General features: G+C 35.1%; 4 protein-coding genes across 7 annotated transcripts in view; 1 reads left to right on the top strand and 3 right to left on the bottom strand.

Annotated features, from left to right (window-relative positions):
* pdlim5a (PDZ and LIM domain 5a) overlaps positions 1 to 20,760 on the bottom strand; it is a 61,935-nt gene extending 41,175 nt beyond the window's left edge. For 2 of the 3 annotated variants that reach the window (XM_058775989.1, XM_058775991.1), the window contains exons 1-3: positions 16,061 to 16,167; positions 13,377 to 13,540; positions 3,923 to 4,074 (exon numbers count right to left, since the gene is read on the bottom strand). In XM_058775989.1, the coding sequence (XP_058631972.1) occupies positions 3,923 to 4,074; positions 13,377 to 13,475 (251 nt within the window). In that variant the 5' untranslated portion in view covers positions 13,476 to 13,540; positions 16,061 to 16,167. Of the gene's footprint in view, positions 1 to 3,922; positions 4,075 to 13,376; positions 13,541 to 16,060; positions 16,168 to 20,672 lie in introns of those variants that run through there. The other variant, XM_058775990.1, reaches the window with a different exon arrangement.
* Positions 20,761 to 25,066: 4,306 nt separating this feature from the next.
* Positions 25,067 to 37,518, bottom strand: opn4xb (opsin 4xb). Its single transcript, XM_058777406.1, has 9 exons — positions 37,385 to 37,518; positions 35,280 to 35,413; positions 34,898 to 35,101; positions 33,644 to 33,815; positions 33,399 to 33,554; positions 27,492 to 27,599; positions 26,920 to 27,070; positions 26,568 to 26,684; positions 25,067 to 25,610 (listed from the first exon to the last, which is right to left on the bottom strand). Exons 1-9 carry the CDS (start codon positions 37,516 to 37,518, stop codon positions 25,284 to 25,286), a joined length of 1,503 nt encoding a protein of 500 aa, XP_058633389.1. The 3' UTR covers positions 25,067 to 25,283.
* Positions 37,519 to 42,390: 4,872 nt separating this feature from the next.
* On the bottom strand, positions 42,391 to 65,860 carry LOC131541571 (pikachurin). The gene is made up of 23 exons (XM_058777405.1): positions 64,715 to 65,860; positions 60,971 to 61,080; positions 59,956 to 60,042; positions 59,543 to 59,569; positions 59,341 to 59,458; positions 59,087 to 59,222; positions 56,149 to 56,315; positions 54,741 to 54,853; positions 54,198 to 54,633; positions 51,538 to 51,638; positions 51,353 to 51,453; positions 50,514 to 50,658; positions 50,148 to 50,337; positions 49,318 to 49,443; positions 47,722 to 47,965; positions 47,508 to 47,619; positions 46,760 to 46,876; positions 46,328 to 46,508; positions 45,626 to 45,704; positions 44,747 to 44,890; positions 44,545 to 44,628; positions 44,226 to 44,329; positions 42,391 to 43,626 (listed from the first exon to the last, which is right to left on the bottom strand). The coding sequence occupies exons 1-23, from the start codon at positions 64,806 to 64,808 to the stop codon at positions 43,475 to 43,477; spliced, it is 3,168 nt and encodes a 1,055-aa protein (XP_058633388.1). The 5' UTR covers positions 64,809 to 65,860; the 3' UTR covers positions 42,391 to 43,474.
* Positions 65,861 to 67,502: 1,642 nt separating this feature from the next.
* Positions 67,503 to 71,443, top strand: gdnfb (glial cell derived neurotrophic factor b). Of its 2 annotated transcripts, XM_058776736.1 has the most exons (3): positions 67,503 to 67,982; positions 68,778 to 68,948; positions 70,474 to 71,443. In XM_058776736.1, the coding sequence occupies exons 2-3, from the start codon at positions 68,804 to 68,806 to the stop codon at positions 70,893 to 70,895; spliced, it is 567 nt and encodes a 188-aa protein (XP_058632719.1). In that variant the 5' UTR covers positions 67,503 to 67,982; positions 68,778 to 68,803; the 3' UTR covers positions 70,896 to 71,443. The 2 variants fall into 2 exon arrangements, with proteins under 2 accessions (XP_058632719.1, XP_058632720.1); XM_058776737.1 differs by lacking the exon at positions 67,503 to 67,982 and having other exon boundaries at positions 68,596 to 68,948.
* The last annotated feature ends 646 nt before the right edge of the window (positions 71,444 to 72,089 follow it).

Here is a 72,089-nt window from a genome sequence, read left to right as displayed (position 1 = left end):
GTAATAACCCTGAATATATGTAGTACCCTAGAGGCAACAATATGAATTGCACTGACACATTTCAGAAATCCACAATGCACGAAATGGAGCTGATGTAGACAGAAGTGTTTACTTTAACATACTTGCGTAGAGAAGCATGAACCATGAAGAAGGTTTGCATATCACACTTCAGTCATTAACTTTCACACACACACACACACACACACACACTGCTGGTTTCAGATGGTGCTGATGCTGGTGTAGTTCTATTAATACTAATTAGAGAAGGTGATTAGTTTACCATCACTACATATCAAAACAACTCTGCACACAGTGTCAACCTGAATATGGGTGAGAAGTCAACTGTCTCAAAAAAACAACATTAGACCTAAATATAAGATTTATGTGTTTGAATTGCATACAAAATAAATAAATAAATAATACATTTCCATTTATTTGGATTACATAGTTTTAATATAAATAAACTAATAAACTTTATGTAATTCACATGTCAGTCATACATTAAAGGGGTCATATGATGCTATTTCAAGTTTTCCTTTGTCTTTGGAGTGTTAGAAGCTGTTCGTTCATGAGATCCATAAAGTTGCAAAGACCAGTGTCTCAAAACCAATGAGATATTCTTTATAAAAGTTAAGACTTGTCCATGCCTTCCTAAAACGGCTCATTCAAACACGCCCCCACATGTCTACGTCACTGTGTGGGATGATTTGCATAACACTGCCCAAATGTATACGCAATGAAAGAAGGCATAACTTTTATTCTCGCTGTATTATTGTTTCCATGGCTGTGTGTTTCCAAATATGGTAACATTTCCGTCACACGCTTGAGGTATTCGGCCAATCACAACGCACCGGATAGCTGGCCAATCAGAGCACACCGTGCTTTTCAGAACGATGAGCTTTGTAAAAATCGAAGCATTTCAGAAAGGCAGAGGAGCAACAATAATTTACGGTATGTGGAAAATAATGTGTTTTTTGAACCTTAAACCGCGTAAACATTGCATTACACCAAATACACAAAATAATGTTATTTTTAGCAACGTCATATGACCCCTTTAATGAAATATGTAAGAAAATGGTAAGATTTCTGCACTCAAAAAAATCATGACAGTTTATTATTAGCTATTTGCATCTGCGTTGGTCTATGTAAATAATTATACTTTTAAAATTCATTTATTTAAACTGCCTCAAATCAGTATAAATCTGTTAATTGTTTCAAAATTACACAAAGTATGAACATGGTTTTTTATATGCCATTCAAATACATAAACCTTAAATTTAGGCCTAAATTAAGCGAATAGCATTAGTTCTAGCAGGTCACGTGAGTCAAGCTTGCATCTGCTGACTCTCAGCTGATCACATCTACCAATAGGAATACGACACCTATCATGGCATTCTCTATTCAGTATTATTCAGCAGTTTTTTCACTTGCTCAGGAGCAAATTACCCTCCTCCATCCCCAACTCCTCCTTTTGCCACAGTCAGGGCTTGGTTTTCTGATATTCCTCATGGTTACGTGTTTGTCCCTTCTAGTTTCCTGTTTACCCTTATTTGGTTTTGTTCCGGTCTTTGTCATTAGTTAATCATCGTTTATTATCCCCACCTGATTTGCATTTATTATCTTGTTTGCTCCTTTGTTCCTTTTCCTTTATAAGTCCTTGTTTTCTTTAGTCCTTGTCTGAGCTTAATGTTGTTAAATGGAATAAGTGTGTTGAAGCGTATTAAAAAGAATTCTGTTTCATTACTCCTTCGTCGTCAAGCCCTTTTGTCTACAACCACAACCGGTAACAGAAGCTCAGACCTAAATGGAAACTATGGAGTCCGCCGCCTGCCTCCTTGCCCTCATGCAGCGTGGTCTCCCTTTCTACTAGTATGCAGCAGAGTTCTGTCAACTCGCCAGGAGGATGCCGCTGGATGACGCGGGCATAATCCATCTTTTCCGGCTCGGAGCCAATCTCCACCATCCCATGGACCTCCCAGACACCACGGGACTGTGTCGGAGAGAGGCTATTTTCCGGTGTCTGGGAAGTGTCCGGGCCCGAGCCGGAATTAGCCTGCCGGCCGCGGATCCCCTTTACCAGCCGCCACCAGCGGCTCTCCCAAGCCCACCGATTTTCAGGGAAACTAACGAAAGCCAGCCGCCATCCATGGCTCTCCCAAACCCGCCGTTCACGGGGAAATTTACGCCGCCGTTCGCCGCCAACGCAAGCCCGCTGTCTGAGAGTATGGCAAGACCGCCAGGGAATCTCAAGTGCCCGCCAGTGCCTGCTTCTCACAAGAGCCCTCCAACATCTCCGCTGGTCCCGTCCAGCACTCCTACGTCTCCGCTGGTCCCATCCAGATCCGCGCTTCCAGAGCACCCCCAAGAGTCCGCTACTCAAGAACGCCCCCCTAGGGTGGACTTCCCCAAGAAAATTACGGTAACACTCGTTGAATCAGACTGCTTTTATCCTGAATAATATGTTGCACTTAAATATCATTAAGTACATTAATGATATCTGCTTTGTTCTGTTCTGTTTACTCGTGGGGGGGTATTATTGCTGCTCTCCCTGCTCATTCATGACAGACTGCATAGATGGGCAGGGACTTTTTGCCCAGAACAAAACCATACCACCAAATCCAAACTGTATGTTAATTGTCTATCAATTTGACGATAGTGGTTCTGACAGAAATATTTTTAAACGTATCTCCAAAAAAAGGATTCTTTGCATATCTCTCTTGAAAACAACAACACTATTTTCTCTCATAATTGTCGTGTTTGACATGGCTCATGCATCTGTCCGTCAGTGCCAGTCTCTCTCTTGATGTTTTCATTTCCACCAGACCAATGCGTGAGTGTTTATCTGTCACCGCTGAGCAAACCGAGTCTCTTACGTGCCAGCATGTGCGTGTGTGATTCCCATAGCTTGACAGTGAGACAAAACTTTCCATTAGTGGACCAAACAGGGTAACAGGAAGCTGTCACACACGTCATGCAAACAAAACACACTTATTCTGCTCTCAAACACACAGAGAACCAGTCAAAATCTGGACAACTGTGCTCCACTAGTTCTCTGCACATACTACAGATTGAATGTGAGTGCTTACGCAAAAGAATTGTAATCATCTGTTGAGCTTGTGCAGTTTGATTGTTTTAGCTTCATTACTTCTGAGACTTCCCTTATTCATCAAATTATAATAAATAAACTAACAAAAGATAAGCAATGCATTATATAAACAAACAAAATGGCTTCTTAAATTTGTGTGAAGGTAAGATTACATCACAGTAACATTCCGATTTCATTTTGTTTCTCAAATAAAATTAGCATATGTCTTGGAATATTACATTCATGGCCATTTTTGTCATGCTTGGATCTTCACAGCTCTTTTGGTCAGTGGCTACTTTCTTACTACTTTTCAGAAATTAAAAAAAAATAAAAAAACATTTGTTGTCGCATGATCTCAAGCTGTATGTTTAATTCAATGAGTGGCATTCACATATCACCTTGAGAATAAAATTACTAAATAAATAAATAAATATGAATTAATTAAAAATAAATGAATTAACAAACGCCACATAAATAAAAAACCCCGCTAATATTACTTCCTTGTTAGTCCATCACACTGACATGATGAAACCTTAATATATTAATTGCTCACTTCTGAATGACTCATTATTTGACATCAAGGTCATTGTGGGATACAGTATTCCACAAATTGCTGTATACTGTACATTTGGTTAAGCTTGTTTGTGTATTCTGTGTATTCAATTTGCATAATGTGCACAGTATACACACTGCAGTGCATGTTTGTACTATCCAGAACACATACTTGAAGACTGGACAGTACTATTTCCTATATCGTGTACGAAATGTATTTGTCATTTTTAGCATAATAAATCAAATTTTTTGCCCATTACCAAGGCAGTGCATGCATATTCTTACTTCTGTAAGGAGAGGTTGAGTTTGCCTGAGCTGGATTTGATCTTATTCTGAGCCTCGAGGTGGTTCATGCCGTCAGTGCTGATGCCGTCGATGGACAGGACCAGATCTCCCACAGCCACTCCTGCTTTAGCAGCCTTTCCTCCATCCGACAGCTGAAACCACACAGATAATGAAGAAAACAACAAGCCATATTTATCTTATTGTTATACATATGCCATGAATTGATTGCTCTTTTAAATATAAATAACAAAATACCTCAAATGAATGATATTTTAATTTAGAATCTCATTTTTACGAAGTAAGGCAATCCTGAACTTTGCTGATGCAGTTTCAACATACACTACCGTTTAAAATTCAAAGGGTCAGCAGATTATTTTTTTTTTTTTTAAAGACATCTCTTGCTCAAAATGCAGTAAAAACAGTAACACTGTGAAATATCATTACAATTTAAAATAAATGTTTTGCATTTGGATATACTGTAAAATGTAATTTATTCCTGTGATCAAAGCTGAATTTACTCCAGTCCTCAGTGTCTCATGATCCTTCAGAAATCATTCAAATATGCTGATTTGCTGTTCAAGAAACATTTCATATTATTATAAATGTCGAAAATAATATTTTTATGAAAACCATGACTTTTTCAAGATTTTTTGATGAAAAGAAGGTTCAAAAGAGAAGCATTTATTTGAAATAAAAATCTTTTTCTGATATTATAAATGTCTTTATTGTCACTTCTGATCAATTTAATGCATCCTTGCTGAATAAAAGCATTAATTAGATCTTACTGACCCCAAACTTTTGAACGGTATTGTACCATACAAATCGGAATTCAAATAAAAGTGACTAAAAACAGACATATAAGCTGCACTTTTGAACTCAGGTAAAGTTTCACCGTAAAAGCTTTAGGAAACAATAAGAGAGTATCAGTAAAAGAGATTCACTCCAAACACAGCTGAGCTTTCAACAGTAAACAACTCAAGACAAAAGTTCACATTTAGTGCAAAAAAAAAACCCAGTTCAAGTGGTGCGTAAATCACAGCGGACGTCCCTGCGAACCTGAGGCCGGTGCGTTTGGGCCAATTTAAACAGAATTTAAGTAAAGATAACTCTGAAATCCCAGCCTGATGCGCAAGTGGAGCGTGACATTACAGCAGGGCTGAAGTTCCTGCGACTGCAGACCACAGTCCGCTTTCTGTCTCAAACCACTCAAGTGCTCTTCAATTATCACATGACCACCTCTTTAATAAGATTATCTTATACAAACACAAACCCTGCAGATGGCAGACATATGCGTTCATGTGTGCTCAGCTGCCTTTTATACGAGACGCCGTAAACATCTGAGACTACATCTCATTCATCAATGTTTTGCCACAATCCTGTATGAAAGCAGCGCTCTTTCTTGTGCACTCGAGAAAACATTTAAGCGGCGAAAAGACAAGAACCTGGTTGAAAACATGTGGTACAAGTATGCAGCATCGCTGGTTTAATGCCGCAATAACACAAAAGCGTGCCGCGTTCTTTGATTCCTGTCATAACTTCTGTTTCCACTGGAGAGTAAACAGAAATAAAACACAAAGAGCATCTGAGAGCAATTACAGCGCAACGGCACCCAAAGACAACGCGGATGCCGTTTTTCACGAAACCACAATCTCGGGATAGCTAAGGCAAAGCCAATTTGGAGGTGGAAACAAATAATTAACTCGCAAACACGTGTTTTGGGGTTGTTTTTGAGCCGTCGTATGCGATTGTAAACGCTTCTTGGGTTCTCTCATTAATGCGCTTGAGAACATGTGGCGTGTTGGTCTTTGATTGAGTTCAGTTGCATGCTGTGCCCTCGAGGACAACAGCGGACACTACACACATAAACACACACAATAAACACATCTCAAATCAGGAAGTGTATTTCAAAAGAAAGGAAATGAGACCAATATGAGATCTGATGGAAGAATATGAAGCATGTGTGTAAGAGTGTGAATTTGCATACAAATGTATGTATGTTTAGTGAATGGGGTCAGGTCGTTCTGATTCATCCGTAGGGCAAAGACAAACTCTGGTTTGAGTCTTTAAAGAAAAAAAATGCAGCCAAGATGAAAATTCAGAGTTTCAGAGCTGCAGATATAAAATATATTAAATAAATATCACAATTTGAGCAAGAACATGTGCTCTCTTTTTGTAATAAATTGATAACATTCAATTTTGACTTGAAAATGAACTACTATGCCTATATAACTTAACTCCTGGTCAATGCATCACAATACTGTTTAAAAGTTTGGGGTCAACTTTTGCATTCATTTAAACAAAATTGTACAAGTAAAATTGTGAAATATTCTTAGAACTTAAAATAACTGTGTTCTATTGTAATGTATTTTAAAAATGTAGTTTATCCCTGTGATGAATTTTCAGCATCATTACTCGAGTCTTCAGTGTCACATGATCCTTCAGAAATCATTCTAATATGCTGATTTGCTGCACAAGAAACATTTCTTCTTGTTATTAATGTTGAAAACAGTTTTACTGATGTAATGTGATACTTTTTTTGATGAATAGAAAGTTCAAAAACAACATTTACAGTATTTGAAATATAAATCATTTGTAACATTGTAAACGTCTTTACTTTTTTCACTTTTGATCAGTTTAATGTATCTTTGCTGAATGAAAGTATTCCTTTCTTTTAAAAAAATACACTTTTCAAACTTTTTGGCCATTTTTAGACCTTGGTCGCTCTATGCTTTCATTGCATGGAAAAAAACAACATTAAAATTCTGCTTAGTTCTTTTGTGCTCATTGTAAAAAAGTAATTCAGGCATGTTCAGAATGACAGGTTACTCCAACTGCCAGTATCCAAACACATATTTTGGTTTTAGCTGGGCCTGAATCCGGTGCTAAATATTTTCACGACTTGTTTACTCATGTGGTGTGACAGTGGTTTTGAAAGTCAAGACGCCACGCCAGTAATTAGAGAGTTGCTGGTTTCAATGCTGGTTAGAGCACCAGTGCCAAATGTTTTCAAGGGACAATTGACACTTAATGCCAAACTATGCTTGCAAAGAAGAAAGCATAGTTATATAACAGTATAGACATTTGTTAATTCTTGGAATAGTTCACTCAAACAATAAAAATTGCTGAAAATGTTGTCACCCTCAGACCATCCAAGATGTAGATGAGATTGTTTCTTCATCAGAACAGATTTGGAGAAATGTAGCATTACATCACTTGCAGTATAACAGTATAAGCATAAGCGAAGGGCCAAACCTGCAGTGAGGGGTTACAGAGGAGCATGAGCACACGGTCAGGAGCAACGGCAAAAGCATTGTGCACAAATATCTGTAGGAATCAGAGAGTAAAGTCTGTGCTTCTGTTTGTCAACTAAATGTACTGAAATATACGGTGTTAATGTTGCATACAGTATACTGTCAGTGTGAAGATATAATTGCATCACCAAAGTGATCATTTTTTGAAGGAATAGTTCACCCAAAAATGAAAATTTGCTGAAAATGTGCTCACCCTCAGGCTATCCAAGACATAGATGAGTTTGTTTCTTCATCAGAACAGATTTGGAGAAATGTAGCCTTACGTCACTTGCTCACCAATGGATCCTCTGCAGTGAATGGGTGCCGTCAGAATGAGAGTCCAAACAGCTGATAAAAACAAAACAATAATCCACACCACTCCAGTCCATCAGTTAATGTCTTGTGAAGTGAAAAGATGCCTGTTTGTAAAAAACAAATCCATCATTAAGATGCTTTTATCTTCAAACCATTGTTTTTGGATAAAATACAAGTCCTATATCCATAATATTGGTTTCTCCAGTGTAAAAGTCGCCTGGTCTGAATCGGAAGAGAAATCTGCACAGATCAAGCACAATTTACAAGCAAAAACAGTCCAAAACAAGCTCTAAACTGATATGTTGGTGGACTTTGATGTGCGAGGACAACAGAGGATGGACTTTTTTACTGGAGGAATTCTTATTATGTATGCCAGAATGACAGTTTAAAGTTAAAAACGTCTTGATGGATTGGTTTCTTACAAACATGCAGCTTTTCACTTCACAAGACATGATGGACTGGAGTGGTGTGGATTACTTGTAAATTATTGTGATGTTTTTATCAGCTGTTTGGACATTCATTCTGATGGCACCCATTCACTGCAGAGGATCCATTGCTGAGCAAGTGATGTACTGTAATGCTACACTTCTCCAAAACTGATGAAGAAACAAACTCATCTACATTTTGAATGGCCTAAGATTTCCTAATCAGCTTTCATTCTGGATGAGCTATTCCTTTAAAAGGATCATTGGCCCACAAAAGGAGATGTTCAGCAAAAACTTCACACTGCTTCCTTCTATACAACATAAAAGCATTATATACAATAGCAGATATAAAATCTCATTCATGTTTTCTTCACGAATGCATTCAGTTTCCCAATCACACCACAGCACATGTAAACCTGAAATACAACAGGTGGTGATTTTACACAGCATAACCATGAAGTCATACCGCATACAGATGGTCTGCCACTCCAGCATCAGTGGTTTTACTGTTTCTGAAGGTGTTGCACGGCTGCTAGGTGAACAGTGAACAGAAGGTCCATTCAACTTCAGAAACGTCCCTCAGAGACACGCCACCCCGTTCAGCTAAACTAGGTGCGTTCATTAACTTTAATCTAAACGCACACTAACTAGCTGTGAATACTCATAAAATGCCTTGTGTGTGTGTCTGTGGTACAGCGCAAGTGCTGTCGAAACCAATACTCCAAGCAGAACGCAGTCTGTATATAGAGAGTGGCCAAAACTGTCAAGAAACGTCACTGCTGAGAGAATGAGTGCGGTAATATTCAGATGAAGTGTGTGAGACAGATACCATTTGCTTCATCCCGTTACACTGACCAGATCTGCGCAAATAATTTAGCCATGTGTTCGAAAAGTCAGACAGAGGGGCATTTCATTCAGTCTTGGATCGTAATGCATGCTTGTGTTTGTTTCTGGTGCTACAACAATATAAAAAATGGGTGATTATTCAATTAAGGGGAATTTTCCGTAACCTAGGATGATTTTTGTTTTGTTTTTGTTTTTTTTTTTTTTAATTAAATACAAAACCATTAATTCTAGTTTTAAAGAGAAGTTCTTGTTAAAATATTAAAGTATATAAAAATTAAATATTAAATAAATATGCAATTTTTCTTTAGAAAGAAATTAGTACTTTTATTCAGCAAGGATGCATTAAATTGATCAAAAGTGACACAGTTTCTACAAAAGTATTAAGAAACTCAACAGTTTTCAACATTGATAAAAAGAAATGTCTCTTGAACAGCAAATCAGCATATTAGAATGATTTCTGAAGGATCATGTGACACTGAAGACTGGAGTAATGATGCTGAAAATTCAGCTTTACACCACAGGAACAAATTACATTTTTAAATATATTCAAATAGAATATAGTTATTGTAAATTGTAATAATATTAATTTGCTCTTCTGTACAATAATGTAAATTGTTCACAATATTACTGTTTTTACTGTATGTTTGACCAAATGAAGCCTTGGTGAGCATTAGAGACTTCTTTCAAAAACATTTTAAAAAGAAAATGTATCATCTTCAAACTTTTGAATGGTTTTGACCACTGAATGACCAATCAATCAAGTACTCCAGAGCGCTGTGTAATCAAACAGCATAAATGGCTGAATGAATGCTTGAGTTTGTTTCCTGTTCGTCTCACGTTCACATGTGGAATCTTGCAGGCGGTTTTGGCAGATTGATAGGTGAGACTGGAAGCACAATCTGCTGACATGATCAGGAGAAGTGGTACAGTTTGTACTTGAACTACATGTCATTAATAATTCAGTGAAATGATTATATCAGGTTTCAGGAGGAGCAGAGAAATTTTCATTTCATGTTTTCTCACAAGGGGCATTAAATGGATACAACAGATACATGTTCTTTCCTGTGTTTGTATCTTTCATTTCATTTTGATAGTTTTAGTTTTAGGTAAAAATAACTACACTGATGTAAATTACAGTCCTAAAATAATGTCACACATAAAATGTCTGTTTGTTGTAAGTTTTTACAACAAACAGGGGGTCAGTCCATCAACCATAGCAACCGTATACTCTTAACAAAAACATTTTGAACACCTTAGCAACTACATAGTAATACCCTAGAAACCACCCACAAAATTCTAGAAATTGTATACTGTTAACAAAAACATTCTGAACACCTTAGCTTTGTTGTGGCATATTTTACGCAGGAAAATCACATTTCCTTCAAACCTAGAGAGAGAAAACATCTGTAGTGGTACCTCCATGTAGGTATCAGATGGTACAAAAGTACAGAAAGAGAGAAACAGAATACACACCCAGCTGTGATCCTGTATACTGACACTAACCAGAATGTAGCAGCAGCTCCAAACCACAGTCTTATAAAGCCTAGTTTAGACCAGATCCCTGTATTAAATCCCACCATAAACCAGAACTCAGAATATTAAATCTCTGTAAAGCTGGCTGAGGTACAGCAAAGGTCCAAACCATCCCAAATTTCCCACCGCTTTTCACACAAAACAAAACAAAAAATAAAAATCACACTCCCACAACCTCAGATTCGTCCACGTCCAAACCCACGTCACACTCCCCCCAAAGGTTTATTTACAGTCTAAACCTGTCACAGCGCCCGTCCTGTCTGAAATCAGCACATCAGCACAAACGCTCAAAGAAATACTGCATCTGCAACCTACAAGTTCCCGCCAGAAAAACTGCAGCTTAATCCTCACTGCTGAAACCTGCAGAGGACCTCTGAGAAAGCATTTACCATCGCATGAGCTGGAACATTCTCGTTTTATCTTATCAGCGACAAAAAGTTTATCACCCACACATACACACTCCTCTGGAGATGATGTCATGAGAAATGCAAGACAAAACTTGAGGCAGCAGGTCTGTTTTAAGCAGTTAAACTTCAGTCAGGCTTTCCACACTCTTAAAAATAAAGTTTGTGAAAGGGGATGCCACAGGAGAACCATTTTTGGTTCCCCAAAGAACCTTTCAGTGAACAGTTCTTAAAAGAGCGATTTCTTAGTGTGAAGAACATTTTAGAAATCTAAAGAACTTTTTTTTTTTCACTATAAAGCACCTTTTGTGGAATGTAAAGCTTCGTAAAGGTTTTTCATGGAATCACTGACGCCAATAAATAGTGTAGAATACCTGATTCTGATTGGTCACTGCATCAAGCTTTCCATGAAATACAACCAATAAAATAACATTTTAATTAAATTAAAATGTAATTTAATAATAATAATAATAATTAAATAAATTAAATAAAAAAACATTAAATTAATGAGAATAAAAATAGATTAATTAAATAAATCATTTAATTATATAATTAAATAAATAAATATATAGAATTTTATTTATTTAAATAAACTTTTTAATAGTGTACTTATCACACTGATTGTTGGAAAAATGTTGCTAGAAACGCTGGAAATTAGTTTTAGTTTTTACATTAGTTTTGTAAACAGCTGAGCTGCTGTCCCAATACTGACAAATGCAGTAACTAGCATCACTAATACTGACTCCCCAACAATACAAGACTGTAAATCATAGATTTATGATGTGTCCAGCTAGCTGACGGCTATGCTCCCAGTTTTTACTGAGATCTGAAGTTGAAATAACATCTTTTATGGCGTGTGAGTAACGTCTGTAGAGGGATCCGAAAGAGCTCTCCCTCTATTGATAAAATATTTTCACTGGCTTCCCATATAAAGCGCTCTAAGCCACAAACCAGACCAACCAGCAGCCAGAGGGAACCACAACATCACAAACTCTAATGTGAAGAATCACTGTCTGACTGAAAAAATAAATATAAAATTGTCCAGTGCACATATTTTCATACTTGAATGCACATCATAAATGATTTTTTTATTTTATTTTAATTAAACTTTATTGTATTTTAATATTTTTTTTTTTTTTAAATAATTGTTTTAAAATAAAATAAAATATTTTATTTTATTTTAATTTATTCATTTTATTTGAAAATAATATAAAATAATAAAAAATAACACTGTAAAAATAGCTTGTAAAACACAACAGCATAATTAAAAATAAAGAATAAAATAAAATAAAGATTTAAAGATGAAGAGGGGAGGGCAGAAGAAAAGGAGGAAGAATCTGGAGAGGGGGAGGGAAGGAAATAGAGAGAGGCAAGGAAAATCAATCAGAAGGTCATTTACATCACTCCTCTGCCAGATGGCATTGTGGGAATAGCTGTCATGCATTGGCAGCCCAAATGGGTGTGTGACATAAGTGCATCTGAGCAAGTGTGTGTGTGTGTGTGTGTGTGTGTGTGTGTGTGTATGAGAGAGATACTGTAGATAGAGAGAGGGTGGAAGACTCATTAGGAAATAAAAAGTATGAACAGGTGGAAAGGAAAGGTTACATAGATCACTTAACAGATAAAGAGATTAATATTCAGGGGGAGCGGGGTAAACTGTGCCACTTGTGTCTTACGTTTGTCCTGCAGTCAAGACGAAATGAGATGGAGGTAAAACTAAGCGTCTTAATTATATTTTAGAATATCTGCTATCAAGTGACATTAGAAAAAAGCACCTATAAATATACAGACACAAAAATACATCTTGTCAAAAGTAGTCTACATCAGGACTAAGGACTAAGTTGTAATGTATGAATACAGAAAACAATTATTCAGCATTTGGCAGATGCTTTTATCCAAAGTTATTTGCATTGCATTTCAGCTATACATCTTTTTAATTCATGCACTCTCTGGAAATTAAACCACTGGCTTTGCTAGCGGCATGCTCTTCTGTTAGAGCTAAAGGAACACTGTATAGATGTAATCCCAATTTTTTATTTTATTTTTTTTTTTTTATGCACACTATTTGCATTTTCATAAACTTGCAAAGAAAAAGTTTAAAAGTGAGAATATTTTAATTGCAAAGAGACAGTTTTGTACTGATATTTGCAAAAGTATTATATAATTTACCCCAAAACCATTTAGCTTCTGATGTAATTCTGGGAAAAAATGCTTTATTTAATCATTTAGAATAATTTTAATGGCTTTATACAGTGGCAATTCACCAATATGTATGATATACACTACTGTTCAAAAGTTTGGGGTCAGCAAGATTTATATTTAATTCATAGTTTTATTCAGAGAGGATGATGTAATTGATCAAAAATAACATTATAACATTAGATTAAAAGAAGCAGTTTTTATTCAAATCAAAATAGTCCTGAAAAATTTGTCACAGTTTCCACCAAAAATATTAAGCATTGTGCAAAGTTTCAAAACACAGCTTACACCTCACTCCCCTATACATAATGAGGTCAAAAGCAACAGAAAAACAGACAAAAAGAGAATAAAGAGGGGGGCGAGAGATCATTAAAGGGTACAGATGGCGTCGGGGGGTCAGAAGGGGTGTATCATGTTTGAATGAGTGTGTGTTCGTACTCACCCGTGAAATGGAGAGAGGCATGTTGAAGTCTTTCCCCCCCTGCAGTCTGAAGCCCCATGGGGCTGGACCCTGTAACACCACACTGTATTTACCACTCATAGCTGTCTGATATAAAACACACCCACAGAGGCTGCCAAACACTCAGAAGCTCCTCACAGAACGCCCTGGAAAGACAGACAGAGAGAGAGAGACAGAAGTGTTCAGTCAGACACCATTGAAAAAGCTTGTGATTTAAACTAGATTTTTACTTTTTCTAAATAAAATGTGAGTGGAAAAACTCAATGCTAGGAGGTTTCCAAGGCATTTCTATGCTGTTGTTAAAGTGTTTAGGGTGGTTTTTACTCGCAAAAGCCTGTTCGAAGTTTCTGAGCAATAGAAATAGAGAGGCTTGCCTTATGAAACACTGCTAATGAAGTTTAGTAGCAGAAAGCAATATAAAAGATATATTTAAAAAAACATGCTCAGTGTCAATAAAAAAAAATTGTTGGTTTTACAGTTTGGCGTTGGTAAGATTTTTAAATGTTTTGATGCTCACCAAGGCTGCATTTATTTGGTCAAAAATACAGAAAAAAAAAACATAATATTAGAAAATATATATATTTATTTATTTTTTAAACTAGGGTAACGTACCTATTAAGCTCACGTACCCATTAAGCACACTTCCATTTTTGAGATCAGATTATAAAAAGAAAAAATTAATTATTATCTTACTTGATGTCTTAACCAGTTGATATGTTTGTTACTGTATACCTCCTATAATTTCAATCAGATCATTGCACGCTGAGATATGAGTCTCCATATGTTCACACTGTCTGGCGGCCATTTTGAAAGCTGTCTAAAAACTTTCATCAAAAGAGTAGCCCCTTTAATGTGCATTTTTTAGATGTTTAAGCCTTTATTTTGGGTAATTTTCACTACTCATTGTAAAATTAAGAGATTAATCTTCAGACTTTTGCATATTATAATCTGGAACTTGGATGGGGGAAATAATTAGAGTTAGATCCAAAAGATAGTTTTAGCAACATAGCGCAGATGCTACAGAACACAGTTAGCTGACTAGCTGTATAAGACGGTGTGCTACGCTAACATATTCAGTTGCAGGCTTTACTGACTTGTGTTTTACATCCACAATGTTATAAATTGACAGTTTATTGCTGGTCTGTGGTTTTACAGTGCTGTAATTTTTAAAGATTTCATATTATTGTAAGGTGAGCTTAAAGGGTACACGACTATGAAAATCACATAGCTTCAGTGTGACATCAATAAGAAAAAGTAGAATTTCATAGATATTGTTAATAATAGTTGTTCATATTAAAATATGTATGAACTTAATACATGACCTAGACTATTTATTTAGCAAAAATCCTGTCATTTTAATAAATAGCCTATTACATGAAATTTATTAAACATTGTTGCTGCTCCAATTAAGCCCAGTGTGCTCTCTTTAAGCTCGTTCACATTGAACGTCTATGTAAATACTTCATAAACAGACTTTAAATATTAACTGATGGTTGTCACTTTAAGTTAAATTAATTCTGTCAACTCAAATCTGCAGACTGGCTCTGATCTTTGGCAACTAGCATCAACTTCTCCAGACTGTAAATCTGTGGAAAATCGGGGCATAAATCGTGTGGTTTATTCCAGCCTTAAAAGAATATAGATAAGTTGACATCCATTTAATAAGAGGATTCATAATGAGGCTAGTTTCTGTGTTCATCCCACTGATCTATAATAGAGAATCATTATATACAGATCAGTGGTTCATCCCCATGAAATAAATGTTTTATTGATTTGTTTTATTTGATTTTTGAATGTATTACTTAGCTGAACGTGGACTAGTATAGATTTTGCAATGTGTTTAAATGACACTTCATTATGAATATATAACTGATCAACTTGAATGCCTTGTTGCTTGATTTTAGTGTTCTGTTTTGTTTTGTTTTGTTTTTGTGATTGACTTTGTACCTTCAAAAATATATTTTTACAATTATTCTTTAAAAAATGTCCTTAAAATAAACCAAACATTTTAATAAAACATGATGTGAGCTTATTGGGAACAGGGGTGTGATTAAAGGGTACAAAAATGTACCCATTAAGCACAGCCAGACATTTTGAATTTAATGATGTATATCTTAATTTAAATGCTTTTGTCATTTAAAATAAAATTAAATACTTTTGTGTGAGAGATTAATATTTCATTTTTAACATTTTAGTACTGAAACCAATATCTTGCACTAAAAATGTCTCAATGTAGATTTTGGTGAGCTTAATAGGTACGTTTACCCTATTTACTATTTGAATATAATTTAAAATGTAATTTATTCCTGTGATGCAAAGCTGAATTTTCAGCATCATTGCTCCAGTCTTCAGTGTCACATGATCCTTCAGAAATCATCCTAGTATGCTGATTTTCATAATGCTGCTTAATATTTTTGTAGAAACCATAATAATTTTTCAGCATTCTTTCATGAATAGAAAGTTCAAAAACAGCACTTATCTAAAACAAAAATCTTTTTTAACATCATACATGTCTTTAATATCTCTTTTGATCAATTTATTGAATCCTTGCTAAAAGCATTCAAACAAGCTTCTGAACAGTAATGTAATACAACAAACAGTCAAATAATACATTATGCGTAAGTTAACATGCATTTCACAAAGATAAAGCAAAGTAATAGTTTTACCTTCAGAAAGCAACAACCTTGACAAAAAGAAACACAACTCCTTTGCAATGCAGGTCGAAAGGTCTGACACCAAATGATCCACACAGACAGCAGATTGTCCATTTATACCCATCTATCAGAGGGTGTGTGTGTGTATTTTGGGGGTTGGGATGAGGGTGCTAGGCTTACATGCTGATATTTTGGGAACAGACCCTAGACGTGCTGCCAAATATTAAGGAGGAACCATCATAAAGCCACCAGAACCCAAAACAAAGGTCCTGAGATTAGAAGATTAGGATCAGACGCTGGAATGTTCCACAGGTCAGATGGGTGTCCCGTCATCGGCACATTTCAAGAGGGAATGCTTTAGCCTGCCAGTATCTCTGTCTATTGCTCATATTGTCAAATAATTCGTCATGGGAAAAGATTAAGACTACTCTAAACACTGGAATACAGATGAGATTCACATGTGATCCATGCTGTCATCATGCATTATCCAGAATGCTCTTCATCTGCTATCAGTAAGACAAATGTTACTCTCATTAAACAAACCCAAATGATGGAAAATTATAGTAATGTTTCTATTATGTTGTACTGTGCTGTGTTGATTGTGTTGCACTACAAATTCCCATTTGGTACAAATATCATCGATAGATGGATGGTTGGATGGATAATAGACAGGTAGAAGAATGGATGGATGGATGGACAGATGGATAGATGATAGACTGGCAGAAGGATGATGGACAGACGGACAATGAATGCATGATAGACAGGTAAATGGACGGATGGACCGATGAATGGATGGAAGATTGGACAGACGGTTGGACGGATGGAAGATTGAAAGATGGATGGGTGGATGGATGGACGGACGAATGAATGGATGGATGGATGGATGGAAGATTGGACAGACGGATGGACAGATGAATGGATGGATGGATGGACAGATGGATGGATGATAGACTGGTAGAAGGATGATGGATGGATAGACAGACGGACACTGGATGGATGATAAGACAGGTAGATGGACGGATGAATGGATGGAAGATTGGACAGACGGTTGGACGGATGGAAGACTGAAAGATGGATGGATAGATGGATGGATGATAGACTGGTAGAAGGATGATGGATAGACAGACGGACAATGGATGGATGATAGACAGGTAGATGGATGGATGAATGTATGGAAGATTGGACAGACGGTTGGATGGATAGAAGATTGAAAGATGGATGGATGGATGGACGGATGAATGGATGGATGGAAGATTGGACAGATGGTTGGTTGGACGGATGGATGATGGATGGATGGATGGATGGACAGATGGATAGATGATAGACTGGTAGAAGGATGATGGATAGATGGATGGACAATGGATGGATGATAGACAGGTAGATGGATGGATGGATGGATGGAAGATTGGACAGATGGTTGGACGGATGGAAGATTGAAAGATGGATGGATGGATGGATGGATGGACGGACGGATGGACGGATGGACAGATGGATAGAAGATTGGACAGACGGTTGGACAGATGGAAGATGGAAAGATGATGGATGGATGGATGGACAGAGATTCAAAGATGATAGAAAAATAGATGGATGGATGAATGGACAGACTGATGGATAGATAGAATGATGGTTGGAAATATAGGAGGATGACAGATGGATGGATGGATGGATGGATGGATGCAGAGAATAAAATGAACCATAGAACAAACCACAGAACAATCTAATGATAGATGGATCCATCTCTATATCTTTATATATTTCTAAATTTTGATAAACTACAACACATGTATTGGCATGCTGCCGGTCAGGGTGGAGCGGAAGAGGATGTGAGTTCAGAGCTGGACAATAGATAGGTGATTATTAATCATATATCCAGACACACACATACATACACACCACATACATATTGTACTTGAATGTACAGGAAAGAATGGAAGAAATACAATGAGAAGCCATAAGGTCAGTCATCAGGCAGTCTGGGGATCACTGACCGTCTGTCTATGTGTGTGTGTGTGTGTGCGCTGAGTGAGGGGTTTGTCCGGTATCTGACCCAGATATAATATCAATAGTTTAAAACTCTTCACACTCCATGTGTTCATCCCTCTCTCCACACACACACACACACACACACACACACACACACACACACACTCATCTCTCTTGCCACAGAAGTGCAGCAGTACACAATAAGGAAATCACATTAGTGGCATATGATAAATGATATATGCGAACACACACAATAGAGCGTTCGGAGGCACGCTGAGTGGCGGCAGTAAGTAGCTTTAGGCTTGAGTGAGAACAGCTGAGACCAAAGCCAGAACAATACATGCTGTCTGCGTGTGTGTGTGTGTGTGTGTGTGTGTGTGTGTTCATAATAGCTATCAGATTAAGTGCCTCTCTGGTTTACAGTTTTCTCCAACAACAAGCGTTATAGATCCAGCGACTCCAGTGGGAGACACAAGGAAAACAGATTGCTGCTTTTGTTGTGTTTCTTCTGGCCGCTGGTCATAGATGATCTGATTCATTAGCATTACAAAGAGATTTAACTGCATTAACCACATATAAGTCACCATTAAAGTGTGTGTGAGAGACATTTCTGAATAAAAATATCACGCACACAGAAACTGCCTGGCTGTATGCGACTTCACACTAATCTAAATTAATCCCGATTTGTCTGCACTAAATCAATGCAATTACTCCAGACGAGTAACTAATGCAGTCGTCTGATACCTGCTGACAACACTTTCAAACCTGGAACTCTAATTGCATAGAAAAGATGTTAGGTATCATTCATGTCTGGAGCACAAGCACTGTAGGACGGGTTAAACACTGAAGTTAAATACTTGGAGTTGGGTTTGGAGTTTGTTCAAATCTCTAAATAAGAGCAAGTGTAATGCTTGACTTTTTGAAACACTGTTAAAGCAATAACTAAAGAACAGTGAGCAGATCTTCACAAGGACCAATCAATGTTCTGCATGCTAAAAATAAATAATGAAACAGTGTCTGCGCATCTGAGCATCTGCTTGCTGTGCTTGTATGTGAATGAGTCAGTGACCACAAAGATATATGCATGCAATTTCATTCAAAAAATGTAAGTATACACTTACATTTTATAAAGCCAAACAGACATTGCAAAGAAGCTAGAAACAGTTTAAGATAAAATAAAAAATATTGAATTTATGGTTTATACCAATTTGTAAATATAATGTCCTGAAAAAGTTGTGTGAAAATAAAATATATATATATATATACACGTGTGTGTAGTTGAACTCATAGCCATAAATAATAGAAATAATAGAAAATAATAATTTTTGGTTTGTACAAATGATAAAATAAAATAAAATAAAATAAAAGTTTTAATGTTGTCAGATTGATTTTGTCATATTGAATAATATTTTTGACTTTTGGGGAAGAAACTAAGCACTGTACAGAAAAGATTCAGTAAAACATCTAATTTCATGTTCTAATGTATCACTAAGTCACTAATATATACACTTTTTTATACATGGTAATTTAGTGGTTTAAACAATTTTTCTCATCTGCTGGCTGTCTAATTTGCTCATCCAGAGGGGTGAGGACAGACATCGACCCCAGCCTGAATAACATATGACATCCCCCCATCCATATGGGGCCCCCCGAGACATCATGAGACATTACAGCTCCTAAAGAACGCTACCAAATGCTAATCGTTGATTTCAGTTTATTCTCACTATTTCACACTCAACATTTAGTCCATTTGTTATGGATATTATTAGGCAACTTGTAGGCATGCCATGTCAACACAAAGATGAACTTTGCTAAACTTTGTTTTTCAAATCTAACATATTTCAAAAAAAAAAACTGCATGCATTCATTAATTTCATCGGTGAATATCAGTGTGGTTTTAAAAAACTCACTCAAAACCCTCATTAATTAGTATAACTAAAAAACCAATGTCATCATAGTTTTCTATAGTTCACAGAAAAAAATGATTCATTGAATTTACTAAATTTTTGTAAGCATTTAAATAAACAAATTTAGTTGACTAACTTTCAACATTTTTTTTAAAATTATTAAATGTAGCTAAAATAAATTGTTTGCAACCACTTACCTTAAATAAATGTAGTATCATTTTTTTTCAGTGTTGTTGATTAAAGTAAACACACACACAAACAAACACTGCCATGCATCACTAGATAAATATAATGAAAGAAGATACAAGCCAAAGTGTTTAACCGTGTTCCTAAAACAAGGGAATCGGGTTGGGGCATGTTGTCACAGTTATATAATGAATTGAGTTTTATCTGTTCTTTTGAGCAAAACAATGGTATATTTTTATTATAATTTTTAAAATTATTTTTCAGAATAGTCTTACTCTTTACATTTAGCATTTTAAATACAGAATGTTTATTTTATGTTTACTTATTTCTACTTAAGATAGTGTTTTAAACACATTTTAAACAAACGTATTCTTCTAAAATCGGTGTCAATAAACAGCAAGTGCTGTGGTGACAACTTGCCCCGCTTTCCCACACACTAAAAAGTATTTAACTGAAATCCGTGTAAAAGCCTTGATTCACGTGGCTGTGTTCCTAGGACAGTTTTAAAGTTTATCTTGTCTTGTGTCATGTGATGAGCTCGCGCTTACCTGTGCGTGCAGGTCTGAAGATGAGTCGCGTGGGTCGCGTCGCGTCGCGTCTGTGCAGCTGCGGCGGCGCTGCGAGGCTCATGGTTCCTCCGCAAGTGACGTCATCAAACATGGGCTGGACCTGCAGAAAAGCAAAACACTACAAAGACCTTCCCGCAACCCCCATAAACCTTTTTTTTTTTTTTTACTTTATATGGACGCTACATTGCAAGACTTATAATTTTATTACTATTAAGCAGCTTATATACTGTCCATGCAATAAAGTTCTGTAATAAAATAAAAATAAAATTAAGTATAGTTGAATTATATTTAATTCAAAATATTTAATTTGTATGACACATTGTACTGATGCAAAAAAAAAAAAAAAAAATAACTTTAAAACAATCCAATGCATTGTTTATACCACTATCATAGCCTAAATATATCCAGGCAATGTCCAGGCAAATATGTAGAAAAATGTAGAAAATAAAATGAAAAAATTTAATGCGTGGTTAAATTACATTTTATATATATATACACACACACAGTATATACATATATATATATATATATATATATATATACACACACACACAGTATATACATATATATATATATATATATATATATATATATATATATATATATATATACATAATGTATACATAAATACAATGTCCTGGCAAAGTTAAAAAAATAAAAAAAATAAACCAATTTAATGTGTAGTTAACTTACATGCTATATTACACTGATGCAAAATAAAAAATAAAAAATAACAAATAAAAATATTTTGTGCCGGCTCTTTTCTTGAATATATGGAACATATACCCCTGCTTAACTGTTAATTGAAAATAATGATTCTATTTTATTTTCTCCTAGTGACTTTTGATTGATATTGATATGATTCAATTGTTACATTTTCTCATTTGGCACAAGTGCAGAATGTTGTTTTTGTTTTTGCTTTTTCTTCTTCTTGGGTGGGTGGGGTAAATAATTGTGCTTTACTACTAGGGGATAAATGATTGTATCTTTTATTTCGATATTTTCTTACTTTTATTCTGATCCCCTTGCATTCAGTCATGTTAAAATGCTATTTAAACTTTTTTTTTTTTTTAATTAACAATTTTGTAATACTTGAAAATGTACAAAAAAAGTGGGAAAAAATACTTTGTGCCAATTATAAATATAATGTCCTGGCAAAGTTGTGTAAAAATAAAATAGCTAAATAATATATATCATATATTCAGTACAATATATATTGTACCGATAAAGTTATGTAAAATAAATAAAATGCAAAATAAATAATGAAAAAACTACCTCAATGTATTGTATAATGTCTACAGTTAACACAAAATGACTTAATGTAGTTACATTTTTTCAGTCTTATTAAATAATACTTTTTACTTGGTGGTGCAGGTTTCAGAGAAAGTGGTCTCAAAAGGTGCGGCTTTTCAAGTTTGAGGAAAAGTATTACTGCCATACTGAATCAGTCAGATAACTAATGATTAATGATGAAACCCAACAATCCTCACATTTACAGAGAGATAACAGTTATTACTGCACAGCATAGCACCTACAGTGAGGAAAATAAGTATTTGAACACCCTGCTATTTTGCAAGTTCTCCCACTTAGAAATCATGGAGGGGTCTGAAATTGTCATCGTAGGTGCATGTCCACTGTGAGAGACATAATCTAAAAAAAAAAATCCAGAAATCACAATGTATGATTTTTTAACTATTTATTTGTATGATACAGCCGCAAATAAGTATTTGAACACCTGAGAAAATCAATGTTAATATTTGGTACAGTAGCCTTTGTTTGCAATTACAGAGGTCAAACGTTTCCTGTAGTTTTTCACCAGGTTTGCACACACTGCAGGAGGGATTTTGGCCCACTCCTCCACACAGATCTTCTCTAGATCAGTCAGGTTTCTGGCCTGTCGCTGAGAAACACGGAGTTTGAGCTCCCTCAAAGATTCTCTATTGGGTTTAGGTCTGGAGACTGGCTCGGCCACGCCAGAACCTTGATATGCTTCTTACAGAGCCACTCCTTGGTTATCCTGGCTGTGTGCTTGGTCATTGTCATGTTGGAAGACCCAGCCTCGACCCATCTTCAATGCTCTAACTGAGGGAAGGAGGTTGTTCCCAAAATCTCGCAATACATGGCCCCGGTCATCCTCTCCTTAATACAGTGCAGTCGCCCTGTCCCATGTGCAGAAAAACACCCCAAAGCATGATGCTACCACCCCATGCTTCACAGTAGGGATGGTGTTCTTGGGATGGTACTCATCATTCTTCTTCCTCCAAACACGTTTAGTGGAATTATGACCAAAAGTTCTATTTTGGTCTCATCTGACCACATGACTTTCTCCCATGACTCCTCTGGATCATCCAAATGGTCATTGGCAAACTTAAGTCGGGCCTGGACATGTGCTGGTTTAAGCAGGGGAACCTTCCGTGCCATGCATGATTTCAAACCATGACGTCTTAGTGTATTACCAACAGTAACCTTGGAAGCGGTGGTCCCAGCTCTTTTCAGGTCATTGACCAGCTCCTCCCGTGTAGTTCTGGGCTGATTTCTCACCTTTCTTAGGATCATTGAGACCCCACGAGGTGAGATCTTGCATGGAGCCCCAGTCCGAGGAGATTGACAGTCATGTTTAGCTTCTTCCATTTTCTAATGATTGCTCCAACAGTGGACCTTTTTCACCAAGCTGCTTGGCAATTTCCCGTAGCCCTTTCCAGCCTTGTGGAGGTGTACAATTTTGTCTCTAGTGTCTTTGGACAGCTCTTTGGTCTTAGCCATGTTAGTAGTTGGATTCTTACTGATTGTATGGGGTGGACAGGTGTCTTTATGCAGCTAACGACCTCAAACAGGTGCATCTAATTTAGGATAATAAATGGAGTGGAGGTGGACATTTTAAAGGCAGACTAACAGGTCTTTGAGGGTCAGAATTCTAGCTGATAGACAGGTGTTCAAATACTTATTTGCAGCTGTATCATACAAATAAATATTTAAAAAATCATACATTGTGATTTCTGGATTTTTTTTTTTTAGATTATGTCTCTCACAGTGGACATGCACCTACGATGACAATTTCAGACCCCTCCATGATTTCTAAGTGGGAGAACTTGCAAAGTAGCAGGGTGTTCAAATACTTATTTTCCTCTGTAAATCACACAGGCCCTGTCTGGCCTTCCCCTCCATCCACAGGACGACAGCTTTTACAGAGACTACAGACCGTTTAAACAGTCTGACATGTTAGACAACGGTTGAAAACCTCACACAGACAGTCTAAAAGCATGCGCATTGATGTTAATGGGGGCTAAATAGGATGTAATGTAAACACAGACCAAGCCAATGCATAAAGAAGCTATTATTAGCATCTGTACAAAGAATGGGGATCAATAATGTACTCTAATTCAAACTCTCCCCTAGAAAAAGCAGTGAGAGTGATTAGAGTTTATTTTATGCTCTGGGCTAATGCACTCATAAAGCAACAGAGACAAATGAGGGGACTGTTTAGAAATCAATAAGTGTTACAGATATTAAGGTACTTGACGGTGAGACAATAGTTACACTATTTACTTAAAAGTTAATCAATTCTGCATTAAAGATAATCTGGGAATCGTTTACACAGGTTGTGATTGCATGAGATGCAGCGTCCTCTGCTGGATGAAGGATGAAAATGAAGCTCTGTGTCTTCTAGGATATTTGGAAATTTCTATGGTAATGCCAACAGTATATTTATATTATATAAATTAATTATGTTCATTTTTGTCAATTACCAATTATTTTGTTTAAAAAATTAAAAAAAAGAGAGACTTAAAGAGAGTTCAAAGACTTGCATCATAATTGCTGTATATATACCTATTGACTTGGACTAAACCGATATATCACTATGTAGGGGCTTTGGCAACAAATATTGGTTTGAAAAAAGTTGACCAAAGCTAAACAATACACAGAAAAAGCTTTGGTGGTGAAATAATTTTCAATCAGAAATTTTATTAAACTTTAAAGTTAGAAGTAGAAAAAAATAGTATTTTTTTATAAAACATAACCTTATAATCTTTGCATTGTTTACAACTTCTTCTTTTTTTTTTTTCTTCAATTTTGTAAGTTGCTTTAGCTAAAGAAAAGCTGATGAAATAAATACATGTAAATGTGCTTTTTGGTCATTAAAATAAGTAATTTTTGTTAAAAAAGAAAAACTTTTTATAATGTATTAAATATTAATATATTTTTAAAATTGGAAGGGATCTATTTAAAATCTAAACATTTTAGACAGCAAGACAAAAACACAGATTTTATTTAGATTTTATTTTCCCCCACAACACTGATCAATAGACACCACAACATTACTAACTTACAACATATTTGTCAGTATGTGTGGAGAAACTGTTCTGATCCATGAGGTTTATGTGTGCGAAGACAAAAGGAATGCACAAATATATTATTTTTAGAATTTCTTTTGACAAAAAAATTTCACTTTTTAATAAAAACAGATAAGGTCTGATCATAATATGCACAAAAAAACACTCTATAAAGGTTATTTCTCAAGCACCGATGTATCCTTCATGAAATAGTGCACATCTAGTTAGAATCAGAGTTTATTTAACAGTGCTGGTTGGTTCATGTGAGAAATCTCTCTTTAGTGTCCAGTAGCTCTGCAGGGCAGTTTATGTTTGTGAGGTCCTGACAGTGAGATCCAGACTTTTCTTCTCCTACTGTATCTTCTCTCATGGTGCTCTCTGAAGCTGGACTGATGATGATTGTGGGAGCATCTGAGGAGCTGCGGGTCACAGAGTTGTTCTTAGGGTTAAATGAGAGGTCAGAGGTCATATCAGCACTCCCGCTCTTCTTAGTGTAAACGACTGTCGGTGCTGTTGCCAAGGCGAGGGAACCGGAGACGAGATCTCGCTCGCATAGACTGAACGACTCTTTCATCTGTACCGGAGGCTACAGAACACAAACACACTTGGTGATTGATTGAATTACTGTATACGGACACACTCCATTCTGTGCATTCATTTGGAAGTCTATTTAGTTCACCCAAAAATTTAAATTAGCTGAAAATGTAGTCATCCTCAGGCCATCCAAGATGTAGAAGAGTTTGTTTCTTCATCAGAACAGATTTGGAGAAATGTAGCATTACATCATTTGCTCATCAATGGATCCTCTGCAGTGAATGGGTGCCGTCAGAATGAGAGTCCAAACAGCTGATAAAAACATCACAATAATCCACACCACTCCAGTCCATCAATTAATGTCTGGTGAAGAAAAAAGCTCAATGTTTGTCATAAACAAATCTATCATTAAGATGTTCTTAAATTCAAAAAAATTCAAACGAGTCCTCTATCCATAATATTTCTTTGTCTAGGAATAAAGTCATCTCGTCTGAATCAGGAATGAAATATACACAGATCAAATGCGAAAACAGTCCAAAACTAAATATAATAGTGTATTTTGATGTGAGAGGACAACATGGGCTTAGTCTCGTGTAGCCAGACCTTCAGACTGACGGCCAGCGTTTAGCCAACGTTCCGTGGGCGCGTGACGTCTGAGGCTGAGACTAACATGGGCTAGACATTTTCACTGGACTATGGATTATGGACTCATATTTTGGCCAGAAGAGATCATTTAAAGTTAAAATGCTTTTCACTTCACAAGACATTAATTGATGGACTAGTGGTGTGGATTATTGTGATGTTTTTATCAGCTGTTTGGACTCTCATTCTGACGGCACCCATTCACTGCAGAGGATCCATTGCTGAGCAAGTGATGAAATGCTAAATTTCTCCAAATCTGATGGAGAAACAAACTCATCTACATCTCTGATAGCCTGAGGGCAAGTACATTTTCCACCAATTTTTAAGTGAAATATTAATGTTTCATTGCCAGTGAATTAAACCTCACCTTCTCTATCAGCAGCGAGGAGCATTTGAGGATTCGTTGTCTCGGTGAGTTTCTAAATGACACTTTAGTCAAGTTGGACCTTTTCTTCATCAGGTCTAACTCCACTTCTCCCATTACCTGCAATCTCACACACACACATAAACACACACCCTAAAATATAGATCCATAATGAAAGTGAGGACAAACCAGCACCTTATTCAGTATCCTAAAGTGTTTGATAATAGCAGTGTTACTGATATAAAGTGAGTAGTATTCAGCCGGTCATGTGATTTCAAGTTTAGGCCATTGATATGAATGGAGTCTCATCTGAGTCGTAGAAACTCAAGCCTACTGATGGACCTTTCTACTGTACCATTGTGTGGAGTTTGTTCTTGGAGACCGATGACTGTCTGCTGACGCTGATGTCCTGGACTGAGGCCTCGCTATTGGTGGAGGAGGTGAAACAGTCCTTCTGAACACGAGACAGGCAGGACAAACCTGGGACCTTCTCAGCCAATGTGGCCCTGCAGACAAACGAATATATGTCATGATGTGAAAAAAAAAAATATATATACACACACACACATGCATATATATATATATATATATACTTTTGGTGTGACATGATTATAAGACAACATGCATAATAATTATACAAGAATTTCAAATCATTAAATGTTTATGCAACAGTTTGAATGCATGCATATTATATTATATTATATTATATTATATTATATTATATTATATTATATTATATTATATTATATTATATTATATTATATTATAAATTGTTTAAATTAGTTTTAGATAAAGTATGGGGCACTGCCACTACTTGACATTAATGTTCTACTAACCCTTTGTATTTATTTTTTTCCACACACAAACATGTATTTTTGCATGAAATGTGTGTGATTGTGTATTTAGTTTGTTTTATTATCTATTTACCTGTATTTGGTGTGAACTATGGCATATATGAAAGGGTTGTAGATGGCAGATGATTTGGCGATGACTGCTGGCAGTGTTTTAGAGTAGGGTGTGAGGATGTTTGCATGCCTGAGAAACACAGGAAAAAATAGTTATTTTTAAAGGGGTCATCAGATGCAAAATTCACTTTACATATTGTTTGAACATAAATGTGTGTTGGAAGTGTGTGTAATGATAAAAATCCACCCAGTGTTTTTTTTTAAATCCCTAGGCTATTCTGCGATTCCTGTCAGAATGACGTAGTTCTGCACAGGCCCCTCCCACGATAGTTGATTGACAAGGCCGATTTTGACAGGGTAAAAAAAGGTGGTTTTTACACTACCATTGAGAAATTGTAACCAAAGTATGCTATAGACTTTTCATTAAGACCCTAAAGAATCATATCAACTTGTGGAAAATGGGCATCCGATGACCCCTTTAAATGCATCTAGGTCATTAAAGTGCAGTGCTGAAGAGAGAAAAAGAGATTACGTTTTATAATCACTTCCTACTTCTCACAGCTGTGCTGAGCTTAGCTACTATAGAGATCCACAAACACACACACATACACACTTACATACACAGACAAATGTACATCGAAAAGTGCCAGATAAACAGTAATCAGGGGATTTGCAGATAACAGACACTGTAACACTTCTGATATATAAAGATTACAGCAAACTATTTATAGCATATACTGATCCAATGCATCATATATGTGACCCTGGACCACAAAACCAGTCTTAAGTCGCTGGGGTATATTTGTAGCAATAGCCAAAAATACATTGTATGGGTCAAAATTATAGATTTTTTTTCATGCCAAAAATCATTAGGATATTAAGTAAAGATCATGTTCCATGAAGATATTTTGTAAATTTCTTACCGTAAATGTATCAAAACTTAATTTTTGATTAGTAATATGCATTGCTAAGATCTTAAAGTGCATATTGCAGGTTAAAACAATTTTTCAAATGAATATATAACCTTGTATGAAAATATCATATGAACCGTTGTTGCAGGGTTTGAAAATGTTTTACAAGGTGTGAGGGCACAAATTTAGAAGAAAAAGTGACGCATTCCTTGACAGTTCTGAAAAAGCGCTTTTTTTTTCAACATCGCGTCATATTACGTCACGAGAGGGAGTCGTGTGCCGCGCGCTGCTGGTGTTCAGTGGAGCGGGCGCGAGTCTGTGTGTTTTAGGTAGTTATTTTTTTCGGTTTATCGTCGTCATGGTAAATTATCGTGTTTGTGGAGGTTGCACAAACTCCAGCCTGTCAGGACATCGAGTCCACAAGGTTTCCTGACAAGAAATAGGACGGCATCTTCCGAGCCTCGGTGCGTTTGTGCAGCTGAGGAGACTTAATGCATCTGCTTCAAACAACGCGGTGGTGTGTAATTTAGCGATCACTATATACCGGAAGATTATCATCCCAGCGATATGATGCAGTTCAGCATGGGATATCGAAGCAAGAAGCGAGTGAGACTCCGAGCTGGTGCGGTTCCTTCACCGGGTCCCGGTCCGCCTGTGGTTCGGCCGCCGGCGGGAGACATGATGCTCACGGATCCGTCAGAGATGCTGCTCCACGAAAATGTCAACTGTACACCGTAAGACTTGATTTTTAACATTTGCTAATTACCAAATCAGTGAACATAATTATTTAAATAATGAGACGCAACGAGATGTATAGAAGTTGTTGTAAAACACCACAGCTAGCTTGTAAGCGTTAGCAATATTGTTATATTTTTAAAAACCGTGTAAAAACGTTACCACATGAGAAGACATAGCTGGTAAGTTAACCTCAGTTTGCTAATATTATAACCATCAAGTCTAGTGACAGATTAGTAACATTGTTTGCACAGCTAATTGGTAATTTTTGTCATGTGGTGTGTTTATAAGGCTTTGGATGATGAGAGTGTGAAGATCTGAAGCAGCGGAGGCCAGCTGTTATGAACCACCTCTACTGGACTGCAGGAGATGCAGATGTGATGGAGGCCAAGTGGAAAAGTATGGTCAGCAGTGAATGTGATCTAAACTTTTGCTTGCTTCTCCCAGCATATGCATCATGCATCAGGCCTCATGGAGTCTCTGAGAGAGGAATACTGCAGGTCACCTCAGGCTCCACGAGAACACAGCACTGTCTTCCGCTACACCTGCTGCTCTCTCCAGATCCCTCCAGAGGATCAACAACATCAGGCTGCTGGCGTGTATCTAGCACAGCATTCACCATTTAACACACTAACAACACATTAGTGTGATACCCAGACTGAAAGATTGTTAAATGTTTTTAAATGGGTTCGATGGTATATTTTTCTTTCGGTAGTATATGTTTGGTGCATGTGTGTGTGTGTTAATTAACAGTTGCAATGTTGTGTTTTTAGTTGGGTATTAACAGTGCTATGAAATAACATTTGTTATGATTTAGTGCTGTATAAATAAAACTGAATTGAATTAACCATAAATGGAGATCTGCTTGATATATATCTAATGTAAACTTCATAAACAAGTTTTTATACAATAAGACAATTTGTGATTGTGATTATTTTTTATTGATGGTCAACAAAACGGGGCCATTCAAAACCTTTATAAAGTCCTCCTTCCTCTGTAAACTGTCTTCTAATGTCTGACTCAACACGTGCAGGTAAGGGCTGCTCAGAACACCACAGGCCCAGAGGACAACTTGTCTGTATGCTGCCGATATTGATTGTCTTATACCAATGGCATCAAAAAGTGACTTACAAGTAGTTGTGACCTACTTAAATATAGGCAACTTGTAACTGAAGAAGACAAAATTATTCAGATGGTTTTAAAATGGTTTTCAAATCTTTAATATACTATGTATTTATACATGCAAGTATTTAGCTCAGCGTAATAAATGATCTCTGCCCTAAACACACTAATGTCTGCTGGCCTGGAGAGGTCCATGCTCCTGTCTGAAGTGCATATAGGTTATCTGTAGCATGTATGGGTTCAGACAGCAAGCCTCAAAGCCTGGGTGCAGAGTCATACACTACACATCAAGTGTGGGGGTCACATTCTCCACTAAAGCCCAGTACGTATCTATTTCCCTGCAGCACTGACTTTCCTCAGCTGTGACCATGGCCTTGCATTTACCACACAAACACTTAATGAAACAAAAACGTGTTTATCTCTCTCTCCTGCGGTGATGAGAAGCCGCTATATCATAACGTTAGTGTCGGATATTAACGAGCGTGACACGCCTGATCAACGCTTATTAGTTTCTGTTACTGGTAAGTATCAATACTCATAGATGACCAATACTAGTTTTGCTATTGCCTGATTACATATCGTTAGCTAGCGTGTGTATATCTGTAAGCTAACACTGGTCTCTCACCAAGACACCTGCTGTTCTCCTCACACATCGACTCAATCTGTCTCCTCTGACCGTTGTTCTGTCTAATCCTGACCTTTCCCTGCTGTCTTGTCTGCATAACAGGCTCATAATTTTATCTGTGGTCCGTCACACAAGTGTAAATAAACATTTAAAATTTCCTCAGCGTCCGAACTGACATTGCGATCCATTGTTCTGGTTAACATGGACCGCTCTCCCTCTCGTTACGTCACTTCCGGTTTTGGCGGTTTTCAGATGCGGAAGTAAAATTCTCTCACAAAAACGACTCCAGAAGCCTGGATTTTAAAGTATATTTTAAAGAAAATCTAGTTCCTACATTATTTTTCTACATATCGACTCACAGGAGTCTCTAACCTGGAATATGCCCTTTAATTTGGACAACTTTAAAGGCAATTTTCTCAATATTTTGATTATTTTGCACCCTCAGATTCCAGATTTTCAAATAGTTGTATCTCAGCCAAATATTGTCCGATCCTAACAAACCATACATCAATGGAAAGCTTATTCATTCAGCTTTCAGATGACGTATAAATCTCAGTTTCGAAAAATTGACACTTCCTCATATCTATCTGTATCTCAGTAACTGGTTAGGAGTCTAAAATTCCATTATTTCTTGTTTTTTTTAATGTCCTTTATGAATATTTTATGCAACATTTTATATTTTTGTGTCCTCTAGAATTCAGATTTCCAAAGGGATCGCTAATAACAATAATGGTAAATCTTTTTTTTTTTTTTACTTTTCTTAAAATCAGCATCTTTGAACAGTAAGTTCCCACTGTGACAAGTTACCCCACGTAGTGTGACAATGTGTCCTGTTATAAGGTTAACATCTGCAAATGAACTTGAAACTTTTTTATAGACAATAACTGTAGTCAGTACTTTAAAATATATGGTTAAACAGAAATTGTACCCCCATTACTGAAATGATCCACATTTTACCCAATTTTAAATTGCAAACACAACAAATAAGATGTTAGGAAGAGTACACTTTCAAATTTAGGACAAATACTGTATTTCATAATTACTTCTCATCAAATGTATCTCTTTAATCTCAGAGGAAAGACCATGTCATGCCTACAGGACAGATCACAACAGAGCAATACAATGAACACAGCGCTTACACAAGTGAGCTGTTGTTTTGCTCTCATCACATGGCTGTAAAATCAGTACGAGGCCATAATTTTACAGCCACATACGGTTGCATGTGACAATAATACTGATAATTATGTATAATGCATGTAGTCATGGAATTTGATGTACACTACTGTTAAAATGTTGGGGTTGTAAGAATGTTTAATGTTGTTGAAGAAGTCTCTTTTGCTCAACAAGGCTGCATTTAAACAGTAATATTTTTTTATTGTATTTTAATGTATTTTAAAATGTAATTTATTACTGTGATCAAAGCTGAATTTTCAGCATCATTACTCCAGTCTTCAGTGTCACATGATCCTTCAGAAATCATTCTACACTCTAAGAACAATTTTTTTGACTCGATAAAAACTGTTTGCATCAGTGATAACTTGCAATGAAATTATGTTCAACAAGAAAACTACTTTGAGTTAGAGGAATCATTTGTAGCATAAACAATTTTTTGTTGATTACACAAAACAAACAACAACAAAAATAACAAGAACAACAAATAAAAACAACTAATTTTAACATAACCTGAGTGGTGGTCCTGAAACCAATTAATCTTATCTATTAATTGTATCCATTAATCTTATATTATGATCTTTTTTTTTTAAATCAATTCAGTAAAATCGATTAACAGAAATTTCAGGACAATATTAACTTGATGTAATCAAAATAAAATGAAATCAATGAATTCAGAAATATCTGTTTAAATTACACTCAATATTGAGTTGATGTAATAATAATTAAAAAAAAAAAATTGAAATTTGAAATTTTAGTTTAAATTATACTAAATATTACAAAAACAATTAAGTGGGAAATTTTGTTTAAATTACACTCATTATTACAATGATGTAATGACCAAACATTATTATGTCAACAGAACTAATCAAAATAATGTTTAAGGTTTAATAATTTGCAACCATGCATTTATTTAAGTTGTGGTAATAGGACTCCTGAATTACATTTACTCAATACTGACAACAGCTGTGCTGCTTAATACTTTGGAGGAAACTGTGATAGATACATTTTCTTCTTTTGACTCTTTGATAAACAGAAAGTTCAAAAGAACAACATTTGTTTGCAACAGAAATCCTTTGTAGAATTACAAATGTTACTTTCGATCAATTTAATGCATCCTTGCTGAATAAAAGGAAAATTTCTCTTTTTTAAAAAAAAAAAACGTTTTGACCAAACTTTTGAACGGTAGAGTGTCATTCACGCATGCAGCACAAACTACATCCTAAGGGTTAGGAATTATCCCATGCATGAGCGAGCAATAGATTTAGTGATGCTTCCAAAATTTATATGAAGAGCACGTGAATATGAAGTCCTCAGAAATGTATAAATACAAATTTCTGTAAATGTGTAGATGCTCAGCACTCACCCTGCCGAGGCGATGAGGGTGATGCATGCGTAGGGAGCCCAGGACAGCACATACACCACTATGACCACAGCTGCTATTTTAGCCAGTTTCCATTCACTCTTCATGGACTGCTGCTTCACAAAGCTGGACTTCTGAGAGCTCAGCCGCTCTAGATCTCTAAACACACACACATACATCATTCATGCAGTCATAGATACTTTTCAGTGAACACACTTCAATTTGAAGATGCCTCAAGGAGCTCAGACCTGCTGGCCTTTCGTACGGAGAGGAACATGAACAGGTAACAGTAGAGGATGATGGCCAGAGGGATGAAGAAGACGAAACAGCACAGCATCATGGTGTAACTCTTGTTGGTGGGAGACGGCGAGACGTAGTCCCACGTGCAGGATGTCATCAGACCTTCAGGGATGTAGGAACCTGCAGTAGCATTAAAAGACGTTTCAAGCTAAAGTCACATCTTAAAGGGATAGTTCACCAAAAAGTGAAAATGCTGTCATTGTTTACCTAAGTTACAAACCTGTATGAGTTTCTTTCTTTCTTGATCACAAAAGGAGGTATTCTGAAGAATGTTGGTAATCAAACAGTTGCTGGCCCTGTCAGTCTATGGCAGCTAATCAAGTCCTTCAGGCTCAGTTGAAAACAACATGGTTTGCGTGTCGGAGCAGGGTTGGAACTAAACTCTCCAGGAACTGAGTTTGACACCCCTGGTCCATGGGGACGCAGCAGCTGTTTGGTTAACCATTTTCTTTATATACTGTCTCTTGTAAATTCAACAGGAAAAAGAAACTTATACAGGTTTGGAATAGCTTGAGGGTGAATGAGTCAATGCTGAGTTTACATCTATATCAGAAAAAAATCTGCACTACATCATTTTAAGACAAAAAGTCGCAGTTCGCTTTTTTATATTTTTATTCCTTGGCATTAATAATCTTCCACAATCACCAGTGTCAATAAAAAATACTTTAACTAAAGTGTTTTCCATAATATCTACATAAAATAAAATTCATAAAAATAATCCCTTCAGCAAAGCTTGTACAATTTTCTAATTATTTTGATAAATAAAAGAATATATTTTTGTTTAATAAATATACTGTCATTCAAATGTGAATTTTAAAAATATAGAAAAAAAAATATTTCAAAAGTTAATTTTTTTTTTAATCATTTGAAAAGATTCTGAAAGCTTTGAAGGAGATCCCATAATAATATGTCTGTTTTTTTTTTGTTTTGTTTTTACAATAAATATGATATTGTTTAAAATAATTTTTTTAGATCAGTTTAGTAGAGAATCAACTTTGCATTGCTGTCCATGATCGTGTCAAGGATCAGCTAGATTTCCATGTGCATAGTGAAACACGTTTTTGTGCTTATCTGGTGGATTATCTCATTATATGCACAAAAACTGGCATATCTTTCTTTATTATAACCTGAAAATGACACCTACTTCATTATATTCAAATATTTCAATATTTAAATTTAATAGAAGAACAATGTAATCTTACTCCAGCCAATCAGAGGTGCCAGACTCCAGGCCAGCGAGTAGATCCAGATGCACAGGATGGCCAGAAAGGTTCTGCGTTTGGAGTTCCACTGGATGGTCTGCAGCGGTTTGGTGATGACCAGGTATCGATCGATTGAGATGGCCAGCAGGTTTATCATCGAGGTGATGCCAAACAGCGCACCACAGAATGCATATATTTTACATCCTGAACACACAAAGAAATTATATAGAGAATATAGTTTATTTAAGACAGGACATTCATTTGAGTAAAATTTTTGATAGAATAATACTAAAAGTCTTGGTATGTTTTAATTCATTTAATGAGTTTTGTTTGTTTTACATTTTTCAAAATCTTACAAATTGCTTTAAAAGGATAATGTTACCCAGTTCCCCAAACATCCACTCCTTAAACAGGCAGTTGATGAAGAACATTGGAGATTGCGTGATGGCCATGAGGAAATCACTGACCGCCAGGTTCACTATGAAATAATTTGGCAGGCTCCGCAACTTTTTATTACTGCACAAAAAAATATTAAGATCAAGTTATATTTATTCCATTGTTAAAACAGAAAGAACACAGTTTATGAACAATGAATTTCAGGTGTTGCTTCTACTTATGGGACTTTCTTTTTTCTGAGATATTTTTGTTGCTAACCAAACAGTGTTGGTTCCCACTGACTCCCATTATATGGACAAAAAGTACAATGGGAGTCAATGTGAACCAAAACTGTTTGGTTACCAGTAAAAATATCTTCATGTTATCTTCTTTTAAATTGAGATTTTTTGATGAACTGTCCTATAAAAGCTTGTTTGCATCATTAAATAAGACTTTTTTTCTCATAACCGTAAGTTTATAGCTTTTTTCTCTGAATTCTTGAGTTTATATCTCACAATTCTGTCTTTTTGTTTGCACCACTGAATAAAAAGGCAATAAAAAAGGCAATTCGATTTTTTTTTTTTTAATCTCACAATTCTGAATTTTAATTTGAAAAAGTCAGAATTGTGAGACAAAGTTGCAATTACATTTTTATTTAATTGATTTTTTCTTGTGGCAGAAATGAGTTTCCATAACTATCCTTTTATTTGCATTTAAATTGCACACACAGAACAATTATATCCCTACTAATCTCTGCTGACGAAACCTTTCATTGTAAATGCATAAAAAGAAGATGGGATGCAAATGAGAGTTATTTGTCAAAGCTGACATCCAGCGTATCATATGCCCCAATTGCAGTTCTTTCCATTGATGTACTGCAGTTCTAGGGATTCCCAGCATTCCTGGAATAGCAGTCAATTCCTTCCACTCTACAGAAGCCCATGGTTTCAATAATTGCACCCATTTATGGAAATGAATCAACCTTGTTATTTACACCTCATTCACAATATTTTCCTGCCCTAAAAATGGCCTATTTTGAATACAAAGGAAAAAACAATTATGGAAAATGAGGATTAGGGCTGTCCTGCAGGGTGTTTGCGTGAGTAACTTTAATCTGAGCAAATGGGGGTAGTAAAAAAGAAAAGAGAAGCTTTTTAGTATTTCACTGCCTGCTCTAGTTTTACCGCACTGCCCCAATTTACTAAAACAATTAATGTCGATAACATATTTGAGACTTGGAAGGATTATCTAACAGCTGAGAGATGATTTGTCAGAAACTCCCTGCCACTATATCACTTTAAGACTTCATTTGAAATATTGTTTTGTGATAAAAACAAAATGCATACTGATACCGCACCATTTTAAATTGGATTTAACTCTTCAAAGTGGACAAAAATGAAACAAGGCTATTTCAAATTTCTAAATAAATGAAAAAATAGAACTAGATAAGGTAACAAGGAGATAATGCTGGATAGTGTTCATAAGACAATTAAATTAAATATATTATTATATAGATAGGCTATTTATTTTACATTATAGTAATTAATGTGTATATATATATGTATATATATTTATAATGTAATAAATGCTTTTAATGTAATTAATTTAATCAAAATTTAAAGTAATGATTATGTGCATACAGTATATCATTAACAAATATTAGCAATGCATATCAAATCAATACTTAATGAACATCCATATATCAAGGTGTAAGTGACATTAAATATTTTTGGAAAGTTACTCAAAAATAAAACACATCTACTCACATTTTAAACAGCATATTGCTAATTCTTTCATAATTATAATACACTTACTGAATGTACTGAATGCACAAGTAAGAACAAAAGGTGAGTAAAACTGTGAAATATTTTACAGTGCATTTAAAAAATAATTATATCTTACACCATATACAGTTTTTCCTTTTTACACTTTAAGCATCAACAAATCAAATGAATCCAAGTTCAATCATGTTTAACAGAATTCATGCGCATTCCCTAATCTATTAAGCATTGTATAATTTAATAATTTTTGATAATTAATTAAGTGCTAACTAATAAAACACCAAACTTTCCGAGATGAGCTTCAACTCAACAAACAACTAGGCATTCATACCTGTAGAAGGCAAACATGACCAAAGCGTTTCCCGCGACTCCTAAAGTGCCGATGATGAGGATGAGGAAGGCGATGATATAATGCACATGATCCGGGATGTCCAGTCTTTTGTAGATCTGCCGTTGAGGCTCCATCACCAAGCAGAAGATACAGCAACAAACAAACCAAACCTGAGCGCAGACTCAGTCATGGTCTCTGTCTTCTGCTTCCCGCATCTCTTCCTCTCAGTCTGTCTCTGCTCGGAGTAAGAGAGAGTTTAGTTAAACACTATCAGTAACAGCCACAGACGGACACACTGCGACCTACTTGTCATGTCACATGACACACCCCTCGCTCCAGCATCTGTCCCACCCCAGCTTTTCTGTTATTATGAAAAATGAGCACCATTACTGGTCTGAATATTATCGTTTGGTGGGTATTTCCCATTCTGTCCTCTTTGAACATGACTAGAAGAAGAGAAAACACACGAGACTAAAAGAAACGACGAAAGATGAGTTGAAATGAATTGTCAGATAGATTACAGTGCTTTCCGTCTTTCATCACTGATGTATTCATCAGGTCTGTAATGGATGTGAGGGTGAGAGAGATTCTGAATGAGGGTGATTCAAGCAAAGAAAACACCAGAAGACTTCAGAAATGTCACAGAGCAACACAGCCATGCGTACCAATACAATCCACCAGTGCTATTTTAGCATTGTACTATTATTTTATATTTTCAGTTTTCGTTTCGATTTTAGTTTACATTTTAGTCATTTTATGTGCTTTTGTCATTTTTATTATTGTTTTTTATATTTCTATTTAGCTTTTAATTTTAAACTTATTTTAGTTAGTTGCCAAGGCAATATTTCTAAAAAAAAAAAAAATAGTTTTTCGTTTCAGTTAAAAATAACAACAATGCAATCTATAGTGCATTTGGCTTCTGTTTTCACCACTCAAAAAAATCTATAAATAAATGAATAATATTATTTCAATGACAAGCTTGACTTTATAGATTTTATTTGACAAATACAAAGCTTTGCTAAAAACATTAGCAGACTTTTTTTACTTTTTATTTGAAATATTTCTAGATTTAATTCATTTTTTTATTATTATTTTGGTTTCTAATTTTCATTTAAGTTTTCTTTTTCATTTGATATCAATATTTGAGCTTTAATTCAATCTCAGAAAATGATTTTTAATGCAATCCACAATGCATTTCTGAACAGGCTTTCATCCATATCTGAAAATACAAAATCCAACCTGATGTCATGAGAAAAAATATGAATTTGCTAAATATAGTAAAAGTGATACTAATACATCACACTGAATAAGTTAAAAAAGCTACACAGAGGAAAGTGATTCATGTTATTCAGTGGAAACGACCATTTAAAATGCACACACTCATGGCATTTTGTAACTATTTTACGATTTGGCAAATTAGTGACTAAATCAAATGAATTCGATTTGTATGTTTTCAAACAATCTGCTTACTCCCCACTGAGAAGTTAGGTTTAGCGGTGGACCTTCTTTGCTTATATTTTCTCCAAAAATTATGTTTTTGTACAAATCATATCATACAAGTATTAGTGATTTGAACTTACTTATCAACCATTTATGAAGTATGTTGCTGAGTCCAAAATCGTATAATTTCCTACTATACAGTAGACAAAAACAGTACGTCAAATTCAAAGTATTTATAAAAAAAGTAGGGAAAAAGTATCCGGATAACTTACTGCACCCAGCAAGCTTGATTTTATTGTCAAAGAGTTCTGCTATTGCACATTTGACAAATACAAAGCTTTGGTGTAACATTAGCAGAAAAAACACTTTCGACTGTGACCACCTTGTTTTATCCTACAATAACCAGCAAATAAAAAAGCTTAATGGTTCGTCCTAAGAGACCTTGTGTGTCTGTCCGCATATTCTCTCATCGCTTTAGCACCGTAATCCAGGCATCACTTCTGTTCTCTCCGCGGCAGTCAATGGCCTCTGTGGGATTGAAAGATGTGGGATTATATCTCTCTCCATAATCCTACATCTTAGCTAAAACCTCACAGACAATAACAGCATTACTCTAATTCAGCCTATATGACAAGCATGCTCACAGTAACACACCAGCCTCCAGCAGATTATATTATAGATCAAGGAATCAATCTAACTAACCTGGAACATAAGAGGTTCTCACTCCTAATCTGAGATCATTTTAAAAATAAAGGTTCTTGATTAATGGAGATGAATGTGCACCATTCAAAAGTTTGGGGTCAGTAAGATTTTTTTTAAGAAATTCAGTATTCAGTAAGGATGCACTCAATTGATCAAAAATGACAATAGAGACATTTACAATGTTTAACAAAAATTCTATTTCTAATAAATGCTGCTCTTTTGAACTGTCTATTCATCAAAGATCCCTGAACAAAAATATGAAGCAGCACAACTGTTTTCAACATTGATAATAATCCGAAATGTTTATTGAGCAGCAAATCAGCATATTAGAATGATTTCTGAAGGATCACGTGACACTGAACACTGGAGTAATGATGCTGAAAATTCAGCTTTGATCACAGGAATAAATTACATTTTACTATGTACTCAAATAGAAAACAGTTATTTTAAATTGTAATAATATTTCACAATATTACTGTTTTACTATATTTATGAACAAGTAAATGCAGTCTTGGTGCATTAGAGTTACTGACCCCATGGTCAGTGTGTGTGTGTGTGTGTGTGTGTGCATCCTACAGATTTACATTTAAGTAGAGATTGAGAGACTTGCAGGTGGGACCTTTTACCTATCAACCACAAAGAACACCTTAGCAACCGCATAGCAACACCCTAGCGACCACCCACAACATTCTCAACTCAATATAACGATTAAGACAATCTCGTTCAGATGAGTGGAGAGGTTTAGGGATCCTGACATCTGATATTTCTATAGGACAGCTGCACATATAAGGCCGATGTAAGCTTCTTTAGCCTGTTTTGAACAAATCATCCCTCTGCAGCGTTGTGCATTAATGTAACAATGGTATGAAATTAAATGTCTGTTTAATCAAGAGAATGTTTTGCAGTATAGTAATAGTGCACGAATGGGGACCAGCAATACGTAAACAATATGAATGTTAGGTTGAAATGTGATTTCAACCAATGCAAAAGATGGAAGCAGAACGTGATAAATCGAGTCTAAGGTACAAAAATAAAACTTTATTTAGAAAAGTTGCCAAATACAAACAGAAAATAAGCTTTCACTTGAATTCTGCTGACATTTACGTAGTCAATTTGCAATTAAATCACAATCTTTGTTTCTTTTGTTGGGGAGGGGGGTCTTCAGGGATAGATAGATTTTCTTGGAAAGCATTACGTTCGCATGGAAATAAATCATGAGTTTGTAAATTATCTGACTCCACATGACTGGCGAGCTATTCCCCAGTGAAATAAGATAACGTGTAATTTACCAAGGCTTTAAACTTTGCTGTCTGAGTCATGTCGCATCTTAATCTTTTGTTGTCTTGGGATTACTCTTATTTTGGGCCAAGATGAATTGTCATGTAATTTTTTTTTTTTTTTTTTTTTTATATATCTGGAATGAATAGTTTTGATTACTTGCTGATCCTCTGTTGGGCTTAAACGTCAGCTCCATGTGGAGAAATGTGTTAACCTGGGCAGAAAAGAAGAAAAGGAGGGTATTTTAGGGCATTGACACACACTGTAAAAAGTGATAAGTTGACTTAACTTAAAAAAAATTGAGGAAACCTGTTGCCTTAAAATTTTTAAGTAAATGATAATTTAAAAAATAAGTTAAGTGAATTGTCAAGTTCACTTAACTTTTTTTTTTTTTATTTACTTAATCATTTTAAGGCAACGGGTTTCCTCAATTTTTTTAAGTTAAGTCAACTTATCACTTTTTACAGTGCAGATACATTGAATATCAAAGAACAGTTGTGTCATGAATCATGATTACCTGAAACTGATATCAATACAACAGCACTCTTGTGGCTTGCGTGTTGGAAAATGCTCATTTATTTGCCTGAATGCTCTCTATCCAAGATCAAATTTGGGTTTAGGGCAAAAATGCAACCCAAAATGCGGGGTTATGAAATTTCCCTATAATCACAGAGAATTCAAATACATCAAAATCTACTGCGACAATAGACAGTTTAATGTAAGATACAGTCAGACATGTATTCTAGCACAGCAGATCTGAGACGCAGGCATCACTAATAGCCTATAATAACAAAAAATAACTCATCTTAATCTTTAGTTTTCTCAGAAATCTTTTGCTGACATCTAGTGTTTAAAATATGAAGAGCTTTCTGCGTGCGTCAGATGATGGACGATTGTTAAAATGTCATTTCTTGTTTTAATTCTGTTATTTATCGACAGTAAAAGACTATAAAAGAGCTACGCTATTGATCAAATAATAGATAAAAAAATGTATAAATATATTGTGACCCTGGACCACAAAATCAGTGTTAAGTGTCAATTTTTCGAAATTGAGATTTATATATCATCTGAAAGCTAAGTAAGCTTTCCATTGATGTATGGTTTGTTAGGATTGGGCAATATTTGGTAGAGATACAACTATTTGAAAATCTGGAATCTGAGGGTGCAAAAAAATCTAAATATTGAGAAAATCTCCTTTAAAGTTGTCCAAATGAATTCTTAGCAATGCATATTACTAAACAAAAATGACGTTTTGATATATTTACAGTAGTAAATTTACAAAATATCTTCATGGAATATGATCTTTACTTAATATACTAATGATTTTTGGCATAAAAGAAAAATCTATAATTTTGACCCATACAGTGTATTTTTGGCTATTTCTACAAATATACCCCAGTGACTTAAGACTGGTTTTGTGGTCCAGGGTCACATATATGTATATGTATTACAACTGTGTGGTATATCTACTGTTTTGACTTTCTTTTGAGAAAAATTTGTAATTACAAAGTGGCTAATTGTAATAGGCAAGCGTCTTCTTTGAAATACATTTAAAGATACACCAGCGTAAAATTAAGTGTCTGACATTCTTTTTATTTTATGAATAAAATCAATAAGTCACATTTTTGATGGCAAAATGATAGGCTTTTAAAACATCAAGGCAGAAAAATTAAGAGATGCATTTTTTGCAGACATCCATTAACTTACAAAAAACAAAAATAAATAAAGAGCTACAGTAGCTATAAAAGAGTCTTTGGGATTCATAACAGTTTGTAGCTAGAAGGAAAAGAGAGGCAGAGACCTTAAAGAGAAACCTCTGATACAAAAGAAAAATCACATCACTTTGTCCTTCCACCACTAGCAGCCTAAGAACTCACAGTGCAAACATTACCTCAGAAGAGAGAGACGTACTACGCTACGTGACAGCTATTCATCTCTATCTATAAATTCATCAGTCTAAATACTGATTTAAAATGAATGGTATATAAAAAAAAAAAACAATATTTATAAATACATTTGCCTCTCACCTTTGCCCTTGAGGAGAATAATACAAGAGGACCCATCTGACTAAGGACAAGAACTGGTGCCATAAAAAAGGGCTTGTAGATTTGAAAACATAAACAGTTTGGCGCATAAATATGTTTAGTTGTGACTATTCAGTATGCTTTAAAAGATCAAATGTTGCACGATGGACAAACAACCTCTGAGCTGGGCTTGCCTTCAAATATATGCATGCTCGCTTATGAAATATTATAACATTTATTTACTGTGATTCAACTACATTGAAAACCATTTTGTTTTTACACTGAGTGCAGAAGCTAAAAAAAAAAATGTCTAACTCTTGTTGTTGGTGCAGTGATTTGGTGTATAATGGAAGGTTCACGAGAAAACACTTTCATCCTCATCTCATCACATGTACAATGTTCCAGGCTAAATGCTGTAGGTTTGGCTCTTTTATTACGTTATAGCTTACTGTTGACTAACTATGCTCATACTTTGAAGGGTTGAATGGAGCAAATATTCATTTTGGCTGCAATTGCAAATGTATTTGTTGCTTCTCAGCTGAGGTCTGTGATGTTGGTGTTCCTGATATTGTTGTTATTTTGATGATGTTGTTCTTGGATCACAGATACTGATGTTCACGATCTGTAGCTGGTGTTTTGGAGGTGTTCAGTTGGTGCAGGTGTTGATGTTCTTGCCGTCAGCTGCATCATCAACCAGAGACAGATGGTAGTCCGTGGCCAGAGTGAAATGAGAAATGCATCCCACTAAACCTCGCATGTACTGCCTGTTAGTGTGCAACGCGATCTCCTTCATCCCACCTGGAGAAGTTTGAAATCAAAATCACCAACAGAACTAAGTACATACACTACCATTCAAAAGTTTTTTTAATGCTTTTAAAAAAAAAAAAAAAAAAAGTCTCATGCTGCATTTATTGAATAAAAAAAACAGTAATATTTGTGAAAAATTATTACAATTTAATTTCGATTTTCTTTTCGAATAGACTTTGAAATGTAATTTATTCCTGTGATGCAAAGCTGAATTTTCAGCATCATTACTCCAGTCTTCAGCGTCACATGATTCTTCAGAAATCATACTAATATGCTCATTTGCTGCTTAAGAAACAAATGAAATGTTGAAAACGGGTGCGCTGCTTCCTATATTTATCAAAACTGTAATCAGTTTATTTCGGGATTCTGTAATGAATAGAAGGTTAAAAAATATTTTTTAACATCATAAATGCCTTTACTGTCACTTTTAAACAATTTAATGCATCTTTGCTGAATAAAAAAAAAACACATCTGAATGGTAGTGTTTTTTATTCCTACTTTATTTCGTACACAATCTTGCATGAGCATCTTTGTCATTATCATAATCTTTATCACATTAAAATTAACTTCATAACTGTGTTTATTCTTACCAATGTAAAGGTCACCATTGATGTTCAGCTGTCTCATCTTTCCAGGAGATCTGCCTGTTTTAGCTCCGTAATCATCAACGGTCAATTTACCAGACTGTCCATCCCTTCAAACAGAGACAAACCATCTTGACCGTTAAATTGAGAAAACTACAGCTGCTTTAAATGGTGCAAATAGCCTGATATGTGATGTAGGATTTACTTTTAAATAGTTTTCACTCAGAAATTGCTAGAAAAAAAACTACAAAAAAATAAATACAAAAAACATGCTGATTTATGTGAAATTTTGATGAAGAAAGACATTTGATGGCAAATGTCTGACCTGACAGCCTTCACTCTGTGCCATTTGCCATCACTAAATGTGCCATTAATGACCACATTGGCGGCTCCGCTACCAAGATTATAACTGTAGAGAGAATCAGAGATGTTAGGAGGATTTTAGGATCTGGCAACTGTCTGACATATAAATGTAAACCTCATGCCTTTAAGCATGTGGGCGCATGCAGATGGATATGTTGTTATACCTGAAAATAAGCGCTCCGTCTTGAAGGCCGAGAGACAGGTAGTCACTGTTGGCTCTCATTGGACTGTCCCCCCGCCACAGTAAAAGACCATCTTTAGACGTGCTCTTAAAACGCATGAACATATTTGTTCTGGAACCTGATACCCTGCAGAGACACGCACCATTATATTAGCATGTGTGCATGCATGTACAGTATGCACAGAAAAGACAAAAACTTCATATGAAGCAGACAGAGTGCAACAGTCGAGTTCTGGAAGTAAAATCATTCATTTTCTCGTTCAAGGATGTTAATAAATGGTATATACTTTTGATGAAGCCATCTGTTTGGATCATTTCAGCTTACTTGATTTAACAGTGGAATTCAAGGTGGGAAAACTACATTACCCATGATGCTGTGCAAAATTCCACCAATCAGAGAGTTGCGGTGAGCAAATTGCACCAAAAGAGTTTTCAGGGAGCACACTCTCCCATGAAGCACTGCAAATGATGTAATGCACATTTTACATAACACTATTGTTTTTATAGTTATAATCAACAACTTTAAATGAATAGTTTTATATTTCACCATTGTTTTTCATTTGATTGTCATTTGCAGTGCTTCAATGGATTGCAGTTCTTTCCCTCACTAAAACAGTTAAGTACATATTATATTTGTCTGATTTTCAAATAGGTTTTTACTTAAAATCCAATTTTGTAATGTTGTGATTCACTTCATAGCTGGTTGGTTTAGTTCATGGCATATAATGCATTAACAAAGACTTGTTGAAAATCCCTATCAGAAAAATGAATGGAATAAACACTTCTAGAGTCAAGGCTGCTGAAAAAGTGTGCAGGGACTAATTCACTCTATTGATAGAGTGTAAAAGCAAAAGTTCTCTACCTTTTGAGGATATCTCTGTTGTCGTATGTCAGATAGCTGCGTCCAGTGAACTGAGGGATCTCAATAGATTCAGTGACAGCTGATACAGTGAAAGACAAAGAGTGCACAGCTGTTACATTCACTAGATGGCAGCACACATCATAAATACACTAAAGCCATTGTTACTAGAGAGCAGACATGAATATGAGACATTTTGCCTCCAGTACTTACTGTTTAAGCAATAATTCCCACATTCTGCACAGTGAGAGCACAAAACAGAATAAAAGAAGCTTAAGAAAGATTTTGAAGTGTTATGGAAGAAGTCTGCAAAGAATATCAGAGCAAAAAATACTGCTTGTGTGCTATGGAAGAAAAGCTCAATCCCTCTCTTGGAGATCTAGTTTCCTGCAGAGTTTAGTTTCAATCATATACTAATAAAATGAGATGCAGCATGCATTATGCAGTATTTTGAACATAGCCTACTTTTATGCATGAAATACTAACATACTAACATATGTACTGTATACTGCCTACTCTATTTTTAATGGATAAAGTATGTTTTTTTCACATACTGTCCATTATGCATTTGGCAATAACTGCATGAGCAGTATGTAAGTATTGCATATTGAACTTATCCCTGGATTAGCGGCTTAAAACTGGAGCTAAACTATGGACGGCAGATCTTCAGTAGCACCTATGCCTTGGAGTTATTTGTTTTCTCACCTTTCTGACAGTGTTTCCCATCATATCCCAGCGCACAGTCACAGTCGTATCCGTCCCACTTCGGCCTGCATGTTCCTCCATTAGCACACGGGTTCTCCACACACGGGTGATCTGCGTTCAACACGTTCACCCCAAAAGCCTGACCGGGATTCAGCTCTATAGTGCGGTCATTCAGAGTGATCTGGGTCAGGAGGAAGATTGAAAACAATAATACTACAAACATTAAATCTGCATATGGATCATGTGCAGTAGTAAATAGTCAGGTGTTGCAGCATAAAATTCAACTGCAGCACTGAACACTAAGCATCTTTGATCTCATACTGAATTAACTGCAGCTGAATTTACACAACTTAATAATCATGATTATTTGTTAATGTTGCTATGTGGTTGTCAGGGTGCATTAGGTGTCTGTAGTTTCTACAACTCTAATACCTTCTGCACAGTTCCACTGAAGGGTCTCAGGACGCCAGCGCTCGTCTTAGTAATATCATAATTAGGAACTCCTCCAATATAGAGAGGAGAACTACACTTTATCTGTGTAAATGCACCCTGAGAGAGAAAGAAAGATTATTATTTTTGTTGCTATACAATACACTATATGCATACAAAATAATAAGAAAGCATACAGATCCCTTGTATTATACGTTTATTTCTTATTGAGATTTTCTTATCATAAAATGATGTTCAAAAGCCCATATTAAGTGAAAAGTGTGTTTTCACTCTGTCATTAAAGGAAATTATGTGGGCTAAATAAAACGATAAAATGAAATAAAATAAAATATCTAGATTTAAAAGTATATAATGAAACTAAATCACTAATGAAATTATGTGATTGGGGTCACTTAAATTTCTTTTAAGTATATTATTAGTTAATTTTCATCAAACTGATCAAAAGTGACTTTAAACTTTCTATTATTTTTATCAAAGAATCCTGATTTTTTTTTTTTAAAACAACATTGATAACAAAATTATTAAAAATAAAAATGTTTTTGAGCAGCAAATCAGCATATTTGAATGATTTCTGAAGTATCACGTGACACTGAAGACTGGAGTAATGATGCTGAAAATTCAGCTTTGCATCACAGGAATAAATTACATTTTAAAATATATTCAAATAGAAAACAGTCGTTGACCACAGTTGACACCAGTAAATGTTTTAAAATAATATGAAACTGTTCACCTCTGCCATGCCTTCCACTGGTCTCTGGTTGTCTACCTGTAAAATGCCATTTTTTGCCGTACGAGAGACACGCAACTCGTGCCACACGTCCATAGCGACGGCCTCTTCACTCCTGACAACGGAAGCAATGATATTGTTTCTGGTCCTTACAGAATATTGGAATTTCAAAAATGGAAAGCAAGTCGAATGTACTGCACTTCACTACACACTCCACCTGATAACTGTGGCACCCGAGCCGCAGTCGAAGCGAAACTCCACATATCCGCCCACCAGGCTGATTGACAGGAAGTCACGACTGGCCGCATCATCGGTGTAGAGCAGCGTGCCATCGGGATTGGTCGGCTGGAAGGTCATCTCGAACTCCATGAAGGACAGGTAGTTGTGGGAGGGCTGAGGCCAGGGCGCGCTGGCGTACGAGTACATGCTCTCGTTAAACTGGGGGAGAGACAACAGGAAACCTGAAACGAGAGAAATGTGAAGTCAGGTAATGACACACAACGTGACTGGCTGTGTTTGCTGGTTCAGATTCATTTTGGAACCTGAAAATAAATATATGTTTTTGCACTGTGGTGTTTTGGAGACACTGTGATACTTATTACTTCACTTGTTTTAAATGTGCACTTGCAGTGTACTTCAAATTTACTTTAAAAGTATATTTAAAAAAAAAAAAACTGTTCTTGAAGATAATATCATGTTCTTGAAAATAAAAGGCCACTTTTAAACTTTGTTTCTTAACTTAAGCACACTTGAAAAAGTGGACTTTGTAATGATTTCGAATTAAACGTTTTACTTTAAAGTTCATTTTAAATCAGTGTTTTAATAATATTTTGTCATGCTTTAAAATACCTATTTTGATGTGTTGACCAACATGTAAAGTACTTTATTATAATTTGAACTGTAGTGTTTTATTTAATATTACATTTAAAGTAAATATATTTTAAATGTTCTAAATTGCAAATTTATCATTAAAAATTACAAATTCATTTAAATACATGATACTCAAGTTTTAGAAATAACATTACAGTATGCTTTATATTACCACAAATGCTTGTCAGTACATTCAGCAGTACACTTTAACCATATTTCAATTCAAAGACAATTATTAAATTACATTTAAAGATGTACTTAAGTCCTACTTAAGTAAAAATATGTGTGAATGAATCATTTTATTTGAAATCTAAATATATTGCCATTCAAAAGGTTGGGGTCAGTAAGATTTTTATTTTTTTGGACAAAAATTAATACTTTTATTCATCGAGTATACATTAAATGGATCAAAAGTAACAGAAACTTTCTATTCATCAAAGAATCCTGAAAAAAATCACGTATCACAGTTTACATAAAAATATAAAGCAGCACAAATGTTTTCAACATAATAGTAAGAAATGTTTCTTGAGCATCAAATCTTATATTATTAAGATCAAATATCAAATATTATTAATATTTCTGTAATTATAAAATTACATTTAAAGATGTACTTAAGTCCTACTTAAGTAGGTAAAAAAGCACTCTTAAGTATACATTTAAATGAGAACATTCTTCAGTTAATTGTCAATAACATGCAATGTTCCAAAAAACTTTTTTTTTGGAAAACCTAAAAATGCAGAAAGTTTTGTGTGAGGGGTAGGTTTAGGGATAGAGTTAGGGGCTAGAACGTACTATTTGTACAGTATAAAAAAATACATTATGCCTATGGAATTTCCCCAAAAAACATGCAATCAGTGTGTGTGTGTGTGTGTGTGTGTGTGTGTGTGTGTGTGTGTGTGTGTGTGTGTGTGTGTGTGTGTAAACGCCAGCATGTCTGACTCACTTTCCTCACAGAGGAAGCCCTTATAGCCCAGAGGACACAGGCAGATGAAGCCGTCTGCACGGTTGGCAAAGCAGATTCCCCCATTAGCACAGGTGACCTTCTCACACACACTGTTGCTGCACTCGCCTGGAACACACAGACGAGAAGATGCTTTGAACACATACTGTATACAGTGGTATCAACATGTACTGTATGTGGACATTTAAAAATGTCTGAATATCAATGCATTAGATTATGGTACTCTCGTTCAAAAATTTGGGGGCAGTAATAATTAATGTTTTTGAAAGAAGTCTCATCAAGGCTGCATTTATTTGATCAAAACCACTGATAAAACCGGAATATTATGAAATATTATTACAACTGAAAATAATTGTTTTGCATTTTAATATATTTTAAAATGTAATTTATTCCTGTGATGCAAATTTCCAGTCTTCAGTGTCACATGATCCTTCAGAAATCATTCTAATATGCTGATTTTCTGCTCATAATGAACCTTTGGTGAATAAAAGTATTAATAAAAAAAAAATAAATAAAAAAAACTGACCCAAACTTCACAGTTCTCTGAAGTCAGTTAATGATCACATGATTTATTTTGACTGCTTTTATTTTTTTAATTATTTAAATTTGACATTTACGATTTAATTATCAGCTCTTCATCAACTGCCGAACCCCAACTGGACAGCATTTATTTGAAACAAGAATACATTAAGCACAATATTTGACAAAAAAAGACTTTAAGATTTGAAAATCATGAAACAATAGATAAAGCTGTTCAAAATAAAGACAAAATGTATTTGGACACTCATAGTTATGGGGTATGTCAAACTAACCGATGTCTGCTCCGCTCAGTGCATTTCCTTTAGGCCAGGGTCGGATGTCAATGGCTTTACTGTTGACAGTCAGACTCTGCATGCAGCCCTGGAAGCCGCGATTGGTGCCCACTGCCCTCACCAGCCAATAGGCATTCGGAGCTCCGCCCAAAAACAAAGGTGTGCGGAACGTTATTTTAGTGTACTGACCCTAAAAGAGAGAAAGAACAGAGGTTGTTAGATACATTTCATAAAATGGATAGTTCCAGTCTTGGATGCTGATTGGTCAGTACAGCACATGACACAAAACCAGCCACAACACCCAACTTCATTTTTTTATATTATTTTATCATTTTGTGCTGTGTTGGTGTATAAAAACATGCATACCTGAGAACGGCCTGACACCGGTGTGTCATTATCTAATCTCAGCCAGCCATTCATGCCGTCTCTAAATACTGTGACCGTGTGCCACTGTCCAATCACAATGGAGCTGTCACTCATGATCTGAGCTGCACCCGTACCACAGTTAAACCTGTGCACATAAAATTCAAGATCAATTACTAATAATCACAAAAACAATTAAATTTCATGAAGAAAAAACCCCCCTGAAATTAATCAATATTTCTCAATAGGATAAGTGAAACTGGAGATTACAGTTGAAGCCAAAAAATGTTATAGGTGAAACAATGAAAAAATGACAGTTTTACGTTAAATAATAATAATTGATAAATGAATATAAATGGAAAAACCAATCATGATTCAATAAATAAATAGTCTGAGAAAGAAAATAAAATCACAACGCAAATATTATTTATTATATAAAGACTATGTAAATATTTTGTATGTAGTATTAGTTTGTTAGTTTTTTTCTGTCAGAATCATTTTTTTCATTTTGTATTTGGTTAAATATGTATATGTGTGTGTGTGTGTGTGTGTGTGTGTGTGTCTATGTATGTATATATAGTCTATGTATAGTATATGGGAATATATGAAAAAGAAAAAACAATCCAATATGCAAATGTTACTACTATACATGTGTGTGTGTGTGTGTGTGTGTGTGTGTGTGTGTGTGTGTGTTGAAATCACAATCCTGTATGCAAATCTTAAGTATGGATTACTTTAAAATACAGAGCACATCCAAGGTGAAATTTAGCTACGAAACAGAGCTTGACAGGAATCAGCATGAGTTGAACTGACAGCAAGAACTGTATTTAAATCGGAGATACCTGTAGTGTAGTTTTCCCCGTACGAGGGCCAGGGAGGTCAAATCTCCTCTACCCTGTTCATTCTCTCCACAATACAACAGCAATCCATCCTCAGCCTCAGCCTGAGAGGTCAAAGCAGTCATTCATATACATCTGATCTCAAAACCCTCTCAAACGCATCAACGTCTACCTGTATATGTGATTACCTTAAACTCCAGGCTGATCTGGAAGCTCTGGTAAGAGTTTTTAAGAGGTTCAAACGTCATGTGGGAGTAGCCATAGAACTTTGGGAAATTTACCGTCAGACCTGTAAGACACAAAGCTAAGCAGTTACAGCACTTCCTGTGACGCTCGTTTTTTCAATCTTAGATTTGTACATGCACACACCCTCCGTATACTGTGTGTTTCAGTCTCAAGAGTCTATAGATCCAAACACTATGACTGAAGGTCATAGAAAATGATTTCTTTCAGTCCGTTTGGACAAGCTTTCTGGCCCGTCATCATCTTCTGTGACAGCATTGCGATTACAGAGCGTTTCATCTCTTGGGCACAAATCCCATAGTTCATCACTGCCATGTTGGTCTACAGCCACATCCACATGACCCTTAGCCCAAACCCCTGTTATGTGACTTTAGGTCCATGTTTATGGCAAAGGTTTGGGGTTGTTGAAAGAAGTCTCTTCTGCTCACCAAGGCTGTATTTATTTGATTAAAGATACAGTAAAAACTGCAATATTGGGAAATATAATTATAATTCTAAATAAATGTTTTCTATTCTAATATATTTTAAAATGTAATTTATTCCTGTCATGCAAAGCTGAATTTTCAGCATCATCATTCGACTGGAATGAGTGTCACATGATCCTTCAGAAATAATTCTTGCCCCTCTAGAAACATATCTTCTTATTAGAAATGTTGAAAACAGTTGTGCTGCCTAATACTTTTGTGGAAACTGTGATACATTTTTCCCCAGATTCTTTGATGAATAGAAAATTCAAAAGAACAGCATTTATTTTAAATTAAAAAGCAATACTACATTTTGCCGGATATAAATATTCAAACAAATCTGAAGTGGACAGACTAATGACTTCTCTTTGGTAATAATTCAGCACAGTTTACTTTAGTATCAGGTAAGTTTGGAACAAATGGAAAACATAGAGAGCCCAAGAGGCTGAAAGAATATATAACATACATGTATATTTGGCCATTGCCCAAGCTGATGTTTTGACACTCCGAATGAGTTCAGCTCGCTAGAATAGTGAGATTTCATGCAATTGCAATTTTCAGCACAACATATATTGCATTTAAAAACATTGAAACTGATATGCAATACTGTGAGAGATTTAGAACAATAAAGCAATATCTTGTCTGTGGAGTCAACTTGATTTAGAATGTTATTGTACTCGCTCTGAAAAGGTTAGACATAGCGAGAAATGCCAGGGGAATAGACAACAGCACATGAAAACCTCCACACTCAAAGATTACACACTCCCAAGAGACCTCAGAGAAGACAAGAGGGAAGGATGGAGGAAGAAATGAAATGAAAAAGGAAAAGAGACACAAATTCTTCATCCATCTGAGAGAGAGACTGTGATGCAGAAGAGTTTAGTAGATTCTGAAGGTTTTAGATCTTATTGAATCTAACTAAACTTCAAAAAACATCTGGTTGTATCATGTCTACTAAGCCTATTGCACCACGAAAGTCCTGTAGAGCATAAATGATTTGTTCTAAATGATTATTTATCTTATTTTTTCAAATACCACATATAAAATATACTAGTTTTCAGAAAGAAAATGTCTCGCTGACCATCCAAGACTCTGTAAACTGCAGAAAAGAATCAGAGTTCACACTTTTTTTAGTGGGCAGGGTTTTGGTGAAGGGGCATGGTCTAATTCATTGGCTTCATTCAAAGGGATAGTTCACTCAAAAATGAAACAGATTTGGAACAAGGTGCAGTTGAATAAATGATTTTATTTTTGGGTGAACTATCTCTTTAAGTCTGGTGGAAGTTAGCAACATGGTAAAATCACAGCAAAATGTTTGTCTTGCATAGCCCTGCATTGTGATATCACATCGGTAATTTAACATAACTATAATATGCCGACCCAGCGTGTGGAATAATTACATTTTTTAAATGTTTTTGAAGTCAATTTTTCTCACCATGGCTGCATTTATTTGATCATATAATAAAAATACAGTAATACTGTAAAATATTATTGTAATTTTAAATAACTGTTTTCAATTAGAATGCAATTTATTCTTGTGATGCAAAGCTGAATTTGTAGCATCATTATTCCAGTCTTCAGTGTCACATTCATTCATTATGAATATTGGAAACAGTTGTGCTGCTTCATATTTTTGTGGATACCATGATACACTACCATTCAAAAGTATACAGTAAGTATGATTTTTTTTTAAAATTGACATTCATAATTTTATTTGGCATGGATGCAGTAAATTGGTTAAAAAATGACATAAGTAAAGATATTTATGACATAACAAAAACAATTTTTAAATTCAATAAATGCTATTCATAGAATACAGAAAAAATGTATCACAGTTTCTACAAAAATAATAAGCGACAAAAACTGTTTTCTACATTAGAAAACATTCAGTAACTGAGCACATAATAACAGATAATTATTGAGCAGTAAATCAGCATATTAGAATTATTTCTGAAGGATCACGTGACACTGAAGACTGGAGTAAAGATCCTGAAAATTCAGCTTTGCATCACAGGAATAAATTACACTTTAAAAATAGAAAAACTTCAAACTTTTGGCTGGCAGTTAATATTAAACATCAAATACAGTATGTACTGATTTACGTCATTCAGAATATTGACTCTCATTGTTAACAAACTCACCTTCTGAGCAGAAGTCTCCCTGCCGGCCGAGGTTGCAGTGGCATCGAGAGCCTCCAGTGTCGTAATCGTTGATGCAGAAGCTGTCAGGAGGGCAGACCGTCTCGTCACATGGTACGTCATAGACCCGGGGTCTTTCCCCTATCCACGGCGTCAATGACGGACTGGGAGTAGGAACTACGGGAGGAGGCGTGGTGGGGGCGGAGCCTGTCAGTATAATAGGTGTGGTGGTTGTCCTGGAGGCAGAGCTAGTGAGCGTTGTTGTGGTTACAGCAGTTGTTGATGTGGTCCACGCTGTTGCTGCTGTTGGAGTGAAGCTGATATTTTGGGAAACAGGTGTACGCATCCTATAAATAACATTTCCGTTTCCGGGAGTCCCGATGCGGGAACGGAGCTGAGACCGCCTGCCGCTTTTCTTACTGCTAGGAAACGGCTTTATCTGCAAGAAATGTATAGATGAATGCCAGAAAGATTCAATAACAACACACTCTTTGCAAAAAAGATTTTCAATTTTAGGTTTCTTTAACAGCATAAAAGATGGCTCACCTCCTCAATGAAGACGTCATAATCTGAGTCATCGATTTCAAACCCGTCCTCATCTTTACTGTCAGAGTTTGAGATGTAGACGTTATAGTCTCCACTGCCTATATCTGATGAACCTGTTTTTTTTTTTAATAAAGCAGTGTATATTTCAGTCATTTGACCTCATACCAAGTACAGTAAGCAGGAAAATATCATCATGATTTCATACACAAAACACACCTGATTTTAGATTTCAAAAACATGCTAGAAACCTAGGTTTCTGACTGCACAGTTATTTATTTATTTATTTTTTAAGAAATCAGGTCAGTTTGTATTGCCTTCACAACTAACTGAAATAAAATAAGTTTAAGTACTAAAATCACCAAAACTGAAATAAAAATAAATGAATGCTAAATTGAAAAAATAATATTATTCAAGTATTAAAATTAATAATGAGAACAAACAAAATTACTAAAATTAAAATGAAAACTGATAATATGAAAATGAAAGCTAATTTAAAATACAAATAAATGCTATAATAGTGTATAAATAATAGCTACTAAAATAACACTATTGCACCTTGGTCGACAAAAGCTCTTTTTTTTCAAATATGAAATATACAAACTGAATGCAAATTTCTATATTTCTGAATGTTTCTTAAATTTGTATGTTTCTTTTGGAAATGCATTTCAATTATTCTTCTTTACATTTGATTTCAAGTTTTTTACCTCATTTCAAATTAAATTAGTATTTAAACAACATGCTCAATTCAGTTCTGAATAAAGCACAACTCAATTTTTTGCCTTGTCCCAAAAACAGGGCATAAATAGTAACAAATGTTGCAATTACTTTTTGTTTTGATGCATTTTGTTTTGATGCACTGCATTTCTAAACTGACCAAAATGTGTACCTAAAAGTAACGCACGAGATGGTCAGTGGTTGTTATAATCCAGTTGTTATTGGGTGAATCCAATTGGTTGGATGTGTTGACCAACAAAACCTAAGCAGCAAATTAGTACAGAAATGACATTGTTGAGGGAGTTTGTGTGCAAGTTTGAGTGATTGGACTGTAAATGTGTGTGTGTTTGGGGGGTCTCTGTTCTTAATCTGTCTGCTGGAGGGTTGGGGGCGGGTAGCTGTAATCTTCCTCCTTGTGGTGTTTGTGTGATGTAGAGGAGGATCTTCCTCAAAATGAACAGTCTTTAAGATGCTTAATTTAATTAGTCTGGTCTTTCCAGCCACCATGCATGCAAACAAACCTGCGAGGAGCATCCAAACTATAACGATCACAACATAAACCGTGCAAACCACACATTTAAGTATAGTCATTTAGACCCTTTTATCCAAAGTAACACAATGGTGAACCAGTAACCTTACAGTAGCCAGACCTGAGGGTCTCATAAGGTCCTGTCCTGACCGCACTGTAACTCACCGAGTGTGTGCACGGGGATGTTAATGGCACTGGGAGGGCTGATCCCGTGTGCGTTCACTGCTCTGATGACAAACTGGTACTCTGTCTCAGGAAACAGACCCTTGAGCACCATAGAGTTTGACTCTATTGGCTCTCTGATGTACGTCCACTCAGTGTCCATCTCTGGCCTGCAACACACACACACACACACACTTGTAACACTAAAACTCTACTAGATTTTTGGAAGAAAATGTGAAGACAAATTTGCAATGATTATGACTATATGACTATATGTCTCACCCTCACAGCAAATTCATGGAACTTTTTTGCAGGTTTTATTGTTAGGCAGATGATAATGTGATTAGGCAGATTTAAATCCTCAACTTGATTGAAATAAAGTTGAATTAAAATAAAATAAAATACTGAATGAAAATCTGACACTCTAAAACTTACAAAGTTACATTAGCAACTAAATTGTATTTCAGTTTGTTGCCAAGGCAACATTTTTTTTAAGTTAAAGTTGAAATAGTAAAATAACTACAACTAAAACTGAAAAAAATATTATCTTTTTTTACTATTATTTATTTATTAAGAAACTAAATAGAAATATAAAAAAAATTGCAATAATAAAATCCCAAACAAAATTACTAAAACAATCTAAAATTTAATTTAAAAATGACAGGGCAGATTTAAATCCTTAAATGAAGTAAAGCTGAAATAAAATGAAATATAAATATTAAATAAAAATGTTACACTTAAAAACATAACAATGAGAAATGTTGCCTTGGCAACTAACTAACTATTAATGATTTATTTAGAAACTAAACAGAAAAAATAAAAATCTATATAATAATAAAAATAACTAAATCCCAAACACAAAACTAAAATTAAAATTAAAACTGAAAATGTAAAAATAAAAGCTATGAAATAATATAAATAATAATAAAATAGCGCCCTGGTCCTCTGGTTGACAAAAGTTAAGTTGACAAATATGATGAAATATATAAATGCTAATTTCTACAGGTGGCACTTCACACATTACATTTATATACTTTTCCTTGAATATCTTTAAAATTGGAATATTTCTTTAAAAATTCATTTCAATTCTTCTTCTTTGCATTCAAATTCAAATTGCAATTCCGCATCCTGCTTTCAACCTCAATTCAAATTCAGGCATTTAATTAGAAATCCTTAAACCTGAGAATGAGCAGTAGTAATAGCATATGCGCTCCTTATTTAACACCAATAATCAAAACTCCATTTGTCAAAATGAAAACATTCTAGTATTGCAAGAAGAAAATGCACTGAAGACTGAGAAAGAATTGATAGTGCCATTAAACACATCTGCAGTTCTGTGTAGTTCATGTTAAAGAGAGGCTAAATTGCGGTGATTATGTGAAAGGTTGTTAATCTGAGAAGCAGACGGTCTCTGGGGGGAGTGAGTCTAATCTGCTGGAGGACACAGTCCGACAATCATGTTGCATAATTAACAGTGAGGATTACAAACATGCTAATTTCACACTATTATACATTTTCTGTTTTCACTTTAATTTTAGTTAAAGCTTTAGTAATTTTGTTCTGTGTTTTTATCATTTTCATTAGTTTTTGGGTTTTATTTAAATTTGTGTATATACATTTTTATTTATTAGTATTAGTATATAGCCTAACGGAAATTAGAAATGTTGCCTTGACAACTAGCTGAAATAGTCTTTGAAAATTATATTTTATTTTAGTTAACATTTATTTTATATCAAGTAATTTTTTATGTATGATTTTAGTTTTGATTACAGTTAAGTATAAGAACTGTGCTGTGTACTTCAGGTCAGTGAAAAACTTCTGTTCAATGACAAGAAATAGAGTAAAACAGACAATATATGGACTTGTTACAATATTGAATATTTTAACATATTTGTTTTTATTGAATATATAAATGTTCATATATAAATTTTTTGTGCAATTAATTATGTAATCAATTAATCAATCAATCGTAATTAATCAACTAACTGGCTTTTAGATCCAAAGATTTATGTTAATATGATAAATACAAATAATTATAAATAAATAGGAATCATGTCAACTGATTTATGAACTTTTTACAAAGCTAATAATTTAATTTAATTTAATTTAATTTAATTTAATTTAATTTAATTTAATTTAATTTAATTTAATTTAATTTAATTTAATTTAATTTAATTTAATTTAATTTAATTTAATTTAATTTAATTTAATAACAACAAGAAGAAAACAAATGCTTAGCATTCAGTATATGGACATAACGGTTTTAAAAGGATAACAAGTTGCACTTCATGAAGATGCTAGATGAATGTCCTAAGTGATTAGACCTGGAATCTAGATGAAGAAGCAGCTCAAATATAAGAAAGTTTTCAGTTGTTTCCCATATTTTTGGTCACTATATAATTCCCTGCCGTTTTTATCATTTCATATAGTTTTCATGATTTTACTGTTATTTTAAAACGTAATAATAAAGAAAGAGGAACAGCACTCATCAGTCACTTTCCAAGAATTCAGACTGCTGTGTGATGTGGCGCAGTAGTTTGATGTGTGTGCTCATGCAGAATGTGTGCTGAACTGGTCTGAATGGGTTAGTTGTGTTCTAGAACAGAAACTACCACAGAAATGCATTAGTTTCATGAGTCATGCGGACATACAGGGCCCGAAAGGGTAAAGATCACACGCAGAAACATCAGTCAAAGCCAACAAATGCACTGAAAAACTTGCAGAAAACTCATTCTTTGAAAGTAAATGAATGAAGATTAACACAATGCGACTTTGTCCCTGAAGTCGACTGAAAATGTTTCTCACATGGAAAAGCAATTTTTAAATCTTGATATTTCTTTCTGTATCTATCTATCTATCTATCTATCTATCTATCTATCTATCTATCTATCTATCCATCTATCCATCTACCTATCTATCTGTTTATTATTTGATGAATTACCTGATATACGCCACAAGGAAGTATAGCACAGGTGCACTTCCTTCACTCTCTCCATGCTGCCATGATAACGCCAGTTCTGTGTCTGACACTGGGACCACTTTAGGCTGGGTCGGAGGTGCAGGAGGCATGCACTTTTCTACAAAATAAGACAAAAAGTTCCTGATACATTGATTATTTCAGTTACTTAGAAACCGGATGAGCTAAATGCACAGTAATGCTGATCAAAATGCATGTTTTGGGTTTTGTCTGCTCACCAAGAGAGCCAGTGCCGATGTCCCGGGGCATGCTGGGTCGGCCCTCCCCTGCCCAGCCGTACGCCCCCACACTGACACGGTACTGCGTGGCCACCTTCAGGTTCCCGATCACCACATCCTAACAGACACACGGGAACAGCTTAGCATGCAAGACAGCACCATATGGCATTAACAGAGAAACAGATACTGAACATCTACTCACAAAGCTGGCTTGGCCATCAAACTGTCCCTGTAAGATGAAACAAAATTTCTGCTGAAGTCAAATTATTCATTTCAACTGTGGTACACTGAAGCCTCGCAATCACTATACTCCGATAATACATAATTTATTATTCTATGTATTATTTATTATTATATATATATATATATATATATATATATATATGTGTGTGTGTGTATGTGTATGTACATGTGTGTGTACTCAGTATGTAGCCTATATATAATTTATTTGTATTATTGTCAATGCAATAGTATTTAGTTATTATTAAAAATGCAATAATTATATAATCATTATACAATTATCTAAATGGCTTATTTTAATAAACAAAATATAATTATACAACAATTTATTATTATTATTAATAATAATAATAATCCTAAAGCGATGGGACATACAGTTGTGAGCATTTCCAAACTCAATGGGACTTCCAGGGCAACAGCATTGCTAGTTGGACGATTATTCCTCATCTCCGTGTAAAACACCTGGTCAATAAAATAAATAAATATTTACATGAACATCATGCAGAATGGCCATCACTCGCAAATCATTCCTGCAGTTACATCTATACAGCACTAGTGTGGAAATCTGAAGAAAAATAAGAGAGCCTTGAGAGGCTTGTACCTGATGGGTTTTATCCCATAACAGCATTAACATGTTAACACAGAGACACTAGTAACCTAACAGCAACCAGAGATGAAGACACCTCCAACTGTCTCTACAAATAGGATAACGGGGGGAAACCCAAAGCACTTCACTTCTTCACACATGTACAGTAGGTCAATTAGTAAACACTTCTGTCTGTAATTAAAGGAGAAGTGTGTCATTTCTGCGCCACTAGTGGCACCGAATGTAACTTCAGCATGACTGGACCTGATGGTGAGCTCATATAAAGCTCATATATATCTTGTTTACTCAAGAACCATCCCTGGATTATTATAGTTAACTAAAACTAAAATCACAAAAAAATAAAAAAAATAATCACTTGAAATAAAACAGATGTTAACTGAAATAACATATAAATTAAAAAAACTTCAACTTTTTTTTTTAAAGTAACTCGTAACATTTCTCATGATCATTTTGTTTAACATAATGTACTAAAATAACTAAAACTGAAATAAGTATTCATAAAAATTACACAAAAATAAAATATTAAAAATGTAAAATATTAATAAAACTATAATAGTATCTCAATTATACAGAATTAACACTAATAACTGACCCATTTTAGTGGAAGAAAATGGTTTGTCTGACTAAATAAGTGAGCAGCAGTGTCTCTGTTATTTAGTTATCACTGTCATATGACAAACACTGGGAATCAAACAATCAATATGTTATGCAATTAGCAGAGAGGCACTGATTTATTTATTTAAAACACAATTTTATGATTTAAAAAGATGGAAGGATTTGTACCTTGTAGCCAGTAATAGTGCTGACGTGTCTACGGGGCATTTTCCACCGGACACTGAATGCAGTGCAGTTCACCGTCTCCAGCTGAATGTCCAGCGGTGGACTCAACCTCTCTGACAGGAAACAAAATCAACATTTTAGCATTCGTTTGTTTATGTACAGTAAACTCTTACGAATAAAGGTGCTTTGGAATCTATGATTTCATGAAGAATCTTTAACATCCATAGAACCTTTCTATTGGACAAAAAGTTCTTTAGAGTGTAAAAAGTTTCTTTAGAATAGTAAAATGTTCTTCACAGTAAGAAAAAAAGTTTTTGAACCTAAAATGGTTCTTATACGGCACTGTGAAAACCCTCTATCCGTAATATTGCTTCCTCCAATGAAAAAGTCATCTGGTCTGAATCAGGAGAGAAATATGCATAGATCAAGCTCCATTTATAAACAGTCCAAAATAGTATGTAGATGGATTTTGATGTGAGATGGACTTTTTCACTGGAGGAAGCGTTATTATGGACTGATATTTTAGCCAGAAGTGGCAGTCTAAAATTGAAATGCATTAAAGATGGCTTTGTTTCTTATAAACATGTAGCTTTTGCTTTATGAGACGTTACTTGAATGGAGTGGTGTGGATTACTTGTGGATTATTGTGATGTTTTATCAGCTGTTTGGACTCTCATTCTGACAGCACCCATTCACTGCAGAGGATCAAGTGATGTAATGCTACATTTCTCCAAATCTGATGAAGAAACAAACTCATCTACATCTATGGCCTGAGGTTTAATACATTTTCAGCTTATTTTCATTTTTGGATGAACTATTCCTATTTGAAAGGTCATAACAAGAAAGAACAAAATGAAGAAACATCTAAACAAAAACAGGCTGATTTTAGATGCATTTCAGATGATGCTTGTGGACAAGGTCATTCCTAAATTCTCTCTCTCAGAGTAAAAAGTTGATGCCTACAGCGCTGATGGACAGTTCAGTGCGTGTGAATGTCGCTGCAGCTCTCGTCACAGGAAGACAACAACACGATCATCCTTTCTGATGGCCAGTGAAACATGCAGCCACTGCTACTGCAAGTTCAAAGACAAAACTTGCTCTTATTTTGGCTTCATCTACCAACACAGACATAGGAACATTGCATCTATGGTTTCCATTACATTAGCCCATCATCATCTCATCCCGACACATTCATAAAGCTTTCATTAAAGATGCATTTATTCTAAACACACCTCTCTCTCCTTTCAGATCATTTGCTTTCTCTCAAAATAAACACACATCAAAACATTTACTTTAAAGGTTTGTACAGTCATTAGAGATATCAAGTAATTTGACTGAGTATGACTAATACACTCTTTGATGATGTGCGTTCCATGTGATCTTGCGAGTTGCAGGTGTTTTTGTGGCGCAATTAAAATGATGCCTTCTGAAAATAAACCAACAAACCGATCTGAATTGAAACTAATTTGAAAACATGCAAACAAAGCATGTTATTGAGCTCAAAAATCAAAACAGGCTGCACTATAAGTTAAATACAGCAATAAATGAATTTGAAATAATAATCTCAAATCCACAGAGTCCTAACAAATGTAACAGACCAACATGGAAAGCGATCTGGGAATGATATCAAATAATGAGCCTTTCACAAGTGAGCAATTAATTAAAGTTTCATGTTGTATTATTTAGAGGAACACGTTCAAATGCAACAGTGAGGAAATAGTAATTGTAATTTTTATATATATATACATACATTTATACATCCTCAAAAACCATGTGAAATGGCTTGATAAATGCAGAAATCTTTCCTAGTTATATCTACTAAACAGGAAGTTGGAACAGGCAATATTGAAGGGCTCGTCTCTTTATTTAAAATAGTCCATAGCCTTTAGTTTACATCACAGCTGTGAACCATAGCTGCCTACTTACTGAATACTCAGTATACAATGTTTCTTAGAAACAGCAAGTACATTTTCAAACATTTCAATTAGTAGTATGCTATATTGTTGTCCTCGTGATATTGCACTTTGGAAATAAAGTTACTTTGAAATAAAATGACTTTGCATTTTTAATACAATTTTCTATAAAATAATGTTTGTGAGTCAGACCAAATGATTCAAAAAGAGGTGGTAAACGTCAAAGTTGCAATTACTTCTGGTTTATACATCACGCTAAAAATGGAAGGTGAAGTTGAAAGCTTTGCATTGACTTGCATTGTAACATACTTTGTTGCTATTTATTTCGGAAATGCAGTAGCTCGTTTAATATTTAACTGTACGCATACTAGAAAATTTAAACATTGTGCACATTTACTGCATTTTCTGAACAGCCCATGATTTACAGCTTTCAGTGTTTATATAGCCAGAAACAGCTCCTACTATGGAGAGAGATATTCCTTTTTATATATACTGTATAGCCTATATATTGTTTTGTCAACTTTGAGCAGCACACAAGCATATAGATGGACCCAAAGCTAACAGACACAAACTAAAGCCACAATACACCAGATTTGATTTAACAGCATCTTTAATTTGAAAGCAACCCAGAAAGATGTAGATATCATTAAAGTATGGATTTTTAGGCAACAGAAAACTGAGTAACAAAATTGGAATTGATGTTTAAGTGTGTATGACGGTAAGAAAACTTTTAAAAGAGCCTTCAGACCAAAAATGTCTAATTTTCATTAACAACTCTGAGTCAATAAAAACTAAAGCGAAAAGGCTCCAGGCAAATATCTTTTCCAACAGATGATGCAATCAAACTTAAGGAAATTACATTTACCCAGACCGACTTCTAATAGTCCAGAAAGTACAACTTCTGCACTTTCAATCCTTCCACTTTCATAAAAGAAAGAGGTTGGGCAGTAAGCTCAAGATCTAACATGAAATGATGACTGACCCTATGCTCTGGCCCAAACCTGTCTATACTTGTCTATACTAACAAATTCAAGTGTATATGTCACTTTCAATAAATCAAGACCACCAAAGTAAATCTAGTTCCCAGTTCCTTGGCTATACCACTAAAAAGCACATTAAGGTTAAGTATTCCCATATACCCAAGGGTACCAAAGGGACAAGCACCAATTTGCAGCATTTCATCTGAAGTGTCAGTTATCAGAGGGCTTGTTTATCTGAAATGACTGATGGTTTTCATTACTCTAAATTGTTGGCCATGGGTATTGGGCATGAGATCGTCCGGAGGGTATATGGACGTGCCATACAGCGCTGACCCTGCCGTATGACCGCGACCCCAGATGTCTCTGTGACAAATCACCTGTACATCCATCCATCGGAATAGCCGAAAAATTCGTCCTGCATGCATCAAGTGGATTATGGCACGTAGAGAGGCTCCAAAAAGTATTTAGAAACCAAATGCATGCTTAACAATGTGTGAATGTCATTGCATTAGATAAACAAATATCATTGATTTTAAAGAAGGATATGGCAAACACACTTCTGAACCAAGACGTGCTACAAAAAAGGCATGTTTAAATGATAAAACAGCTAAACTAAATGACTTTATGCCTCCACCAAAAATCACCAAACGCCAGCTGATTAAAACACATTGAGCAGAAGTTGTGAAGATGACAAAAAATGTTACCCAATTTGTTATTTTGTAGAATGACATTCAGAAATGTTCAAGTGTGCCCGGTTTGTTAAGGTCACTGTATGCATTCCCAAATAATCAGCATTTTTTTAAAAACCGACTCAATTTTAACAAAAGAAGATGAGCAATGAAAATGACACTCACCTGTCTTGCGTGCACTAGACTTTCTTGCGCAAAGAGCGAAATCACACATCCACACCAATGTAAGAAGCACCATCACTCCCTTCTGGAGGCGCATTTTCAATCCTTTATGATTCTGAGATCCCGATCGCGTCAATCTGAGTTTCAAATGCAATTATTCCTCATTTTAAACTCCTTGAGAAGAGAAACAAAACGGCGTTTTTTCGATCTAGACTGTTGCGGGTCTTTGTATGCACGGTGAAGCCGGTCTGATGCGATTACTGTCTGCTGAAGATCAGACACGCTCCTCATGCGCGGCCCCACAGGAGCCCAGACACCCGCGATCAACTCTGGACAACTTCAGCCTCCACGGAGCGCCACAGCAGCTGTCCAAAGTCCGCGAATCAGCCCCGGACTTAAAGTTTCTTCTTATTTGAGAGCGTTTCTGAGCGAAGCAGTGAGGAGAGAAGGCAGAGACACTCGGAGTTAAGAGGATAATGGTCTAATCTACACAGATGGGGACTTGAGCTCGCTTCAGTAACTCTGACCAATATAGCAACACAGGAGACTGGTCGATAAAATACTACAGCACAGACTGAAGCATGACTGGGTGGAAAGTTTGAGAGGTAGAGGAGGGAGATGAATGGGCATTCTTAATATGCCTGCTTTATGGCGGGGATTCAATGTGAATAACCAGAAGTTAAGACTGAATGATTTACAGACCTTAGTCAAGGTAGCGCCGTATTATTTTTTGGACAGGAATGAAAACGAGACTGTGATGGACTGAAGTAGACTACAGTGTAACCTGCTGTTGTTCAGCAGACGAAACGGCTTTCTGAGAGAAAACTTCAGATAGACAAAAACGCTATAGACACTTTTTAAAGTTGCGCATTTTGAAAATGACACGATCGAGGATCTTTATACAATAGAAACTGCAAGTTTATCACTCTCAGCCTCGTTTTCATCCGCGTTAAATTCAAGATGGTAGGCTATAGATAGATAGATAGATAGTTAGATAGATACTAATTTCCCCCTTTTTCTACAGCTGTCCTGTCCTTTTCATGTCTTCTCTTCTTTGAGTTCTCCTTGAGAGGATATGAGGAATCTCCAGCGCTATTCTACCGGAAATTGAGGAATTCATAAGCTGTCAGATTCAAAGCAATCTTTATCTTTTCTTTCATAAATATTGAATGTTTGCGTCAAAAAATCATCACTGCATTATCTGCATTGTTTTCTCTACTAATAGGCAAAGGAGATCTGAATTAAGTTTGATGATTAACCAGTCTAATTAGTGACAACATTCTTTCGGCGTAGGCTAATTAGACTACATTGATTTGAATTCATAGCCATTTGGAATCAAATAGGCTACAAATTCCTAAAAATTAAATCAAGACGAATCCTAACACACACACACACACACACACAGAGAGAGAGAGAGAGAGAGAGACAGAACATAACCTACACTAACTTTGATTGATTCATCACTACCCCAAACTCTGCTGGAGTGATATTACATAATTATATTATATTATATTATATTATATTATATTATATTATATTATATTATATTATATTATACTGGAAATTACATCAGAGGGAAGAAGTTGCATGGTGAAACTGGTAGTTGTTATAGAGTGGCCTCTAGCGGTTTATATTGGTGATAACAACAGATAATTATGTAATAAGTAAATAAGTCATGTAAAATAAGAGAAGTCCTGCACTTCAGATTGTTGACCGGGAGAGGGAGTCAAATGCAGCAGTGCTGATTTCCGTTTATCAACAGTTTCATTTTGAAAATTCTCTATTTATTTGTCCAATACTGTCCCAAACATTCCTTTGGATGACAATCGATGGTGTAATTTTTTTAAATTAATTTGAATAGCAAATATGAGAAATCACATCCTTATGCACAATCTGACACAAGCACACTTTACATCACATGTATACCTTATAACGGAGACTCAGTTTGGACCTGGATCCTGACCTAAGCAATAAACATTACTGATTTAAAAGTAATAATATAATAGTCTGACCAAATCCAAAAGGTGTCTTTTTAAACATTTCTTCAGGATTTTAACATTATTTCAAATTCTCTTAAAACATTTAGCCATTTTCAGTTTATTGCTCAAGTTTAGTCATTGACAAAATGGTGAATGGTGAGTTTTAGTATTAGTAGTAGTAGTAGTTGTTGTTGTTGTTGTTATTGTTGTAGTAGTATTTCGTTTTTGAATTGTACATCATTAAAAATTGCATATTGGAGAACAAATACATAAAACTTGGGCTATATATATATATATATATATATATAGTGTTTCAAGCCCTTCATCTGCTTGGAAATTGTATTTCTATTTTTTACATTTATAAATATTAGGTAGGCTAAGTAAATGTTACAGTTCAGATTAAACAAGATTAATTTAAATAATACAGGTTTTATTAATTAACGTCTGTTGTTGATCAAATTTGAATTCAAATGTAAAATATATAGTCTTTAAAAGGTTAAAAAGTTATTTTCAAATATTTTTAAATGATTCTAAACATTTTTGCACAAATTCCTCAAATTTCTTTTGTCAAACCAGGTAATAATGAAGCCCTGCACTGCAGAGTGCTGACCTGTAGAGGGAGTGTTTGTCATTCATATGAGCGCTGGGCATCCATTCAGCAACAGGTTATGATTTTACTATTAATTTTTTTTTTTTTGAAAACTATGAAAAACAGGAAATGGGAATTCTAATACAGTCGCTTCATCATGGATATACAGGTAGGCCTATTGCATGTTATGTCTTCAAGACGAACGGTAACTTCAATATTAAGACTAAAATAATTTATATGAGAGAAGGACAAGTTCTTCAAAGAGATACTGCATTTTTATGTGTAGCAATTTTCACGTTTAAATAACATCCAGGTGTCGGTCTGCTTTGTTCATGAGGTCACGTGCTTTAATCGCGCTTCTGGTCCACGCGTCGCGCGGCGCACTTCACATCACATCGCTGCTGATGCAGGAATGAACTGGACTCACGCAGGACCTGAATTAACAATCAATGAAGTTACGAACCGTAAACTACAAATCTGATCATAGAAGTGTATGTGTTGGAAGAATTCAACATTTTGGATCATATTTCTGCGTGTAAAGTGCCGTCACGAACAGGCTGATGTAGTTTGTGAGCGTGGAGCAGGAGAGTCAGATGAAAGGAAATATAATATGCACGGTTATTATTTGATAAATGTTTTCGGAAAGCACCTTTAGCTCTGTGATCATCAGTGCTGATGGCCGGATATACAGAGCTGAGCTCAGGTGAGTGTGGTCATCTTTTGCACTTTTTATATTTTTACAGAATCAATAATAATCATTGCAAATAATTTTTTGTCAGCATGAGTGGCTAGTTGTGGTTATTTTTAAAAGTTACATTTTTAAATTGTATTTGGGCTATAGGCTATTCTACTACTACTACTACCAATAACAATAATAATGCTATATTACGTTGGTTTATTATTATTATAACACAGAATTTAGAAAGTGCATTTTACAGGAGGCTATTATGTTTTTTTAGAAACTAAAAATTACTTTTAAAATGTTTTAACAAAATAGTAGGCTAATAATTCTATATGAAGTTATTACAAACATAAATTAGAAAGTGACTTTTTCATAGTAGCAAATGGCTAGGTGCACTTTTACATTTTTCTGGGCTATATAATAGTAATGATAATAATAATAATGCTATATTAAGCTAAATGTGTAATATTATTATTATTATAAAATGGAATGTATAAAGTGTGTTTTTCACAATAGCTCATTTTTATTATTATTATTACAAATATAATTCAGAAAGGCTGGTTTGTTTGTTTTTTGTACTTTTAAACTGTTCTGGGTCTATATAGTAGTAGTAGTAATAATAATAATAATGCTATATTAACTTAAATATTTGTTGTTGTTGTTATTATTACAGATGTAATTTATAAAGTGCCTTTTTCACAGTAGCTTCAAGTGCCTGATAGAGAAATATAGTAAATAGTTTACAAAGGCTGTAGTGTAAACCCGTAATAAAAGCGTGTAATTCTCCTGAATGTTTGTAATGTGTGTCTGACACAGGCTCTGTGAGCTGAGGAGAGAGTAAGATGAAGGTCTGGGGTGTGATGCTGGCGTGTGCACTGACGCTGAGCTGCGTGTCCTCCGTCCCGAACCCAACCGGACAGTGCTCTCAAAGACCACAGGACCTACAGAGGAAACCATACAAACATCTGCATCCGAGAAGTCACTCAGGTCAGGAGAAGCCATTCGATTCTTACTATTAAATATATAAAAGTCATCTGAATACACACACAGGTGTGCTAAAGCGTATTTGGGGACACACCTGATACTGTTGTGATGGTTAAGTAAAGAAGTTTCAGGTGACCCATTGTACCTGGGTGAGACACTAGACACACACTACTCTAGTTCTATCAGCTTACAAACTGAGCTTACAACTCCATTTGAACCTGTATTATATCTGGTATCTGTGGACAAAAGCAGTATTGTTGCTAAAAGCTGTCAGAATAATGCAAACTATATCATGTTATGGCTCTTTGATCACTCTACTCATCCTGTCATAAGGGCACATCAAAACACTAACACCTGTACATTCTGTCAAAACACAATGTACAACGCACTTGAAAGGGTCATTTCAGCAGCCTGTGTTCTCCTTGAGATCCACTAGCCACGGTTTCCTGCAGCAAAAACAGGCATGGTTTAGTTTTACACGACCACCCTGTCTGACTCTTAGAATTAAATGGGCTCTTTTGCTAATGTAACTTTTTAGTTTAGAGAGAGAGCTGTATTTTTATTTGATTTTAAGTTTAATTAACTTTATTAGTTTTATTTTTCTATTTAGCTATTTTCATAAAAGTAATTTGTTGTTTTATCAATTTTTTTTTCAATACTCTTTAGCTTTTATTTTTTATTTCAGTTTTAGTTTGAGTAATTTTGTTGTGTTTCATTAGTTTTTTTATTTCTCTATTTTGCTATAATTTATTTTTTATTTTAGTAACTTGCATGCTTTTGTCAATTTTATTATTTTTTTCAATATTTCTATTTAGCTTTAATTTTTTGTTTTAGTTTTAGTATTTTTTTGTGCTTTAGTCATTTTTATTAGCTTTTTTATTTCTCTATTTTGCTATCATTTATTTTTATTTTTTCACTTTTTAGTAACTTTGTTACACGCTTTTGTCAATTTTTTTTCAATATTTCTATTTAGCTTGATTTATTTATTTTTAGTTTTAATAATTTTTTGTGCTTTTGTCATTTTTATTAGTTTTTTTATTTCTCTATTTAGCTATAATTTATTTTTTATTTCAGTTTTAGTAACTTTGATACGTGCCTTTGTCAATTTTATTAGTTTTTTTTATTTCTCTATTTAGCTTTAATTTATTTTTTTTTTTTTTTTTTTTTTAGTATTTTTGTGCGCTTTTCATTTTTCTATTTAGCTTTATTTTTTCAAGTTTTTCTTTTCTTTTTTTACTTTCAATAAATATATTTTTTTGTTCTGGAGAGGAAGTTTTCACTTTAAAAAGGGAGAAAACATTATTTCATTAGATCTAATTGTTTTCATTTAAAAGATGAAGGAAATGTGTTTTATTTTTTCCATGATATGACCCTTTTAAATCATGCATATATGTAAAGAGTATGACCTTTCCACATAAAACTACCTTAGTAGATTCAGAGGCTTTTGTAGCTTGTTTTAGTGTATTGCTTAAAATCAGATCGTATCTGTAATGCAAATGCAGGAACATCTCTTTCCTCTGTCATCCAGACAGCTTTCCCACACCACACTCAGCCTTCACCCACAGATCCAAGAGATCTCCAAAACGGAGAGGTTTCCTTCGTAACAAGATGGACAGAAAGAGACCGAGTCGTGACGAGAGAGAGAAGGGCAAAGGAAGAGCGTGTGCGCTGAGACAAGTCCAGCTGAAAGTGTCTGATCTGGGTCTGGGCTACCGGAGTCAGGAGGAGCTGATATTCAGCTACTGCAGCGGCGTGTGTATGAACTCCCTCACAAACTACGACAAAATCCTCACCGGCCTCGCCGACAACAGCAAAAACATTCTGCGCAGCTCTCCTCCCACCGCCTGCTGCCGACCTGTCGAATACGACGACGACCTGTCCTTTCTGGATGACAACCTCATATACCACACCATGAAGAGGCACTCGGCACGGAAATGTGGCTGTGTCTAAGCAACTGTGATAGACAATGACACCAGATGGGAAAATCAATAGAAACTATTTCAGGTTATTACATGTGTGAGCATAGCTCGGTCGAGAGAATCATCATGATTGCATTTCTCTAAGAAGATATAGGATAAGGAATGGCAAGAATAGTATTGCAAGATGTTCAAAAACTGGTACACTCAGAATAAAAAAGCTGTAACTGGGGCGCTACCCTAAGATACAAAAGCTAAAAGGTGTGAATATGTACACTTTCGGTACTAATATGTACTATTTAGGGGTAAATAAGGTAACTTAAAATACTGCCCCAGTGACAGCTTTGTACCCTTTTACTGAGAGTGTATATCATTTAACCTATAGGAAGGCACATCTTAAACAGCAAGACAGGATATTTTGTGTGCTGTGCATTTTTATGAGGTCTTTTTGACATTTAACCTCCACTAATTTTCTCTGATTCTTATGTTCATTGTTAAACACAAAACCCAATCGAATGGTTTTGGTTAAATTAATTAATCCCTATTTATATATATATATATATTTGAATATCTATTTATATGCCCCCCAAGTTATTTTTTCTTTGTCTAATAAAAATTAACAATAAAAAAACAACAATTTACTCACTTCTACATTGTTTCAATCCCGTATGGCATCCTTTATTCTGTGGAGAGCAAAAGACGTTTTGCAGAATGTTCACGCTGCTCTTTTTCCATAATATGTCAGGACATTAAAAAATCTATTCCAAAAGATTCATGCACTATATTTCAAGACTTCTGAAGCTTTTCATGATGAACAGACCAACATGTCTTTATTAAGTGACAATCTACAACCTAACTGTTGTAGTACTTGAAGCCACCATGAAAAGAAAATTCACTCTATTTTCTAAATGCATATTATAGATCTCATTGTTATTAATTCATTTGTACATTTTTAATTATTTTTACATCCTAACATTTAATCAAAATGTCTTCCAGTATAATTCCTGATGTATGCAGGAATCCTCCAATCATTTAGTCTGCTTAAACTCCGCCCCTTCAAGCTTCTTTCATCTGTCTCCACTTTTGAATGCCATGCCCACATCCCAACATCCAATCAGCAACCGAAAGACAGAATCAAGTCCCCGCCCTACTTTTTTCTTTTTTGATAATTTGTTCCATTCTGATGTACATCACAATAAAGAAGAAAAGATCTGTTGCTACTTGAGTT

This window comes from Onychostoma macrolepis, chromosome 05 (assembly GCF_012432095.1).
Source record: "Onychostoma macrolepis isolate SWU-2019 chromosome 05, ASM1243209v1, whole genome shotgun sequence".
In the NCBI taxonomy this organism is placed as follows: domain Eukaryota; kingdom Metazoa; phylum Chordata; class Actinopteri; order Cypriniformes; family Cyprinidae; genus Onychostoma; species Onychostoma macrolepis.
The sequence above is the reverse complement of the archived record's forward strand: the minus strand, read 5'-3'. Positions and strand labels throughout refer to the sequence as shown.

Excerpts from the sequence above, each read along its gene's own strand:
- gdnfb (XM_058776736.1), top strand. The coding sequence starts at position 68,804 with ATGAAGGTCTGGGGTGTGATGCTGGCGTGTGCACTGACGCTGAGCTGC. Across the intron at positions 68,949-70,473 it reads GCATCCGAGAAGTCACTCAG|ACAGCTTTCCCACACCACAC; the intron begins GTCAGGAGAAGC and ends TCTGTCATCCAG.
- opn4xb (XM_058777406.1), bottom strand. The coding sequence starts at position 37,518 with ATGGAGCCTCAACGGCAGATCTACAAAAGACTGGACATCCCGGATCAT. Across the intron at positions 35,414-37,384 it reads GTCATGTTTGCCTTCTACAG|TAATAAAAAGTTGCGGAGCC; the intron begins GTATGAATGCCT and ends TTTTTTGTGCAG. Across the intron at positions 26,685-26,919 it reads AGAACAAACTCCACACAATG|GTAATGGGAGAAGTGGAGTT; the intron begins GTACAGTAGAAA and ends GTGAGATTGCAG.
- LOC131541571 (XM_058777405.1), bottom strand. The coding sequence starts at position 64,808 with ATGCGCCTCCAGAAGGGAGTGATGGTGCTTCTTACATTGGTGTGGATG. Across the intron at positions 60,043-60,970 it reads GCACTATTACTGGCTACAAG|GTGTTTTACACGGAGATGAG; the intron begins GTACAAATCCTT and ends TTTATTGACCAG. Across the intron at positions 54,854-56,148 it reads CATCCCCGTGCACACACTCG|GTTCATCAGATATAGGCAGT; the intron begins GTGAGTTACAGT and ends AAAAAAAAACAG.